This window comes from Castanea sativa, chromosome 7 (assembly GCF_040712315.1).
Source record: "Castanea sativa cultivar Marrone di Chiusa Pesio chromosome 7, ASM4071231v1".
Classification (NCBI taxonomy): Eukaryota; Viridiplantae; Streptophyta; class Magnoliopsida; order Fagales; family Fagaceae; genus Castanea; species Castanea sativa.
In genome coordinates, this window is record NC_134019.1 from 14,834,031 (window position 1) to 14,905,769 (window position 71,739).

Sequence of the window (71,739 nt, forward strand, 5' to 3'; positions counted from 1 at the left end):
CACCGGGCAGTATTTTAAACCTACGTCGCTGGGAATACGATACTTGGCTCTAAAGCCTTCCATCCCAGCGGCGGTATCAACTAGACACTTGAACTTTCCCATCAGAGAGGGACGAAAGACTAAACTCTAAAAGGGAAAATGTCTACAAGGATAGCCGAGGACAAGATCCGAGGAGAAAAGGTTAAGAAAAGAAGAATAAAAAACTTACGAATCTCAAGTTGTGCAAATTTCCACGGTTTTCTGCGGGTAAAGTATGTTTACTGATGTTTTGATGGGATTAGTCCCTGATGAATTAAATGAAGGCGCAGGTTCCCGAAGCGTCATGGTATGTGGAAAGCGGCCTCGAAATTATATTTGTCCCGCCTAAATTTTCGTGAAATAACGAGGACCGTTGGATGCCCATCTCACCGTTGAACGTGGGGGACAAGGTGTAACTTATAGTAATAAATGGGCGCGTTTTTGAAAATAAAACCGCCAAGTGGCGTCTTCTGAAACGCGAAACGGTTTCCACACGTGCAATCATTCACAAAGTATGCAGAGTTAGTTCTCATCGGATCAAAACCCTATTTTTCTCCTCGGATGATGAAAAATAGAGTTTTGAGGGGCTATTGTGGGGAGTAAAAGGTCCCAAATGGGCATATGGGCCTTTGGACTGTAGTATGAAGGGCCGACCTGCTTCAGAATTGAACTCTACGAATTGGCCAATACACCGAGGGTCCAAGGTTACAGCCGAGGACAAGCTTCTCCTCGGACAAGCCCTAGAGAATTCAAAGCTTCATTATGAAGGTTAAAGCTCAACTCTAGAAAGACTAATGGTTAAAAGGGGGAAACCCCGAACCTTCTCGATACCCTAGTGTTAAGGAAAATATCTAGAGCAAAGGCTGCCACCTCCACATTAAAGACTCTGCACCTACCTCTCTGGCCGCATTAATGAGGAAGTGACCCCTGAACAGTAGGGCAAAACTTCTAGTCAGGGTCCCAAAGGGCATCTAAAAAAGGGGTATTTAAGGGGGGAGGAATGCAAAAGGAAGGGGGATCTTGATCTTTCTCTCTCTCTCTTACTCTCTCTCTAAAGAAAAAGAGAAGAAATTAAGGAATGTAACCTGTAAGAAAGAAAGAAAAATAATAAAGAAGTAGTCCTCGGCTTGAGTCCGAGGAGATCCATTTGCAATTATCGTTCGTTATTTACCTGTATTCGCTTATAAAAGCCTGTTATCAAGCTCCCAGCACTTCTAACCTAGGTTTCAAGCCCACACTTTACAAATTTTATTGTTTAAGGCTCATTAGGCCTGAGCCCATAATCTTCTTTGGGTCCAGGTGCAATTGTGCACTTACAGGAACAATTTAGGAGATAAAAGTCCATGGTTTTTGTTCGCCTTTTAAAGAAAGTTAAAACTTTTGTGTTTCACTATTTTGTGAAGAAAAAATGGTTTTGAAAGAATAATAATAAATAATGGGTTTCATAAAAACAAATTTTAAGATTAAAACCATTTGTGAATAGGATTCAAAACAAGGGAAGAACACACTTAATTTAGGAGAAAGGATTTTTAGAAACCTATACTAGGTATCCGTTTGGATACAAATTATCTGCGTTTACGTTTTCCAATTCACGTTTCAGCTCTTTTTTTTTTTTTCCCCTTCGCAGTCTCTCAGCTTTTAAGGGACAAAAGCTATTGTTCATGCACTGTGCATGAACAGTAGCCACAACTTTTAACCAATTCAACCATGAACAGTGCACTGTGTACTATTTATGGATCCACAAACTTCACTTTTCAGCAACTTTTTCATTAAAAATGGGTCCCACGGTACTATTCACACATTTAAAAATTATTTTGCTACAGTGTTTTCAGTTTTTAGTTTCAGCAAAATAAGTTCTATTCAAACGAACCCTAGGACCAAAGTCGTTTCAGAAAAAAAAAAAAAAAATTGATTTTAAGAAAATGGTTTCTATGGGTTTTTTATGAAGAAAAGAGAGGTTTTTAAGGTGAAAGTACAAGGTTTTTGGTTGTGGAGTTCAAAATTAAAAAGGGGTTTTAAAGATGATAGATTTGAGAAATACCCCTTTGGAAGGCTTTTATGAATTCAAAATAAGCTTTCTTTGAAAAGATCCATTTTAAGAAAAATTGTGGCAATTGGAGCCTCTTTTTTATCTTTTGGAAGGATTAATATAAAATATGAAAATTTTGATATTTGATAGTAAATAGTCAAACATGAACAAAAAAAAAAAGCTAAAAATATTGTTTTTAATAATAAAAATAATTGTAAGGGCTAGAATGGTTCTCTATCCTAAAGGGAAAAGTATCTAGGCCCAAAAAGCCCAGTACAATAAATTTATAGAGTTAGCTGGAAAACTAGATTTTATTGAATCGGAAGATAACTATAGTGAGCCCAAATGAAAATAAAACAAGAACATGATTGTTTTTCACGAAGTAAATCGTCCTCGGCACGGTCCGAGGAGATTAAATCATATATATATGCTTCTTTTGATTTTGGTTACAAGTCCTGTTCCTGATGCTACATTATTTTTCTCTCTTTTTCAATTGCTCCCCTCATCAGGGACTTCTTTCTCTATTATATACTATGTTCTTCTTCATCTCCACCCTTCACGTGTAGGGCAAGCTACTGGTCCTTATCCTTGTCCTCTCAGCATCTTCTTGAAGTCTTCGGGTGTAGCTGTAAAGCTGCTGGTCACTGTTCCAGCATCACCTCCACATTAATGCGACTAGAGGGTTAGCTGTAAAGCATTAATGCGGTGGAAACAACTTTTCCTTTGATATTTCTCAGCTCTTATTTGTCTTATGCTCCTCTGATACTCATTCTTATCAGTAGAATCTTCCTTTAAAGTTGTTTCTGATGGCAGCTCGTACATCATGACCTTTGCCTTACTTAGCCAATGAGGTATTCTTCCTTGGACTACCTTCCTAAACTTTCCCAGTCGTGGTTCATCCTCGACGCTTGAATTCGCATATCTTCTCTACCTCATCTTTATCCTCGGACTACTAGACGTCCCGGACGAGGCCCACGGTCCACTGTACTCTATGGGCCTTTTATCCCTACAATAATATTATTGTTGTATGTAATAATATGCTTTGACACACTAAGCAATTATATTGCAAATAGAAACATTAAATATATAATTATAATAGCAATTATAAGGTACTTTTGTAAATTATAATATGGAAAACATTAAATACATATTTTATTATTTTCATTATAGGAAATATATTTTTAATAATATTAGTTATTTTGTATGATAAATGAGAAATTTTTCTAAAATATGTATATACACATAACATTTTGTATGATATGTATATTTTACTAAAGAGATTAAATTCTATAAGAACGTGGTGTAAAACCCATGTTTTACCACTTCAATTCCAACATGCCACATTATCTTATCACATATTTAAGAATAAACACAATCACATTCAATCAATTCTAATACCCATACATAAATCCAACCAAATTGGGAATCTATCGAGATATTATTAGGTATGGTAGGATGTATTGAATTTTAAGTAAAATGTTAATGTGGCAATCACTTACTAGATGGTGTAAAACATGGGTTTTACACCTCATCTTTACAGAATTTAATCTCTTTACTAAAACTATCAACAAAATAGTATTTGTTAATGTTTTATCCAGGGCCTGGCCAAAACTCAAAACATTTTGGGCTTTAAGGCGATAAATTTAAAAATTATTTATTTAACTTTTTATATTTGTTTTGTTTATAGCCCATTCTTCTTATTTTTGAGATACAAAATTGCTAATATAGTTATTGTATTTTGGTTTTATCAATATCTCCTTAACAAGTTGTTAGGGAAATAGATTTTTATATTTCAATGATTACTTGGTAGATTATAAAAAACTCGTAACAATTTTTTGTTGAAAAAAATGTAGGATTTCAATAGTATTAGATTTCTATTGGCTCAATATTTTAGGTGCCTTCTTGAAGATGGAAAAAGAATGTAAACCCACACAATTTTTTTTCTTTTAAAAAAATTAGCTATCATTCTTCAATTTTAGGTTTTTTGTATAATTTTGGGGCCTTTTATTTGTTTAATGGGCCCCTAAAAAACTTTAGAAATTTATTGGAACAAGTGGGCCTAGGCCTTGAGTCACCACTAGTTTTATCTCACAAAGTATTACCACAATTTTTCACTCTTTCATCTAACAAAATATTCGTTTTTTGCTTAGTAAATTATGTATCCTTTAAAACAAAATAATAATTAAGTGGTACTTACATATGTTTCTTAAAATAAAAAAGTCTTACTTACATATCAATTATCAAGAGTATTGTAACTAAAAATTGATCGACAAATCTTTATATTTTTAATAGAGCTATTTAGAATTTAAAAATAATAAATAAATAAAAAGTCTTGTATATTTACTGATGGACAAAGTTTGGCTTCAAATTTAGTTGTAGTGTAAGGTTATGACTTTACTCAATATCATTTTATTAGATATGAATTTTGATAAATCCACCATTAGATTACATTTTCTTCGTATATCCTCCATGCTTGCAAAATTTCATGAAGATTAAAAATTAATATCTATATCATTAATCAATTGTTTAAATTGTAAGTTTTTATAGTCTAAAATTATGCATAAAAAGTAAGTGTATGGATCATATATTAAATAACATCCGGTTGAAATAAAATTTGACATGTGTATTAAGAGTATGAAGAATATACAATCTAACGGTTAGATTTTGAAAATATGTAATTGTACAGTACGGGATCCCCAAGCCCTTTGGGCCTTCGACCTTGGCCCTATGGTACAATCCTTGGCCCAACCGCTTGTACGGGGTAAGGATCCAGGCCTACTAAGTCGTGGGCCCGAGCCCTGTGTCGCAGTGCTTGGCCCAAGGCACATTGGGCCTGTGATCTCAGTCAACTGCATCTCAGATGGGAACATGATTACTCGGAGGTACACGTCTTGGCTGTTCGGTAAGACCTTGGGGAATATTGCTGCCAAACAGCCTATAGGAGGTGGGAACCAATTCCAATGCCATTACTACCACTCCTAACGAAAATATCCACTTCTAAACAATGGATTTGGAACCCTATCTCCACTAATAATTAGGAATAATCATGACATTCCCACTGACTTTACATTATAAATAAGAGACTAAGATGAGAAGTATGGGGTTGGAAAAATTGGGAGAGAGAACTGATAAAAAAGAGCGACGAAACTAAGAGAGAAAGGAAAGCAAATTTGTGAGAGGAGGGCTTGCTGAAACTGGAGAGCATTTGGGTCACCAAGCACAGGACCACCCATAGTAGGAAATTTTAAGACCACGATATAAATAGATTGTGAGCCCAAAGTAGAGGTTGAGCCCAATAACCATAATTTGGGTACGCACAGTAACTATGATAATTTTTTTAATAAAAGTTGTAACCTTAAGTTACAATCAAGTTTGTAGTTAAATTTTATCCTTTACTTATTTCAAATTTGTTGCCATTTTTCCTACCCCACCGGTTGATGCAGTTCGTTTGGGTTTTTTGTTTTATCTTCATTTGGAGGGTAGGTGAATTATATTGAGAGAGAGAGAGAGAGAGAGAGAGATTAAATTAAGAGCTAAGTTTTAACTATTGATGGGAAGACATAAAAACTTTATTTAATGGTGTGTTTGGATACTGTTTATTTGCTGAAAGCTGAAAACTGAAAATACTATAGCAAAATAATTTTAAATGTATAAATAATACTGTAAGACCTAAATTTATATTAAAATTTGTGTTTTAATGACTTTTATGGGTTCATAAACTGTACCATAGGACGCATATTTTTTCAGCAAATGCACAAATACAGGAATGGGATGCTTCCCAAACGCACGCTTTTAGAGCATTCACACCAGCTCCTTCATTTTACACCTTCACTTTTACACTAAAAACCCACTTTTTCTATTTTATACATTTAATTTTACAAAATCTCCACATCAGTTCATCTATTCTACCACATTTTTAATTAAATAATTAATTTTTTTTAATATTTTATTATTTTCCCCCAACTACCTCTTAAATTACCGCTCTCTCTCTCTCCCAGCTCATTTCTCACTTTTGCTCTCTCTCTCTAAACCCATCTCTCAGACTCTCCCTCTCCCTCTCCCTCTCCATCAACTCCCTCTCCGATCCCAGCTCAGATCACCATCCGCGAGTCCGATCGGCGAGCTCAGATCACCATCTGCGAGCTCCGATCGCGACCCGCGAGCTCCGATCGCCGATCCGCCAGCTTCGATCGCCGATCCGCCAGCTTCGATTGCCGATCCGCCAGCTCCGATCCAACGTCCACGAGCTCCGATCCACGGCAAGACCCACGAGCTCCGACCAGTCAAGCACCGATCCGTGTTTGTTTGTGTATGTCTGTGTTTTTTTTTTTTGAGCAAAGTATATCTCTGTATATTCTGTGTTGAGAAAAAGATGAGAGAATGAGTCTGTTGAAAACGGATCAGAGAGAGAAAAAAAGGAGCGAAGGAGAAATGATAAAATATTGTATAAATGAGCTACAGTAACCGTGTAAATATACACGGTACTGTAGCTTGGGGATGGGTTTACACTATTTTACCCAATTTTAGCTCTACTGATGTAGCTCAAAATGTGTAAAATTGAAAATTTTTTACATTATACATAATTATTTACCAACTGATGTGGATGCTTTTAGAATGAAAAACAACTAAAACAGCGTCGAGAAGAGCTCCGTACTTTTGAATGACTTGTTCGCGCATGGAATTCAAAAAAAAGCAATGTTGAGGATTGGCTATTTTGTCAAATTGTCAAGTGGCATTGGTCCCACTCTCCAATAAAAAGTTTAAAATCAAAAAGCAAAAAATAAAATAAAATAAAATAAAATTATAAAAAGTCTAAAATCAAGATTCCCAGCTATGATGAATGAGATAAGAGAAGTCATCCTCCCACATCTTTTCATCACCTTCGTTCTATTTCTTATTTATATATTTATTTTTCTTACTATCATTTGAGATTTTTTTTTTTGTTGAGAAAATACTATCATTTGAGTTAGTGGGAGTATATAATATATGCTTTATAAATTAGGAAAAAAAAAACTATTACTATTCCTTAAATTTTTCTCTTAAATTTTAGGCACATGCCTTATTAAACATTTAGTAAACAACCGTAAAAATATTGTCTCTCTTTCTATTTTTTTTTCTTTTTTTTTTCCCAAGCTTGGGAGAATTTTTTTTTTAGTCTCTCCAACTTCAAATTATGATATTTTCCTTCTAGGCATGTTAGAGAATTGCTATATTTACATGATTTTTCATCATTGTCAAAAGCCACACACACACACACACACACATATAAAATCTCTCTCTTTCATGCCTTCCCCTAGAGTTCCAAATCTCCAAAATCAAAATTAATAAGGAATACAATTTGATTTCCAAAATCAAAATCTCTTTAACTTGTTCTTTTTCCCCTGCACCATTGAAAAGTGCTTGCTAATCAAGCCTCACTACTCCATTGAGATATGGTTCGGAAAAAACATTGCTCAAATTGAGAATTGATTTAACTTATTCCAAAACTATTAGTTTCACTCACTCGAGTCACTTTCCTTGCACTCAATCCACACTCCACACCTAGAGCATTCCCAAAACCTTTGTCTAACGAAACCAAAATTGATTGCCCCAATTTTCTTGCTTTGGTCCCTTTATTTTATTTTATTTTTTTGCTTTAGTAGCTTGTGTGTTTTTGGTCTTAGTCGTCGGAAACACGCTTGTGCTAGTGTCTTGAGGTTTTGAGTGGGGGTTAGAGGTTGTGGGTTTTGGTGATGACTAGATCAATTATAGACCTTGTGGCAAGTTTGTAATTTCTATCGGGAGGTCTAAAGCTAAAAGTTTTCTCGTGGGTTAGAGGAAAAAAAGAAAAGAAAATAGAAAAAGATGGTTTTCTAATTGCAAGTTTGCTAAGGTGTTCAGTAAGAAATGTGGTTGAAATTTAAGAAGGGCCTATGACAATACATAAGGTATTATATATAAGTTATGCCTTATGAATTATAAAATCACAAAATTTACACCTCACCCTGCCCAAATTAAGAACAATAAATTTTTTTAGGATACAATGAAAATTCATAACTGTTGTACACCATTCTTAAATTAACCAACCACCAATTAAGAAGCCCTTAAGCTTTAACCAATTAATAGTAGCAATATTTTAGGGATTTAATTTTTTATATATTTTTTTATAAGAGTCTTGTAGTTTAACAACCTCTTTTCCTCTCCCTTGTGTGTTTGTGTTTGTGTTTTTTTCTCAAAAAAAAAAAAAAAAAAAAAAACTAGCACCTTTTGATATTTTTTAGTGTTCAACCCTTTCACATTATTTTGTTAATGTTGACAGAGATTAAACTCAAAATCTTTTATTTAACTATTAGAGACTTTAGCAATTGAGCTAACTGGAACTCATAACCCTCTCATATTATTATAATTAATTATAAGAAAAAAAAAAATGATGGTTTTCATTTTTGGTCAAATGTAGACACTGTCTAATTGTTTTCAATAGAACAACAAAATTATGAACAGAAGTCATTATGTTGGGTCCATGAACTACACGCTACTGTTTGCCTTTTTTTTTTTTTTGATAAGCTGTTTGCCATTTTTTTTTTTGAGAAAAAGCTGTTTGCCATTTTCTAGGTACTCTTATTTGTTGTTTTTATTTTTTAGAATCTGATGCTGTTTGCCATTTTCTAGGTACTCTTATTTGTTGTTTTTATTTTTTAGAATCTGATGCTACCTTATGCTAAAATTTTAGAATATGATATAGAGTGTAGTTGAACGTTATCTACTACTTTACAAAAGGGATTATAAAAAAAAAATATATAAAATAAAACTTTACAAAAGGGGTTTGTTTTTTTCCTCTCAATTATTATAAGGTCCCTTTTTTTTCAAAGGACATACATAATACATATACAACCAATGCTTTGTATGATTCTTTTCTTTTCTTGTCCCACTGATCCACCCACCTTGTTCTTTCTTGAGCATTCAGTAAAACAGAAAGATAGATCTGCAGATTCTGCACCACTCAACTCAAGAAATTAAAAATGGATGATCTCATCTATCAATTCACCCTCCTATCAAACCAAGCTTTGGAAGACAAGAGCTTCGACCCATCCAACATTGAAGACCTAATGAAGCTGTTTGAGATCGAGGCCTACAATTCATGGGCAGCCATGGAGCTAGAACAGCAAAAAGAAACTCAAGAAGCTGAGGTTGCCATGCAACAAGCTGAGGACTACCTTGATTCGGTCATGGATAGCGCCATGGATGAGTTCAGACGGTTTGAGGAGGAACTAGAAAGCATGGCAAAGGCTGAGCTGAACAAGTTGGAGGAAACTGCTGAGAGGGCTAGGAAGATGGGGAACTTGACTGAAAAGGCAGCAACTATTGCTTCAAAGAAGTATATAGAGGCTGCACTGAATTCTGCTACTGCTTCCATGAAATCAGCTTGGAAGGGAATTTCGGGTAACAAGGTTCATCCTTCTTAAAGGGATCAAATTGCATCCCCCAATGTTATATTATGTTGGACTTTCATCTAACATGGGATTATTTCTCTTTTATTACTACATACGTTTGCATTTGAATTTCTTTTTTAATCAATATTTAATTACACGGGAAAAAAGCCTAGATCCATAATCAGGCAACTTAAAATTTGAATGCAAGCTTGTTCTATCAAACACTCCATATAATTCTCAATATTATGAATCTCTATCTCTCTCTCTAAAGATTATATTTGCTGATTACATTGATGGTTGCTGTGATTTTTATTTCTATGAGTGGGAACCCAGTAATGGTGGACCTGTATTCTAGATGCTACAGTAGCCAATTCAAACAAAGGGTTCAAAACAAAATTGGATTTGGGGACATAGAACCACCATTAGCAAAGGGTGTGGCCCCTATCACATAGAGCAAGAAAGCCTTAGCCATTTGGCCTCGGTCCGTGTGCCCAGGCCCTTAGAGTCAATCCTTTTCCCGAAATTACGGATCCATTTTGCCGACTTTCCTTGCCTACATTGTTCAATCAACAGGCTGTTCACCTTATAAGATGGAAATTTATCCCTTGCTTCTTTAGGAAATTAAAGTCAGCTACAATCGATTTCCCCTGCCATTGGGATTTCTTCCTCTCATTGCACACCATTCCTAAATTCCTTATATTGGTTAGCACAATGATGTTTCCAAATCCCATCCCTCTAGCTTTCAAAATGGCCTCCAATGAAGCCTCTTGTATTCGGAACAGAGCCAAGACTTGGAGTTAGTGGCTGCTCTGCTGTTGGTTGTGTGCAGTAACTCCATCCTCCGGCTTTGCTACTTAGAGGCTAAGGATTATTTATTTATTTATTTATAAGTTGTCTTTGATGCATGTGTTTGTTGCTAGGTAAGAACGAAATTATTTTGTTTAAAATTTTCTAGAGAGTTATGTTGTTTGTTTTGGGTAAAATTTGTTGTTGGTTGGGCTTAATTTTTTTTAGTTTTGTTATTGGTAATTTTTGTTGTTGCGCTAATTTTTATGGGTTTGTATATTTTGTTTTTGATTTTAGATCTATAATTTTTTTATGGACTTTAAAAGGAGGAAAATGTTAAAAATACAAACTTTTTTTATAAATTAATGATGTGATGAGTAGTTATTGGTAAGTAAAAAAATGATATAAGTGGTAGGCCTATATACGAACCAATAAGAATTTACTATTTCAACAGTTTGTACAAATATTGTAGAAAAATTTGTGGCTATAATATTACTCTTAAAAAAAATCAATGATATTGTTAGGGGGCAAAGTGTAATTTTATAAAACAAGATTGCTAAAATTAATACTCATATATATATATATATACAAATATTTTAAAAAAATAATAATAGTAAATAAAAAAATTGGCTCCAAGCTTTAGCTTTATCCTAATGTATTACTGCTATTACATCCAACAAAAACCCCTGTCGCCTATTCTGTTCTTTGCTTCATAGGCGTAGATGTATCGTTTGATTTTTCTGTTTCTACTGCTGTCTAGCTTTAGGAGTTGCCAGATACACCACCACTATGCAGGATTTTAGAGTTTTTGAGGAGGCATTGTTCCTTGCCAAAATCTGCATGATACCCTCAAACAAGACATTTAGATGTGAGAATTACTTCCATTGGGCCTGGCCTTTTCCCTTCATGGACTACATGCTTGATTCCTATGGAACCATATTAGCCATAGAGTGGTGAAAAGGATCTTTAGGAAAAACATGTTAGATTGAGTGAGCTTTTTGTTTCTTTGTATGCACTCAGTCAGCCAACATTGAACTGAAACTTGATTTAGCTCAGTGGTTCTGATTGCAAAAGGAGAATCAAACTGCTCTTGCTAAGTGACAATGGAGGAAAAGGTGTTATATGGATTTTCATTGCACAAAGGGCAAATACTAGCAATTGGAATGCCCAATCACACCAGATGGAACCTATTTAAGATGATTGCAACAAAATATTTATGCATTTAATATGCCCATTAAGTCCAAAACTTGTTAAATTTGAAAATAAAAAAATTTAACTCCATGACAAATCTCAAATTAGGATTGAGCAGGATCGGGCAGGTGTGCTGTGTGCATGCAAAGGGAACAACCCCTCATTGAACGGGTTATTGATCAGAGTGGGGGAATGGGTTTGACTAATGGAAGGTGATGGAATTCTCTCCATGATCGGCATTGAACATGAATCAATAAAGGGATGAGCTAAAGCGGTAAGTTGCATAAATAATAGGGTAGGGGGAGTGGAAATTTCATGATAATTGGGAATTACCATCTAAATTTTGCAAAATCATTTTCATTGATAACATGATAAGAATGATTGGAATAATGCAGTATAAAGCTTTCTCAAAATATCTCGCCATGAAACTACATTGTATATACTATAGGTAATAATAAGTTAATAACACCATTCTAAACTAGATAATCCAACCCAAAGTCTACATGACAAGACAAAGATAGAACTCATCATTTGTCACAAAGATGGACCTCACTGTTGTCATACAAGCGAAATTTAATATTTGTAACATAGTCAAGTGCTAAGATACCAATGTCACATAAACTACAACATCCAGCTGCATGATCACTGGGTAATCACTAACATCGCGGCACACGGGTGAAACATAAAGAGCCCACATGTTTATGCAATCAATTCAGGTAACAAACTTCCAAGTAGTTTTTAAATAACCAAGATTTCCACAAAATTCACAAGGTTTTCAAATATTGAAGATTTTCTATCAACTTTCCAATAACACAACTCAAGATAAAACTTCTTTAAAAATTGCAAATAATGCAATAAATTCAAGAAATCCATTGTCAATGATTGAATCAAAGATGCCAATCTTTTCCATGCTAACAAATCATGCATTTCTCATATGCAATATCAAATGTAATGCACTTTCTTTCCCAAGGTTAAAACATATCACCTTTTTATGAAAATATAAGTTCACAAATAATTTTCCAAAATGCATTTAACCCGAAAACAATGTTACATGCAATAATGATTATTTTTCTAGAACTCCATTAAGAAGACACTTACCTCACAAAGACAACCAAATTTACCTTGAGCAAACATCACATAAGCAATCCAATTAAGTTACTAGGTCTATAGTCAAACCCCGATCTAGGGTGGACCGGCATGCTAATATCAAGCTTGTGTTTGATATTAACACGAACCAATTACATGGAGTATAATAAATTTAGATAAATTAAGCAAGTTGACGTGTTGATTGTTAAATTTAACACAATCATTCATTATTGTTATGCTTAAAATGAAGTTTCTTAAAAACAAAAAACCTCCAATCCCACAAGATAAGGGTTCATAGGTTAGTCATGTCAAAGAGCATCGTCAGGGACTAAGGGATCATTAGGCCTCCTATGTGTTTGGTGACTCCTAGAGCAATAGTTAGACACTTACCTGTCTGACACATCATGTGACTGACGACACCAACCTAACAGACTATCCTTCATACTTAGCTTCACACCGTTTGCGTGTCCTCCACTCAAGTGTATCCATATGGAAAGAACTTGCACCCCATGCCTAAAGATCCTACTACATATTCGTATCCTCCAAACATTGGAAGTTAAGCCTGAGAATCTAGGAACATTAACACTACACTCTCCTCTGAGAGAACCTACATTCACGGGATCTTTGTAAACTCTATATCACTATATAAGCACCAAGTCTTCTTTTCTTTAAGGTACGTATAGAATTTCCTAGCTCTCATACTTTAAGTTGTTGGAGATTATCCAATCACTGACTCAACTTTCAAAGGGTCTTTGGCAGGTACCTCATTGATGCTCTATGTAGGTTTTTCACCTTTTATTTTTTAGGTACCTTCAGTCACTGTGCATTTGAATAATCGACTCACAAATGATTTTGTGCATCATCACTACATAAATTCAACAAAATTGAAAGAAAAAAAACTACCTAATAAATCACCTTGTATCTTCTCACTAAAGTTCTAAGCAAATACAAACTTCTTTCTTTAAAAAAAAAAAAAATCTCACACCACGTGCACAGTGCACACACAAGATTTGTTTGCATTTTCCATTCTTCATTAGTCATCTCTTCTAAAAATAACCAAAACTAACCTCACCTTTTATAAAAAAAAACACTACCACACATTCATATCCCAAAAAAAAAAAAAAAAAAAACTACCCATATCACGTGAAAAAATAAAAAACTAACGTAGAAACCAATTGTAACTTCCTAAAAAATACTTCTCCTTTCATTTGTTTCTCTCTACCCCTTCCCAACGTTGTGGAATACATAAGAAAAAAATTCTAATAACATTAAGAGGGCGTTTGGATGCAGCTTAAAGTTGCTGCGTCCACGTTTTGTTGTTTTTTTTTTTTTTTTTTCTCGCTGCTGCGGGGACAAGCGCACTGTGTGCGTACTGTGCGTACACTGTGCGTACTGTGCGTGTACTTTTTTAGCAATTTTTTATGAAAAGTGGGTCCCGCAGCACTATTTACACATTTAAAAATTATTTTGCTACAGTGTTTTCATTTTTCAGTTTTCAATTTTCAGCAATAAGTTCTATCCAAACGGACCCTAATAAATCTCTCAAATTGCAAACCCACTGTTTTTCTTCAATTTCTTCTTTATTCTTTTAACATTATCTTCTTCCCCACTCTTTGTTTCATATACTGAATTTCTTCCCAATGGTCAGACGTTTTTCTATAAAAAATGGTAAGTATTTGAACAAAATTTAATTGCTACTTTCTCAACTGAATTATATTGTGAATTGGTAATTCTATGATCTTCTTTAATGCTTGAACTATATGAAAGGCGTTTTCCCTTCTTTCTTTTTTTTTTTTTTTTTTTCATTGCCGCATCTGTCCTTTAGGAGACAAAAGTCACTGTGCGTGCACAGTATGTGCACTGTTTACGTACTTTTCAGCAATTTTTTAATTAAAAGTGGGTTCCACGGTACTATTTACATATTTAAAAATTATTTTGTTACAGTGTTTTCAGTTTTAAGCTGTATCCAAACGGGCCCTAAACCCAAAAAATAAAAAAAAAGTCTCATGTAGGGATAGCAATTTTGCCCCGCCACTCCTCGCTTTGCCCCACGCGAGTTTTCCCCACCCCACAAAGGGGGTGGGGCGAAGATGTATTTAGACTTTTTAGATTTAACTCGCCCATTCAGCCCCACATTGAGGTGTAAATTTTTCATACCTAAAACTCTACTATTTAAACAAACATATCATCCATTTATTTTATTCTACCCAACAAGACTTTTTGCATCTTTTTTTTTCTTTCCTCTAGCAAGGTTAAAAGTAAGTTACCAATTTTAACATTTTCTTTTATCTTTATTATAAACAAGTTTATATTCTATTGAATCAATGATTTTGTATTATGAGATTTTTGTTTTTATTGTGATACTATCTTGTTAAATACTTTAATAATATTATTCAATTTTTATTAAAAATTAGTTTGATTTGATAGAATAAATTTATTTGTAATTTTAAGTATATTTTTATTAACGAAACATGTTTTATTAAAAACAATTGTAATAGTTGTGGGTAAATTAACAAGAAGTAGAATTTTACAATATGGGGTGAGGCTTCATGGGGTCCTAAGGGGCGTGGATGAGACAAGAAAAAATCTCTATGTTTGTTTCTTTCTCTTGTTTGAGGCAAGCCATAACTATAGAATAAAGTATTATCTTACAGTGAATTGAGTTGGAAAATTTTCTGTCATGTGGGATGGGGCGAGGCAGGGATGGGTAAGACAAAACTATGTGGGGCAGGACAAAGACCCCATCCTTCGAACTCACTCCGCCCATTACCATCCTTTACACGCATGTGATGAGACTAATATCATATAATATGATATATATAAATAATTAAAATACATAGACAATAAAACTAACTGAAGTTGGTGGAGGGACTGATAAGTAATGATGCTTTATTATTATTATTTTTTTAATTTTATGGAATGACGCTCATTTTTTAGACTAATAGCACTTATTTTTTAGTGATGGTTACTCTATAAATATAAGTGCTTGTGGAGTGTAGGGAGGTAAGAGTCGGAGTTCAAGTTCTAAGAAGGAGTTTCATACACATATACACTTAATAAGATTAAAGTAGAACTTCTATTTTGTATATATATACACAAGAGAGAGAGAGAGAGAGAGAGAGAGAGAGAGAGAGAGAGAAATGCTATGTCCACCACATTTTCATCACATTTTTACAGCAAATCTTAAATGACAAATTATTATCGGTTCTTATTGTTAACACTTAAAAAAAAGGACAAAATTTAGCTATAAAATTAGTTATAGTCTAAAACTACAACCTTACTTTATATCTTTTTATTTGAGGTGAATTTTGATAAATCTCGATTACAATTTCTTCTTATATCCTCTATACTTGTAAAATTTTTAGCAAAGTAAAGATCAATAACTATATCATCAATAAATTATTTATATTGAAAGTTTTTGTAGTTTAAAATTATGTATAAAATATAAACTTATAGATCATATAGTAAATAATATTTGATTAATACAAAATTTGATATGTATATTAAAAGCGTAAAAAACATACAAGTTAACGGTTAAATTTTTAAAATATGTAGTAATGTAATATTTATTTTATTGAGTAAAATTTAAACTACAATTAATTTTATAACTAATTTTTGTCGGATCAAAAGTCGACTAAAAACGCTCAAAATAAACTTAAAGCCAAAGTTTCTCAAAAAGAAAAAAATAAAACTTAAAGCCAAAGGTCCAAAACTTAGCCTAATTTCTTTAATAAAAAACCCCTACTAATCGATTGCTTATGGCCAAACCAAACGAACCCTTATTATCTCTCTGAGACTTGACTCTGTTTTCGATTGTTCAACCTCTCGTCTCTCTCTGAAAGACCAAAGACTTGCAGTTTTTATTAGGGTTTAGCTAAATTTGATGCGAAGGTTAGCAAATCTCAGATCTCTCAGATTGTTCGCACAGGTAAATCTGGGTGCGTAGGGCTTGACGCTCGTTCTTTTTAGTTTATCGTTACCCTTGTTTGGTTCCCGAGAAAATCGGGGAACACTAGACTTGCACGCAATGTATTTTGGGCTGTTTTTGAGTTTCTGAAAAAAAAAAGAAGAATTTTTGCAGCTGAGCCTAATTCGTACGATTGCCACGGTTTAATTTGTTTTGATTATCGAAGAATCGAAAAGCTAAATTTTTATTATTGTTATGTTAATCTACTTCTTGTATTATCGTTGTGTTTGGCTCTTGAATTTGTGGATGATAGGTACATCTAAGTTTGAAAGATTTTGTTTACCTTTCTCGTGTTTGTTCATTGCTGATTGATATTTTGTATTAATTCAAAAGCGTTTTAATTGGGAAAACAAATTTTTAGGGTCATCAAAAATCACCAGTATTGATTGAGTTATATTTTGATATTCAGAAATCTGATTGTTAAGTGTCTATCTGATGGTGTTAATCTAGCTTTGAATCAGAATGTTGTTGATTGATATTATTTTGATTTTTCATATTAATTTTGATATTGATCAGAATGTTTTTGATTGGTATTCAGAATCTTGATTTTGTAAGCATAAAGTTGAGGTGGTAGGAAATGCCTCGAGATTTGTCACGATCGAGATCACCTTCGTATAGGCGAAGGTACTCTCCGGCTCCCGTGGGACATAGGTATAGCAGGAGAAGTCGAAGAAACAGAAGCCGGTCTCCATATTCTTATAGCAGGTGATCCCGTTAATAGTCCCACTTTCTTGTACTAATTTTAAAAAAAATAGTTTGCAAGCAATTGTAAGAAAGATTCGGGACTCACATCTCTCATGCGGTCTGGATTTACTACAAATTTGTTCGAGTTGATCTGTACGCATCCTTTCCTTCTGCAATGATTTTCTAGTGTTTCTTTTATTTTTGTAATAGGAGCCATATTTCATGTTTGGTTATACTCTGCTTAATTGAGGGATAGTGAAGACAATACTTGGATCTTTGAAATTTGTTAATATCAGATTTGAGGTACTGATGTTCTTCCCGAACTAAAAATAAAAATAAAGGAAGAAAGAGCAAATGTTGAAACAAATCTGGCAGTGTGAAGATGAAAACAGCAAATGTTAGTATTTTTCATATGCCCATTGAAAGAAACATGTTTATATGTATTTCCTCCACTGTATTTTCCTTTGGTTAGAAATCAATTAAGTTGTAATGGAAAATCGTATTTGTTTTTAATAGAGAATTTGGATGGCGATGGAAATTTTTGAGGAAATGAGTATGTATACCAAGACATGGAGGTTGTAGTTTAACGTACACTTCAATGTCAAAGTTGAGTACTTGAGACCACAAATGTATATGGAGTATTGATGAAACACTCTTTTTTTTTTTCTTTTAAGTTTTGCCTTCCTAGATGAAACTTCTATTCAACTTAAATTTTTTACATTGCAATTCCTCATTATTTTGGCTTCTTTGTTTTACATGTGGTACTGAAGCAGATGGATAGTTACATTGTCTATCTTGGTATGTGTATGACTTCTTGCTGTTTGGAGAATCTTCTGTTTTCATGAGCTCCATGAGCACCTTCTTGATCTGTACACGTATGGTTGACGATAGTCATGCTAATGTTGCTCGGTTATGGCCAAAAAATTTGTTGATTATATTGTTCGGTTTTTAAGCATTTGTTAATGGGCATCTGACCTCTGAGGAACTTACCTTGAGAATAGATAATTTATTTTTTTAAAAAAAGGTCAGATAAATTATTGGGAGTAGAAGATTAAGCGTGGTATGAGAGTGAGATAGGATTCACGCTCTTTATGAAAAAAAAATCTTCCTTCCCATTCTATGGGAAGTGAGCAGGTGATGGGTGCCATTGGGTGTCCTTTTGTTGCTCGATTGTGACATTTGCTTCTTCATGTGATAAAAGATGGAGCACACAAAGGTTATTCTTAACAATGTATGAGGTAACTTGTAAATGCTTCTGTATCTACTGTACTAATTGGTGGCTGACTTGATACTTATTTTTTTTGTGTGTATAATAATGTCCAAATTTTTATGATTTTGCTTTGTTGCTCAATAAATTTAATGTTCTTATACAGACGGAAAAGTCGCTCTATTTCCCCAAGACACCGCAGAAGTCGCTCACCTTTAAGACGTCATAAAAGTCGTTCACCTACTCCAAGACATTATAAAAGGCAAAGGAGTAGAAGTTCCTCCTTGTCTCCTATTCGTAAATCTTCAAGTTCAAGTCTTGGGTCGATAGAGCGCAAAAATGCAAGTGAAAAATTGAGAATAGAAGAAGAGGAGAAGAAAAGGTATATCAATAACGTCAAATATGTTTTCTGGCTTAATCTTTTTTCTTGTCACCTTTCTCAATTTTTTTTTTTGGTTACACTATGCATATAATAGATCAAGTTTACATGTGTTTTCTTCTTTTTCTTTCCCCCAACCCCCACTATATAGTTGAGAAGATCACTTGGGGCTTGTATGGGAAAATCCTTGTCTCAGGTGTTATAGTATATAGTCCTATATACTATTTGTTCTATTGGAATGGTGAACACAAAATTCTCAAGGGAAACTATGGTGTTTTGTGGTCTGTCTTGTTTCACACAGGTCAAAGATCACTTTCATCATTTTTGTTCCATTGAAACCTCTGGAATCATCTTTGTTAGAGTACCATGGAATCATAGTAGGCTAACTCTAGGTTTGATATATTCTGTATTTCTCTGAAGAAAGAAAGTGTGGTTGGCTTCTCTATTTGACTAGAAAAGTGAAAATGTAGCACGGATAAGATGTGTGATGTATCTTTATTAAAAAAGTAGATTTGACTGCCTAAATGGAAACCAAATCTTAAAGCCCTTAATAGACTAAAAAAACTACAGTACTTATTATTTGGTGATCTGACTCTTTGTACTGCTGTGACATTCAAAAAGGGAAGCATACATGGTAGAGCAAGTTTGTCCCACCTTTAGGCGAGGAATTTCTTTGTCACCAGAGATTTTGTTTATTACAATTGCAATTAACTTAGTAAATTCAGTGCAGCAGACATTTCTGAGGTGTTGGAAGGTTTAAGCACTTATATGTCACATAATTCTGTCAGAATGAGTGTTTTGGCTTGTTCAAGTATGATATACAATAACTGCTGTTTGGTAGAGCAAGTATGATTCAAAATTGATGTCTTGGGGTTATTCAGTTTTTAAATGGACTCAAATTTGTAAAGTTTTTATGTATTTATTCTTTCATTTTCCTTGCACTGTTTTTCTCCATTACATGTCCAGTCCTTGAAAAAGCTATTTTTATAATAATGTTTTCTGGCATTATTCATAAAGCATTAATTTTTAACCAGTTTACTTTAGATGTGCATGGTGGACATATACATAGCCCAGGATCCTAGAAAGTATACATTCATAGTATATTTAGAGAAAAAATTTGTGCTTGATAACATGCATCTGTTCTTGTATAACAATTGCATGTGTCAATTTAGGTACTACATTTTTGAGTTTTCATGCAGAGTTGAGACAAAGTTTCCCATTACAAATTGTAATATTGTTTGAATAGTGAAATGAGGGAAAATAAGGTTGTAGATTATTTTGTTTGCTGGCTACTAGTGCTATCTAAAGATGTGCTTATCTCCTTTGCCTTTTCTTTCTTCTTTATTATTTTAATATGATACTTCTGAAATGCTACATGGGAACTTACTATATTAAACATTAAATCAGCATTATCGCCATGGACATTGTGCTTATTTGAACACTATTAAGATTAGCTGGGAAATTTGTTCTGCAATTCACTTTAATGCATATTCTGTGAGGTTTAAGCTTCTAGGATCATGTGTTGCCTATGGTCTTATGTTGTTTCAATCCTTGTATAATTTTTTCTTTTGCAAACTTTATTTGGTATCATTCCCTTTCGCAGTCTAGGGCCCTCTTGGCATAACAAATAAATCAGTTCTGGAAATTCTCTCCCTTTGTTTGAGGTTCTGAACCTTTTTTTCTCTCTTTCTTTTTACTAATCACTTCTTATAAGAATTATAAATTAGTACTCAGGGAAGTTTACAGAAGAATGAGATAACTTCAAGGCAGAAAACTCAGGTGAAAATAAAATGTTCAAATGAAAAATCTAAACAAACCGAAGTATAAGAAAGCGAAGGTTAGCATCTAGAAAAGCAACTTGACCTTGCATATTCTGGAGCTAGTAATCTTCTTGAAGCTAATATGATTCTTCTGGCTCTAAAGAATTTTGGTAGTATGCATGAATTGTGGCCACCCTGATAATCATGCTGACAGTGGCTTTGGGCAGGTTGAAAAATCTGTCTGAGTGCTTGGGGTATCTTAGGGTTAGGATAATTTGCAGATTAAGGGTTTAGAGCTTTAGAAAGAGGGGTTATGGTTCAAGAATAACTAGTGGATTGGTTCCAGGATGCTTAATGTGGATTGTGGTTGGAACAAAATCGTCATTCCTTTGAGGATAATGAGAAGACGTTGGATGAGTTAAAGGTTTTATGCCAACGTAGTCTTTTGGAGTGGTTTCGTTGTTGGGGTTTTACTGATTGTTCTTCTCTCTTTGAGTTTATGTTTTCTCTTAGCTTAGTTTCCTGATTACTCCTTTTGTCGTGATGTCTGTTTTATTTTTTCTTGCTGTTCATCATCATGAACAACTTGTACTTTTCCTTTTTTCTCTTTTATAATAGTTTTCTGATTACCTATTAAAAAAAAAAAGAATAACTAGTGTTTTGGTAGGGAAGGGAAAAGATTTAATTCATGGTTGCAAAAAATTGAGACCGTATCTGTGATCAGCAGCATGAACAGTGGTATAAATAGCACATGTGAACAGTAAATGTGCCATAATACTCAAAACCCTCGACTTTTCTTTGAATCAACTCTCTTCTTATTGGAAAGCAATGACACACTTTATTAACTCTAGACCTTAACTTTTTGCAAGAGGACTAACTACTACTTTGACTAGTAAACAAACTTCTAATTAGATTGGACCAAAAGGTCCAAAACCCACATAAAATCCCATTAACTACATAAGACTTACCTATTAAAAAAATAAATCTCAAGGCCCACAACAACTATGACTCACAAGTAACAAAATACCCTGGACTCTATAAAAAAACCAAACAAAACATAAATAAAATATTAATGGCCTAATTAACTTCCACAGAAACTTATTACTTGGATTTGCACTTAATCTTAGGCTTCCATAGAGTGTTTTTTTTTGTCTGCCATGCAATGGTCACGCCATCAAGATGCTTTGTTGATCATGGAAAATAGTTCAGTCAAGCCAATGAGTTCAATATTATTTCCAGTAGGCTTTTTTATTTTTTAGATTTTTAATTGCTTCTGAAGCTGATCTCTAGAGTATCTTTAGGAGATACAATGAAGAAGTTCTGATGTATACTACTATATGGGAAATTTGTTTTTAGTAATACTGATGCCCCATTGTCAGTTGGATGATAACACCAACAGTTATGTGAAAAATTGTGTGAAATCTAACATTTTGGGAGTTCTTTGTTTCTATCCTCTCATCTAGTTTGTTATAAGTGTAAGACACCATGTAATTATTATGCATTTTTATTTACCAAAAAAGAAATTTATGCTGTGTTCTTTTTTTTGCTCTGTGAATTCTATTTTGTGTTCTGAATTGGCTAATATTTCATACTTCTATGTGACCGAAGTGAAAATGGTTCTGGAAATATATAAATAATGTGAACTTTAATCTGAAATTTTTTGAGTTTGTAGCATTGCATGATAAGGGAACTAAGGGCCTGTTACATAAGTGCTGAGCTATTGGGAACACATGAGCAGGTTGAGCATATTCTGGTTCCAATCCAGCTAACAGATTGGCTTTGTTTGATCAGGGGATTGAAATTTGGCTGAGGCTATAATTTATGATATTAGAAAAGTGAAATGGGCTTAACCTTTCAATGCCACTTATAGAAATTGCAAGCATCTAGCTAGAATTTATCATTGCCATTTGCGGCAAGTTGTGGTACCCTTTTGCAATTTCTTTTTCTTCTGCTGGTTTGAGATATGATTGACAGGTGACTTATATCTCATTTATTTAGTCAAGCCCCAAGCTGGAAAGTTGATTTCTCTCAGCTTGTCTGGCCTGAATACAGGTTCTGAAAGTTAGGGTCAGCTTATGCTCCTGGGAATGAGCATAAACTGCTTAGCCTGTTAGTGGTGAATGCTCCCGGATTGCCCAATAACAAGTTCTGGCAGGTGGGGTTAGTTGCTGGTAGGTTTTACTGGCTTGAGGTGAGTCCAAGGGCTCTTCTTTAGTAAGGTACCCTATGTTATTTTCAAAAAATGAAAAAAAAAAAAGAAAGAAAGTTAGGATTAGTGTGGTTGGGCTGTGGCCTTTAAAAGTTTCATAAATATGAAATGAAAAGAAGATGTTTTGACATGCAAAAGCAGCCTAAAAAGCCCAAGCCACTCCACAAAAGCAGTGAAAAGCCCATGTCCTATTCGGCTGTAGGTAGCTTCTACTTTTTAAAAGCTGAAGCAGCTCTAGGGCAGCCATGAAAGCCCCACTAAACATGGCCTTAGTTTAGGTCTAAATAGGTCGTAGGTTTAGGTGGACTGTTGATCCCTCAGTTGCTCTTGAGTTGGACTCTAGCCTCACCAATATACTTGTTTTGCAGTCCTAATAATCTGTTATTGTGGACCTCTAGCTGTTGCCCTATGAATGTATTATAAATAGCTTAATATCTAGCTCTTGTAATTGTTTTGGGGGCTGTTGGCACTCAATTATCAAAACACTTCACTAAACATATAGATATTTATCTTAACAAAGTTCAGTGCAAGAAATTCAGAATTTTCAATGATTAGTTATAAAACTGCAGCAGGTTACTTGACTTTCTTCTCCACAGGCTTTTCTGAAGGAAGATACTGCTATAGTTCAACTTGTTATATTTGATGATCAAATTGGGTGCTTCGTTTATCTACTGTTCACCAGTTTTGAAACACATTTGTTTGGATCAGGATTCGGTTAGAGGTATGCCTTAAAAGCATAAGCATATAAATAGTGCCTTTGCTGTCATGAAGGTTAGTTTGCCATTTATTATAGCTACGTGATGAGTGGAGAGAAGTAAAAGAAGGAAAGAAGCAGATATGTCAAATTGTCCATTTAGCTTTATAGTTTTCTGGATTGGAAAACAATTGGAATCATACTAAGCGCAGCTTTTGGAATCATGAAGTGCAGCGCATTTCCCTGCATTAATGATCATTTCCTGCCTAATGTTTTCTCTTTACTCAGGCGACAACAGGAAGCAGAACAGAAATTGCTAGAAGAAGAGACTGCAAAGAGGGTGGAAGAAGCGATTCGTAGGAAAGTTGAGGAGAGCTTGTTCTCTAAGGAGATTAAGCTTGAAATTCAGAGGCGGTTGGAAGAGGGACGGAAAAGACTTCATGATGAAGTTGCAGCTCAACTTGAGAAAGAAAAGGAAGCTGCTATCATCGAGGCTAGGCAAAAAGAGGTATATACTTAGAATCACTCTCCCTTTATTCTCTCTTTTCCCCCACTGGTCTGAAAGGCACATTATTGCCAGTATCATGATGTACCATTTGGGATTCTTATTTTAGGGGGGTGGAGGGTGGCTTTCCTCTAGCAATGCTTTTCTAACTTCTTTTGAAAATTTGCTCACTGGAATTGTCAAATGTCAGTCCTCTGTTAGATTCTCTACAACATTCTTTGTACCCCCCCTCGCCTGTCCCATCTTGTTAGTCCTTTAGAAAATCCAATTTTTAAGGAACACCATTTAATGCTGTGTCTTTCAAATAAAGAGGTATAAGCTTCCAAACCTACCATTGATGTGGGACAACCTAGGCTTCACCACCTAGAACAGTCCCATGGTAACCTAAGGCCACCTGGAATAACCACCAAATGCAAAAGCATTTTCACAAAGAAATTTTTGATTAACAATTAGTCTAAATACAAAATAAACCATATGGAGCTTTATAGAGCTTCCAGGAAATAAAGAGATAGATAACAACTAATCGTAGCTGAACTCAAATACTAATCCAAATGCTAAACTAGTCCCTATCTAAGAACATGATATTTAATCCCTATCATGACTCAAGCTAAACAAATAAAAACTTAAAATATAACATTATCCAATGAAAATACAAAATAAAATATTGAAATAATGTATAGTTGTGCACCTGCTTTAACCACTCTTAATTTAACTCAAGTGGAAGAGGGGTATGGACTTATAAAAAAAAGTTAAGAGTAAGTTATGACTTATGAGATTTACTCTTTTTTCCTGTATTTTTTTTTCCAATTCTTTTAGGCTACTTTTTGTCCATTATTTTGTGCATAAAGTATCTATTTCATAATAAAATACCATTTCTTATATAAAAAAAGGTTGGGAAAGTCATTTATAGTGTATTCATTGACTTTTCAAAGAGAACCATATTTTGGGGTATCCTGAAATGGAATAGAGGACCAACAATATGGGACAGAGGGAATATTTAAGAAGAAAAATCAATCTATAATTTCAGTGGCTATGTGAGATGAGATTTTACAAAACTTTGGAAAAATAAATGGCTAAAATTCTGTGTAAATATTCTTATTGCTATAGAAGTAAATGGTGTTGGTATTCACTTTGTGGGATATTTTGGGTTATGCCCATGTTGGTGGTGTTATTGCGGTGTTGGTACTAGAAACCAAAGTGTCGTCATATGGATTGCCATTTCATTATGTCCTTATGTGGAGTATTTGGTTGGGGGGGGGGGGTGGGGGATGTTCAAATGTTTAGATTTGAATTATCAATGCTGATTACTCTTTTTTATTTTTATTTTTTATTTACCTATCAAAAAAAAAAAAAAAACTCATTAATGAAACTTTTAGTTATTTGTTATTTAAATATTACTGTACTTACCCCCCAAAAAACAACTGTTCTTTCTTGGTTAATTTTTCCCTCTGTTTAGATATTTTTATCTTTTGTATTCTTGCTGTATATTATGGCTGCATCCTTCAGTTTGGAATGAAGTAAATTTATATCTTTGTGCATATATTGCTTCAGTTTTTGTTCATACTTTCAAGTAAAATGATAATCGAAATGCATACTGTTTATTTTTTATCATTTGAAATATAATTTTATTTTTATTTTTACTTTAAAATCCTACACACATAGGGAACAGGATAATCTTCATTTCAATTTTTGTCCATTTCGTCCGTGTTATTTAGATTCTATTTTCCAGATCTAATTGTATACAAACTGTCATGTCATTTAAAATTTTAAATGACATGGAAGTACAGTAAAATAAAATCTGAATCATGAAATGGACGAAAAAAACCCTTTACCCGCAGGTAGGTGCACACACATGCTTTCCTGAGCAAATCAAAGAAAGATATAGTAATATAAATTAAAATTTTGATGTCTAATATATAGAGTAACATATGGACTTAATATGTGTGTGTGTGTCTTAGTAAGTGTATTTGTTGATGATGGTGATGATAATCCAACTTTGTATTTTCCTAGCTATAATACTAATTAGAATATTTTGGAAGAAGTATAATATAGAAAATATTAATGTTGTATTATATTTTTAAATTTTAAAAATGTATATATTTTCAAAACAAACATTTGCTTGTGATGTTTTTCGACAAAATATGTACTTGTGAATTGTGTCCATTACAATACGTGTACAAATTTCACCTTGGTGTATATATTATTTTCTGTAAGATGGAATCTGTGCTTGGTTTTGATGGGCCCTCTTCTTTTCTGCCATTTGCCTCATTCTTTAGTGGACCCTGGAAGGATACTTTAGGGCTACCATTCTTTCTTCCAATATAATCTTTTTGATCTTTACTGCTACCGCCCCCTCCCTCTTTCTCTGAGAACTGAGATACATACACGTACATACCAATGAGTATTTGAACTGACCAAAATTACTACTGTATTTTTCTCCTCCCAAAATGAGAATATTACCTGATTTATTTTGGTTACAGGAACAAGCTCGAAAAGAGAAGGAAGAGCTGGAAAGGATGCTGGGGGAGAACCGGAAGAGGGTAGAAGAAGCTCAGAGAAGGGAAGCTTTAGAGCAGCAGCGACGAGAGGAAGAACGTTACAGGGAACTAGAAGAGCTCCAAAGACAAAAAGAAGAGGCTCTGCGAAGAAAGAAACAACAAGAGGAGGAAGAACGGTCAAACCAGTTGAAGTTGTTGGGTAAGAACAAATCCCGCCCAAAATTGTCATTTGCACTTGGCTCGAAGTGAACATTTGTAGAGGAACATGGTTTAATTGGTTTCTTAGTGTATGTGCTTGGAATTTATTCCATGTTCACATTTGTAATTTATGTTGTTTAATAAAGATTTTGGTGTGATAGATTTCTTGATAAATTCAGTTTTTTCATTCTGTCCCGTCCATCTTCCTCGTATGCTGCATTGTGTTTTGGATTTTCCTCCCTTAGGTTTTTGTAATGTGTGCTATTTTTATTTATTTATTACAGTTAAATCATTTAAAAGCCATTGTTTTGAAACTTCTAGATTCTTCTACCTAATCAAACTAGGACTGGTCTCTATATCAATAGGTCTATGTTTAAAGGTATTTACAAAATTTTTATCTAGATATTTTTTAGTTGTCTGAGATAATTTTGTTAATTAATGGATGGTTTCCTTGAGTAAACGTATACTAAAAGCTACAAAACCAATGATGATAAAAAAAAGTTCTCTTTTGGGACAAAGTTCACATACAACCTGGTTTGGAAGCAATCCATCCAAACCACATCAAAAAGCTGACATGTGTTTAGTTATGTGCAATAAAATTAAACAAGAAAAGGTGACCTGTGTTTAAACTCAAAAAGCTAACATGTGTCTAGTTATGTGATCAAATTAATTGACTTATGTCCTACCCAAAATCCAAGTCTTACCATAAATGAATAGAAGGACAACAAATCTTGCCACACAATCCATCCAAACCACGTGGTTAGCAAAAAAAAAAAATCCATCCAAACCACGTCAAAAAACTGGTATGTGTCTAGTTATTTGCAATAAAATTAAACAATAAAAGATGACGTGTGTTTAAACTCAAAAAGTTGACATGTGTTTAGTTATGTGTTCAAATTAATTGACTCATCTTACCCAAAATCCAAGTCACATCATAAAAATGAATAAAATGACAACAAACCTTACGTGACAAGTTGTTATTGGTGGGTAACAAAATAATTTTAGCGGTAAGTTTATATTAAAACCAGTAAAAACTTGTCATTTAAGATTTGTTGTGAAAAAGTTGACGGCGTAACATTGACAACAAAAAATTGACGGCGTAACATTATTCTTTTTTAAAACATCTAAATGAAGAAGGGATTGTTGGATAACTAATTCCCTTTCTTGTCATCTCATTTTTTATCCACTACTCTCATTTCCATTCAAACTTCCTCCTTATTCATCCACTATTCTCCTGTCCATTCAAATTTTCAAAAACACAAAAACACCGGTAAGCATGGTAAAGCTTTTATAGGGATTATGGTTTTTAATTAAGGATGACAATGGGGAGGGGTAAGGCTCAAGGATAGGATCTTCACCCTTGTCTAGTCTGATTTTGTCTTACACTATCCTTGCCTTGCCCAGTATGACAAGGAAAACTTTCTTACCCCATCTCTCATGCTTAGTAAAATTCCACTTCATGTTAATTTGTTCCACTACTATTACAGCTTTTTAAAAATAAAACTTGTTTCATTAATATAAATATATTTGAAATTACAACTAAATTTATTCCATGATTCCCATCAAATCAAACTAATTTTTAGCAAAAACTGAATAATATTATCCAAGTGTTTAACAAGATAATATTACAACAAAAACAAAAATCTTAATATTTATGCATTAAAATAAGCTAGTATTGATTTGTTTGTTTAAGTAGTAGGGATTTAGGGTATGAAAAATTTACAATTATAGCCCTTATTAACGTGGGACAAGGCTAAAATGTCTAAACCCATCTTCGCACCGCCACCTATGCAGGGCACCTGCACTAGATGAAGTGGGAAGGGGCAGGTCAAGGCAGGGCAGGCAAAATTGCTATTCCAAGTTTTAATGCTCTTTTTCAAGAGGTAATTCAGAAAATCCCTCACTCATCCAAAAATATACTGGAAATTCATGATAGTCAGACCTGGCCTGACGTGCTATTCAAGTCAAATCAACAATGTTCCAGGAAGTAAAATTGTGATTAAGCCCCAAGTTCTTGACGTAGGAGTGCTTATTCGAAACCACCTTGCATTGGTTCAACAAAAAGTTCACATGCATATCTCGCATAAATTTTACATCAATTTGGATACCAAGTACCAACTTAATAATAAGAGCTCTATCCTCATCAAATTTAGTTCAATGTATTTTTGATATAAGAAGAATCGAGATCAGCTTTTACCTGTGCTGTACATTACTAACAGTAAAATGCAAGCATTTATTATTTGAGATTATCTACTCTACAACGAATGACTGTAAAAAGAATTACATGTTAGCATGAAAAGAAACAAAGCTTTTCCTATAAAACAATGATGATCAGCAAGAAAAATTAACAATAACAAAAAGGAAAATAAATGAAGGTCCCCTTCATGGCAAGTCTGGGAAAACCGTCTTCAAGAAATTGTTAAAACGTTTAGCATACAGCTTGGGTTCAACAACTGATATTTCAAGGGGGTTATATCGCAATGATTTGTATGCATGCTCAAGTTTCTTTTTCACGTTGTATTCCTGCAATATATCAATTATGCCCATGAAGAGGACAGCATCATAATCCTCAAAACGTTCATATTCGGAATCAGCTTCACTGTGGTGGGGCTTGCGGTGTGCCTGAGCTGGCATGTAAACTCCTAACTGCACGCGAAACCTGAGTAAAATTTGCAATTAGCAGTTAACTATATACTGCTGAGCTAGCAGCCCTATCTTAATAGATCATAGACATATTAGAAAGTCGAGAGTGGCAAGATAAGGAATGACAGCACAGAAATAAACATGTATGAATAGTTCCATAGCAGCACCCATTGGAGCAACGCTACAATTTTTTAGGGTCGAAACAGCAATGCCAGTCATTGTTGTTCAAGTTGGATGCAATACAACGACATTGAAAGATAAGGTTTGGGAAAATAATTTGAGTTTTGAATTCAAGGGAACAAGCAGGTGGGACTACAAATTTTTTATCCACTTCACAATTTTCATCTATACCAATCAAAAGCATTAAAACAACTCCAGCTTGGATTTTTATTTTTTTATTTTTTTAAATTTTTAAATCCAGCTTGGATCCATACCAAAGGGCAGTAAAGATGCCAAAATTTTCACATTTTGGGGTATCCATAAATTCATAGCTTGAGTAAGTAAATAAAAAAAATTAGGAAACAAGAAAGAGAACTTTTTTTTTTGGGGGGGGGGGGGGGGACCAACAAATGTGAAATTGGGACACTAAACAGTTCTATTGCATTAATAATCTCCAATATCAACTTAGATACTAATATGTTCTTAACGATGTAAAAATTGTTGAATAGTCGGTGCAGGAGATTTTAAATTCATGAGGGCTGTCATTCCCTGAACATAAAGAGAAAAATTCGGGAAGGGGTTGAATGTCTAATTACTATAGGAGAAAAACTGCAGTATGATAGCAAGAGAAATGAAAAATGATAGGAGCTACCTTCCAGTACCAGGCACTAAAAGATCAACTTCCTTGTCACCTAAAGAGTATGCTCTCAATACATTTCCTCTGCTGTGTGGACCTGGTGTTTTGCTGAGAATGTTGGGTTCATGGTTTACTAGTATCGGGCGTGTGGGAGGAATCGTGAGTTCTCCTTGTGAAATTGCATCTGTGGAAGAGAACATAAGCTAAAAATGCGAAAGCCACTCAAGAATATCTAAAAGTTTTAAGGAGCAAACAGGAGGTAGGGAGTACTAAAGAAAGTTCAAAGAAGATACAGTTTCCTCAAGCACATGCAAACAAGTCCACACACAACTCCATTTTATTTGCAAGAGTAAACAAACTATTCCAAATCATTGATGATAAAAACTATTATACCAGTTGATCTTATCATGCATCATTTCTCACTTTTACTCTCTTTCGTGAATTTTCACTAGATTAAACAATATACCAACTCATTCTTTCAATTAACAAAATATGATAATTTCAAATGCTGCAGTTGCAAGGGTGCACAGCAGAATAAAATCAGTATAAGTAACTGTTTGTAAAAGTTAGATTTATGGTTAAATGATTAAATTCATCATCCTAACAGTTTAAGCTTTTGGGAAAATCAGTAATTTATCATGGTATCAAAGTAAGAGATCTTGAGTTCGATTTCTGTCTCCACTCTACCTTCCACTTAAATGTTAACATTCTCATGTATTTGGCCTCACTTATTTAAGGGAGAGTTTGGGCCCACTTGCAAGGGGAAGCGTTAAAATTATGGTTAAATGATTAAATTCATTTTTTCCTAACAGCTTAAGCTTTTGGAACAATTGATAATTATCAGCAAAATATACATACACAAATTTCTTCCAGTTGTTACCAATTGTGAAGCCTCTTGATGGGTCAAATTTCATAATCTAAATACAGGAACATAGGCAGCCATTGATACAATTTCAACAGAAATTCTTTACCTGGTGAGTTAGTCACTCCATGGACTTGAGCCCATGATCTCAGCCGCCACCCCATTCTTATGAAGGGGGGGGGGGGGGTGAGGGGGTGTTTATAGGTGCTGTTTGACCCAAAGGTCACTGTCTTCAATACCCAATAATAATCCATTTGGTTTAGATGCATGACTCAAGTAAATTAAGACTGTTTATATACAGATATGTACATATGTTTGTATGTGTATAGGCCTCCAATTATGCATACCTATGGACAATGACAAGAAGAAAAGGTCCAACTAGTCATCTTAGGGATGAATGCTGCTACCAATTGGGCCCGATCAACTATTTCTAGCATTTATTTTATTTCATCTACTTTATGTAATTGGTTAAATATTATTTTCTTTTCCTATTTGGTTCAGGGAATTAATTCCTTTTCTTAATAGGATAGTAGAATTACTAGGTTAGTGTGTATGTCTAGAAGGTAACGAAAATAGTGTCTCTCTCCTGTCCACCAAAAAAGAAAAAAAAAAGAAGTAGAAAACCACAAATTTTTTTTTTTGATAAGTAGATAAATTCCAACAGCATTTAAAGCTTCAAAGATGTGATTACTTGGGAAGTGTAGGTGTAATTGCCCAGGTTCGTCTTTCTTCTTCTCACCGTATAAATACCAAACAACCATCAGATTCCTTCAAAATTCAATCTTTTTCAAACCTAAGCATTCCAAAAATCCTTCAAGATCATCAAGAAAACTAACCTTGTACTGAAATTTTAAGAATCATGCATCATTAATTTTAGCTTTGGTAGGACAATGTGGCCTCAATCAACTTGTAACTTCAAATTTTGGAATAAGAATCCAATTTTTATGTGTTCTTTACGTGGCGCTGAAAACAATTACAAAAATTGGGCTTGTCACTTTTATTTTAAGGTGATCTTCAATGATATAAGATTTTCAAATATTCATGTTGATAAACTAGCATTTGTCCCAAAAACTTAAGACGTTAGGAAATGGTGAACTTAATCATTTAACCATTATTCTAATACTTCCTCTCATGTGTGGACCTAGATTCCCAGCCCAACATGTGGATTATATAGCTTTTTAAGTAGAAGGTAGAAAGGAGATAGAGTTTGAACTCAAGACAATGTGTTTTGATACCATGATAAGCTAACATTAGTCCTAACTCCCAAAAGCTTAAACCATTAAGGAAGGGTAAATATATCTTTTAACCATTATTCTAACAGATATGCTATGCATGAGATACATGGTTTACCCTAAATAGTTGCAAGAAAAGTATAGTATAGCCTAAGGATGTTACAAATAAGATTAAACTCCAATAATGGTAAGAGGTTGGTGAATCAGTGCCTCCTATTATCTTTTTTAAATCTTATCTTTCATAATACATGATAAAATCATGTGTACTAGAAATCATTTCATGTCATTCTCTAGAGTAGTACGATTAAGGCTCCTCAAATTTAATAGCTCTTAAATTTTTATTTATTTTTAATGGGAATACCTTAAACTTAATTGAAAAGAAATGAAGTTTCATAAATGCAACTTAGAATATCAGTGACCCATTTTAAAATTATCTTGGGATTCATTTTCTAATCAAGAGCATAAGGAAAACAAATACAAGTTCACATTAAAAGAAGTTCAAAACAGAAATAAATATCTACCATCACCAGTTTCTAAGAGAGTCTTCTGCTCAGGAGCTCTTAAGTGTACCCCCAACAGAAGGCTATAATCAATTATCTGTTGAGATTCTAAGAACTCGCAGTCCCGACGAATTTGTCTGCAGAAAACGAAAAAGTAATTTTACTGATAATTAGAAGGTGGATTTATAGACCAAATGCACCCCAAAAGTTTTTGAAAAAACAAAAACATAAAAAAAAGAAAAAGAAAAAAAGGTACGTAATTTATAGAGTCAGTGACAAGTATAATACAGTTATTTTGTAATTTTTTTAGATGCATACTTAGTATATCTTCTTGCACACTTAAGAAGTTGGGTTACTAGCAGCTAGTCACAATACCAGAAGTAATACACCCTGAACAATTGCAGGATTATATAAAAAATCTCAAAAGGAAAAAAGAAAAACCCAATAAGTAGTTATAGTAGGTAAATACACACACACACACACAGTTATATACATATTACATATATACACGTGCATCTATGTAGGCAGTCTATATAGCCATTTCAATCTGAAATCTAAGTGTAGAATTATATAGCTTATCTGCAGTAAAGGGATAATCAACTTATTGTAAGTGTCAACATCTAATGTTTTGGAACATCTATAACAAAAAACAGAAGCATAGGGTACATCAGTTATGTCGCGTTTTAAATGCTCATTGAAACAGGATTCTCAAGATTCAGGAGGTGAACTACAAGTGCAAATTTCCTCTCGTTATGTGTTCTTTGATAAATGTGGAGACAAACATAGAATTAAAATTAACTCATGAAGTATTAAATTACCATCATGCATGCAAATCATATTGAAAAAAAAAAGTGATTTCCAGGGATTCTAATGGTGCCATACATCAAGGAGCTTAATTCAGGCTAGGGTTGCAGTTGGAGTCGCTTTCTTCCACCTATTGATTTTTACTGTGGGCACAGGGATTTTTTTGGCATTTAACATAATTTTCAGAACAATTTAGTTAGTTGTAAAGTTTTCACAACTATTTTGTAAACTAGCATCTCGAGGCTCTAAACTCAAGTTACTTGAGTCTCTAAGACTCGAGTTCCAAGTGGTGGCAATCTGATGTGGAAGAAAAAATCCACGTGAAGTTCCTGCCGTTGGATATGGGTTTGTACATTCTGGGGTTGTGGGTTTTGCTTGGTTGTTGTACACTTCTCTAGATATGTTAATCTTCTTCTTCAGATCTTCTCCTCAGTCTGCTTCTTCCTGTACGCTCTATGGAACTCAATTCTGAGATACTTGAGTTCCACGTGGAATATTTATCCACATCAGCTTGGAACTTGAGTCGACTCGAGTTCCTTCATTGAACTTGAGTTTCTGGGCTTTGAGATACTAGTTTACAAAATAGCTTTGCAAACTTGACAACTAACTAAATTGATCTGAAAAGCATGTTAAATACTGAACATATCCCTGGGCACGTTATATACGATTAAACAATTTAAGATGCAAACATAGAGATTTGCGGAAAAAACTAGTAAAATGGATGCCTGGAAATATGCCCCTGAAGATGCTGACATTTGAAAAAAAATTACCAATCTTTTAATCACTCCCTATTATTGTTCTGAACAATTATGAAATTAGGCAATCAGAGAATTCCAAGGAATTCTATCAAGAGATCGAGGGCTAATGAGTTCCATTTCTCATGTGATAAAGATGAATGACTGATCTGCACAAGCTCTGAAGGCTTTGAATCATAGAATACTGTGAGCTTGAACTGACTTCTCCATCACAATAAGCTTGGGAGATTTGAGGAGCAAGAGCAAGTTTGGAGCATGAATACTTAGGTTCTCTGTAGAAGTTGCTCCCAAGATCAACCATATCAGTCCAATAATTTGATTATGCGATTTCAGTGAAAAAGAGAAAAAGTCCTAAACCAGGCATTATTATAATCCTTTTTTAGCCATTCAAGAAGCCTTAGGAGAAAAAAAGAAAAGAAAACTGTTCAAGATAAAGTTAAATTATCATAACTAGCAACAATAGATGACTGCAACATTGACGTACATCAAATTTTCAAAAGGGAATGAGAATTAAATAAATAATAATAATAATAATAAATCTAGGAATCAGCACCAAGCCATTGATAAATTCCAACTGAAATTTCATACATCAGGCAAACTTGTCTTTGTAAAAACTACAATAGGCAATAGCACACTCTTATATACTACTAAGACTAAGTCCTAACCATAATTGATTTAGACAAAATCTCAAGTATTGAATTATAAAAATAACCTTGATTCTAGGAAATTAAATAAAATACTAAAACCCTAATTAACTAATAAGACCTAAAATAAAAATGGACCAATAGCAAAAATACAATTGATTTCTAAAATTAAGTAAAACTTTATCAAAATAAAATTTTCTTCTTACTCTTTATATCAAACAAAAAAATCAATTTTGGGGTTGAGCTTAAAGTAAACCTTTCAATGTTTTCCTTAGGTGTCACATTGCTATCAAATCCATTGCTTACTAAGAAATGGGCACCAATAGATTATAAAATCACAATTTACATCACAGTTCAAAACAAGGGAACTTACTCAAGAAGGGATTCTCGCAAAAATTTGTCCATATGAAATTCATACGATAGATCCAGGTCTTTCAAGGTGGTAGTCTGGTCAATTTTGTCTTTATTTGTAATTCTTCCTACAGTTGATCCTTTCAGATCATAGCGACGGTGAACTCTTAATTCTGTGCAAAACATATTACCCATGACCACAAAGCGTACCTAAAAACAAAAAGATCAAAGAAACCCTCACTAATCATAAGTGATCTGCACAGTAGAAAGGAAACCAGGGCCATATGACAGGATGGCAGATACCTTTCTTCCCCCTCTTAATGTTATCCGGTGGAGCCCAAAAAATTTTGTTATGAGAGTGTTCTCATGTTCTTTTACATGTTCATAATATTTAGGCAGCATCTTGAGCAGAACCTGCATAAAAGAGAGAAAATTTATTCTATATTTACGGCCAACAACCCAACATTCTTCCTTAAGAAGCGGTAGCTGCGGTACATCAAAGAAATCTGAATAATTCCTCAACTAACATTTCCAAACAAAAAATGTATTACAATGAAAAAAGAAAAGCCAGGCTATCAAATATACACTTTATCTGAAGTATATAGCAAATATTCTTATATTAGCTTAATAGTATGATGTGGGAGATGCAATAAGATTATTATTTAGTATTATTTATGTTTGCAAGTCAATTGTATTTTTATGTTTTAGGTCCTATTAGTTTATTGGACTATTAGTATTTTAATTTGGAAGCAAGGTTATTTTTGTAATAAGGTAATTAGGGTTTCCTAGCCAATTAGAACTAGGGTTTAGCAATCTTTTATAAGCAAACTATTGTACTCCTTGAGGAATTGGTTGATATTTTGATGAATGAAAAAATGGCCGTGGTCTTTCTTTGGTCTAGTGCTGACTCCAGGTCTACCCTAGGTACTGACTCCTAGTGGTTTTCCTGTTTGGTGCTGACTCCAAGTAAGGCCTAGGTGCTGACTCCTAGGTCATATCCCTTTATTTTATTGTTGTTTCAATTTTGTTCTCGTTGTCTTGCATCACCTAGGCCTTGCTTGGAGTCAGCACCAAGCGGAAAAACCACTAGGAGTCAGCACCTAGGGTGAACCTGGAGTCAGCACCAGACCAAAGAAAGACCAAACGACTATTTTTTCATTCATCAAAATATCAACCACCTCCTCAAGGAGTACAATAGTTTGCTTATAAAGGATTGCTAAACCCTAGTTTTAATTGGCTACGAAACCCTAATTGCCTTATTACAAAAATAACCTTGCTTCCAAATTAAAATACTAATAGCCCAATAAACTAATAAGACCTAAAACATAAAAATACAATTGACTTGCAAACATAAATAATACTAAATAATAATAATCTTCTTGCGTCTCCTGCATCACTAGGTGCTGACTCCTAGGTTATATCCTTTTATTTTATTGTTGTTTCAATTTTGTTCCAGTTGTCCTGCGTCATAGTATTCTTATAATCATGTCATATCACTCTAATATAAGATATGCTAAGGTGAAGCGACTAATCAATTCTTTTAGCCCTAAAACCAATTTTCCAATCCCGCTCTCCTTTCATTCTTATCTCCCTTTTTCTTCTCACCTAACCATAACCTTCCATAATCCATACTATACAACTCGCCTGTTTCTTTCTAGCAGATTGGTTTATATGCATAAAACAATTTTAGGGAAAAAGGAAGAAGACAAATATGTTGACCTTATTGAAGGCCTTTTGGTTTCTTGTTAACAATCTGCTAGGCTTTTTTTTTCTTCAGGAGATGACAAAAAATCCAGAATGTAGCTTCTAAACTTGTTACCATGACAGGTTTTGGGATTAAGTTTAAAATGGCTAAGAACAATTCTGTAACTATGAATCATGAAGAAGACGAGCAAGTGAACCTAGACAGATAAAAAAAAAATTGGCTTGGGATGGTATGTACACGATCTATGTAGTACGTAGAATCCTAGACTGTGGTACTGTGGTAAGAAAAGGGAAAAACACAGAGCTTTCGTGAATTTGTGTGTCTTGAGGTAGGATTCAACAAGGTAATTTTTCATAAGCAAGATCAAGTTTTTGACCTCTATGCTATCTTATGTTGGTCTCTTGGTGTGTTACAGTTGTCACATTTCTCTCCCAGAACTTTATTCTCACAACATTTCAACCTTTAATTATATGCCTAAACAAAAGACAATGCAATGAATGACATAGAATAAGAAATAAATACAGAAATTTTGCCTTTTCATGTTGCCTTCTTTTTTTCCATCCTATGAAATAATTTTCCTGTACTTCAGCTGCTAGCTAAAAACTCTCCAATTGAAAGCAGGGCAGGTACCTCCAATTACAGTGAGCCATAAACTTACTAGACAGCTAAGAAGAGAATGAGAAATAAAAGAAGAAAATTTCTATTTTTTCATGTCACATTCCTTTATCCCATCCTATGAAATAATTTTCCTGTAAACTTCAGCTAATGGCTAAAACTTCTCCGTTTGAAAGCAGGACAGGTACCACCAATTACAGTGAACGTTAGTCTGACTAGACAGCTGATGCAGGATAATCAAGAGAAAATAAAAATAACAAGAAAATTAGAAGATTAACCCTTAGAATCAGCACTCAGGGGTCACTTGGAATCAGTACCAAGCAAAACTTAGGTATCATGGAAACAAGCAAAACTTAGGCATCAGCACCTAAGGTGTTAGGAATCAACACCCAACTACTGAAAAATCTCCAATCTGAATTTCATTAATCAATCAATGTTCGAATCTCCAATATATAATCTCTAAAACACAAATAAACTAGGCTCTTATATAGCGCTAGAGCTTTCAGAAAATAAAGAGAAAAAAGATAACAACTAATGAATACTAATTCCAATTGAAGTCAAATATTAATCCCTATCTAATCTCAAATCTAATCCCTATCCGAATAAAAGTCTACAATTATCCAAAAAATTGAAAATAAAATCTTCAAGTATAGAAGCTTCTTGCTGTTTAGATTCAATAGTAGACTCAACTGGTTGCATGAACTTTGAAACAATTTCAATTGGGTGGTGGTACTTGATCTCCCTTCATTTGAGTAGCCAAGTCTTGAAAAACCTTCATTTGAGTAGCCAAGTCTTCAATGGTTTTCATTAGATTTCCTAAGTCTTGACCTATGACAAATATTTTATGAGTGAGTCTCTGACTTGGAAATGACCATAATGATCAAATTGTGCAACTGACTCTTTATTCTTGTGAAAATAAGGTGGGAAGTATTCAATACAAAGATCGTCTTTCATTCCTTCCCAAGTAATTAGAGACCAATGTCTTCAAAAGGGTAGGTTCTCATAATGATTCCATTACTCCAAAGCTCTACCAGCAACTGTTGTTTTGGCATATTACATTTTTTGTTTGTCATTTAATAAATGCACTTGTGCAAAGAATTGTTCCACCTCAAATATCCAATTTTTGAAAATCCATGGGTCTTCATCTTGATAACCATAAAAAATAGGTGGTGGGACTGCTACCATTGTGTACTAAAATAATAAATCTCTAACAGAAAATTGTGATTTGATAGAACATGAGTTTGCACACTTGAGTAGTACCTGACTGTCTCAGGACGTGAGCCTAAATCACGTGTGCTGAATTTACAATTTGGTCTCAAAGGTTGATTGGGCTTTAAATACCAAACAAACAATCATATCTATAAATCAGATCAGCCTGCAACATAGTTCCTGGGACCACACTTTTGAAATGGATGTGCGCGTGAGTTTTGTTTTTTTCTTTTTTTAAGATCTGGGTTTTGTTTTTTTTTTTTGTTTTTTGTTTTTTGTTGTTGTTGTTGTTGTTGTTGTTGTTGATGGTGGTGGGATGGTTTTGGCTTGTTGCATGACTTGATTTTCAGGCAGATGGGTTACTGTGGGTGGGTGGTTGGGTTATGGGGGTTTGATCAGAAACACGACAGCTTTTTTCTCTCTAAAAGTGGATCTATTTGCTCTGATACCAAATTGATGCAGGACAATCGAGAGAAAATTAAAAGATAAACCCTAAAAATCAGCACTTCGGGTTGCTTGGAATCATCCCAAGCAAAATTAGGTATCAGCACCTAAGGTGTTAGAAATCAACGCCCAACTATTGGAAAATCTCCAATCTGAATTTCATTAATCAATCAATTGTCCAATCTCCAAAATACAAATAAACCAGGCGTATAGCTTCTAGAAAATAAAGAGATAAAAGATAGCAACTAATGAATACTAATCCTAACTGAACTCAAATACTAATCCCTATCCGAATAAATGTCTACAATTATCTAATTTCCTATGAGATAAATACAAAAATCTGAAAATATAAGTTCTAAAATAATTTTGGTTTTGCTCTGCATGAACAGTGAAGCAGATCCATTGCATGCATGGTTTGGATATATATAGTTAATCTAAATACAAAACGAGGACGCAACTTGGTTTCATATCATAAACATATTTCAATTATTTAGGGGGATCAAAAATAAAGAAGCATGAATAAACTGAAACTACATCCTGCAGAACCAGAAGAAAATATAATGGAATCTGTTTATAAGGTTGCTGATTGAAATAGAAGGTCTTCATAGAAATCAGCAAATAGCTAAGTTCACTAAACACATGCAAGGGATCTGGAACACAGAACAGAAAAGATATAATGTAATATGGAACTCTTTCAGTGTTCAAACCTTCAGTTCTGTTTTTTTTAATGTCTTAATCACAAATCTGTCATCATGAGAAAGATAGAAGATACTGCCACTTTTCCCAGGAGAAGCAAGCTCCCTTAGACCATCATCACCACACATGGACATCATGTACTCAGCTGCATCTAACTTAAACATCTCCCTCAAATTCCTGAAAATGTAGATCCATTAGTATGTGCAAATTTATCCAAAAATACAGTTGCATTTTTTTATAGGATTTTGCTAATGTGTGCCCTAAGGGCACACAATAATTATTCATTTTTGGAAAATATTTCTCGGAAATTGAAAAAGTATTGACAGTTTTTTCAATTCTAGAGAAAATTTTACCATAAATGGATGGCTTAATGTGTGCCCTTAGGGCACACATTAACCGGACCCTTTTTTATAACACTAAGGAAAATAGGAAATTGCAGAAAGATGCACATGAAAGGGTACACCTATGTATATGATTAGAACATATGCAATAAATGTAAAGCAAGGACACCTTAAATGAAGCAAGTGTTTAAATAAATTGAGAAATGTCCATCTAAAATTCCTAATATGAAAACCTGAGGTACTTATGTATACAACTATATAAAAATTACTAAGAGTTTGTTTGGTAGCGGTGTTTTAAGTGTTGGTGTTCAAAATAATGTGAAAATAGTGGTTTAAAAAGTGTTGTGAAAACACGTTTTTAAAGTATTTACAAAGCAAAAAATGTATTTGGTACTATATTTCAAATAACATATTTCAGAATGTGAAATAACATAATCGTGTGTTTGGTATGTGTATGTTTTTTTTAAAAAAAAGTGATGATTGTATAGTAAAGGAGTACTATTTTATTTAAGGAGAGAGGAAAAGAAAGAAAGAAAAAAAGAAGAGTTTGGTCTTGTCAATGGGCCCCTCAATTTTCAACTTATTTACAAAAAGACAATTCAACAACGTTACTTAAAAACTAAAAACTGGTATGGATGAGTTTTCAAAACACATGTTTTAGACACCCTAATTTGAGGTTGTAACTCAAACACCAATAATAAAACATCGCTACTAAACACGTTTTTTTTTTTTTTTGGGTCCACAGTTTTTAGTGTTTAAACATTGAAAACTGTTGTTTGAATATCACTACAAAATAGGCCCTAAAGCACCCAAAGTGTGGAGTGCACAGATATAAGCACATACTCACATCCATATCTTACAAAGCTATCCCATAATCCCACATAATAAGCACATTCTCACATCCATATCTCACAAAGATATCCCATAATCCCACAGATAAAACGCAAACACAACACATTTTCTTGTAATCGGCCTGTTTGTCAAGAAAGAAAGTACTTTGACCTTGAAAAAATCAAACCAACTCCTAAAGAAGTTCACAAATATCTCACAAAGCACTCTGCAATTTATATTTGATCTGATATGCTCATAATATCCTAATTGGATTACACTCATAATTCTTTGTAATGATTCCTCAAACAATATTCTTATTTACTGCTAGTGCATCAAAGATGGTAATCTTGATGATAAAATTCTCATGCTACGTAATCATTTATATTAACTAAATAATTTCACACCATCACTTCCCATAACAAACTACACCCTTTTGCCAAACCAGTTCATCTGCAGTCAAGATTATTCTTATTGCTCATAAAATATAAAACAATTTCATATGGTCAAAGAGGAAGGGCAGGGGCCAATCGAAGCACCAAAAAGGTTTACAAAAAACTAGCTCTGCTTATGATGCTTGTTATACAAATGGAATTTAAAGGAATTCAAATAGCATCAATGATGGAGAGCAGCAAATCTATGCGTAATTTTTCAGTTATTCTTCAAACATTGCTAAGATGGAAATCAATATTCATATTCACCCCGAAATATTTGCAAAATAATGGGTTTTGAAATTTAAATAAACATCCATAATAGCATGTGCAATTTTATCACTCAAAAAAAAGCAGCCAACATCATATTTTAAATCAAATCGTCTTTTATCTTGATTTCAAGAATTATCTTCTACCAATTTGCAGTTTACTTTGACATACAAGGAACTTTGCCTTTTTGGACTATTCAGTAGAGTATCTATGAGAGTGGAAAGTCCAATTTGCAGATAACAGAAACCCTTTCTTCTTCATCATGGTCCCTTCTGAACACTTTACCAATTTGTGATTAGTGCTCCAGCCATCTACCCAAGAGTTATTAATTGTATTTTGTCACCATTAGCACTTGTAATTGCTGTTAACTGGTAAATGTCATAAAACACTACTCAACTAAAAAACTTCAGATCATAATTTCCAGTTTCCACAGTTTGCAGACTCTCTAAACAATCGGATCTATATTCAAGTTGTCCTCTAAAAGATTCAATGGCATGGTGCCCATTAGTTTATTCTTTTACAAGCTAAGCAACAATTGTGTATAAAATTGGTAGATACCTGAAGACCATAGGGCAATAATCTTTCCAATGGAAATCAATAGAATAGTGAGGAGGTGTAAACTGGGAACCCTTTCTGGGGAAATACATCCTTATTCTAGCTCGATCACCAAAATCAGAATATCGCACTTCACGCATAGGCACTGGTGTAATCTTGCCAACAGTGTACCTGTGTAGTACTTTATAATTTAATTAATTACTTAACAATTGTAATAGTGAAGAATATATGTATATATATGTATGTATGTATGTATGTATGTATATAAAGAAAAAAAACATGCCAGCAAGAATCAATCAATTAGGATATTAATAATTTCATCAGCCCAATCAAACCAAAATAAATAGCTTGATAAGATTGCAAACTGATATGGTATGAATCATAAATTTTACTTAAAACCATTAACAAGAAATCTGACTTGAAATTTATAATTAATGTACTCAGTAGTAACTAGTAAGAAACACATTTGATAAAATGGAATACATACAATCATTAAAAGATATAATTGAGGGAGTCAAATGATTTACCTTATGCCAAGTTGCAAGTTAAGCTTTAAATAATAGCTCCGATTGCCTTTGAAAATATCCAAACATGAGCTCCTTATTGCCTTTTTCACATTAAATGTTTTACGCTGCTTAGTTTTGCATGTTAACTCCGCATATTTCCTAACTCGCTCTTTGATTAAGATATCTTGCAAGTATTCCCTTTCATAAATTAAAGTATTATTATCGTGCACCTCATGTTGACCTTCATCAGAGGTATGGGATGACATGCCTGAAGATTCATGACATGTAAAGTCCCTGGCAGGATCACAAAGATTCTGGTTTTTATCTAACAATGAAGAGTCATGTGATTTTTGACCTGTTTTTTTTAAAATTCCACCAATAGAAATCTTCTCAGAAAGACTACGCTTAACACTTTGTGTTGGAGCACTGCCTTCCTCTGAGTTCAATGACAAATTATGAGACAAAAAGTTTTTTCCGTCATCATATCCGAGAGACCTAGACCACTTATTTAAGGTTGGATGTTTACTTCCAGCAGGATAGAATGTTCCATTTCCATCTTTTAGGCCCCTGCTCCAAGTTCCAATGTAATATCCCCCATCAGCAAACCTATAAATTCCAGACCCATGTCTAAACCCATTTAACCAAAGGCCGTCAAAAAGATCACCATTGACCCATTTCATAACCCCTCTACCACTCATTTTCCCAGCTTTCCAATGTCCAATATATGTATTTCCACCACACCAACAATACCTCCCACAACCGTCATGTACTCCTTCCTTCCATGAACCTTCATATGTATCAAAATTAGAATACTGCTTTCTTCCGATCCCATACTGAACATTCATCCTCCAGGTTCCACTGTAAAAAGACCCTTCAGGAATAGTAAAGGTGCCAAAACCATGTAGATAACCCCCAGAGAAATCACCTTCATATTTTGCCCCTTTTGACCAAATGATCTGTCCTTTCCCAGTCATTTTTCCTTCTTCCCAATCACCTTCATAAATTGTCCCATCTGACCATGTATATTTACCTTTGCCATTAGGCAGTAATTCCTTAAAATCACCACTATAGATGTCTCCATTTGGAAAGGTCTTTTCACTCAATCTGAAAAAATATAAAGTAAATTTAAACCAAAACACCAAATCTGAAAAGTCAAATTATACAGAAGAAGCATGAATTCATGTATGTACAGCCAGACATTCTTGCTTTGAAAAGGGGAAGAGAAGTGTAAAGGGAGAGAGAGAGGAATGGTGAGAAGGAGATTTACTGAATGATTATTACCTTTCAATGTCATCCATGAACAGTGAAAGATATATGATCTAGTTGATCTGGATGGCTTTCACAAGTCTCATCTTAGATAACTTTCTCAACTCTAAATAAGTCATTTGAGCACAGTGATTAGAAAATTCTTCTTTCACCTTCACCACACCCAGTTGGGGACGCTGAACAAACAAGATTGTTCTGGCTTATTATTAGTCAAGACAGGCACATTGAAGAACAACATGGAAATTAAAACATTAAAGCATCCATTTTTTGTGTATGTTGCCAAAACAAATCCACTGCTTCCCCAGTTCTAGTGCTATCAGTTTCTTAAATTTAAAAAAAAATTGGGTTTGGTTCACAAACCTCCAAAGAAGAAAAGAAGAAGAAGAAGTTTTTGAGTCTTTTTCAAGTGTGCTATATCTTTGTCAAATCATATTTGAAGTATGCTTTAAAGACAAGCCTGCCACTGTACAGAGACATATATTATCATCATAAGATCTTCCAAATTTCAAGATAGTTATCTGAATTTTAACATATGTCAGCAGTTCAAACAATAGAAGACAATTCTGCCAGATGAATCTAGTTAAGATTACCACTTTTAGAAACTAATCAGCCAGTCAAATCTTTCTACAAACCAATGGCCACGAATCGCAATTAAAATCAAATCCTAGAATAAACTTCTAGCAAAATGGATTTTTAGCTTTTAGTTTATAACCTTTAGTGCAAGTGTCAACCGCCACTCCAGAATTCTCTACCTACTACATAATGCAACATTTAATTGGAACCATTATATACTTTATAGTATTTATTTACGGGCCACCCACAGTTGTATCATATTTCATCTTAAATGTCAGCCCTCGAATTAAACTATGATTGACAATTTATTGACGGCACCCAAGTTTTATAATCATTCATTCTACAGAGTACAGCCTATGTCTCACTCAACCAAAGTCAAAATTCCCCTCCACCATATTCAGTATTCACAATCTCAATACCTCCAAAACACACATAAATATATACATATCAAGCTATTGTGATCAAAATGATAACTAGAATAAACTTAGCTTTTTTTTTTCCCCCATTTTTGTGCAATAAAAAAAAATAAAAAAACAATCTTTCGGTTATAGAAATTGCAGTGACCCCAAATACAGCGATGAATTCACAGGTAGTAGTACATGGTAATGATTATGAATCAAGAAAGTAATCAAATAGAAATAGAGAATGATTCTAAATTGAGAAAACATAAACTGACCTGAGGAAGATAAGAATATTTATCAATCTGCAATCCCAATTCCCAAGCTAAAGCTCAAAAGAGAAGAGAAAAAGGGCAGCTCTAATCTTGGAGATAATAAGATGAAAAGAACCCACTTAAAGATGATTAATCAGACTAAACATCCACTAAATCATTGTATTATTATTATGTAAAAAAAAGAAGAAAAAAAAGTTCTTCAAGCCCAACTATGCCCCCACAGAAAAATAAAGAACAAATAAAACAATTTAGAAATTTAAACCGACCATCATGTCCCACTTCAAGATCCCCTATGCTATGTGCTTGAAATGACACTTCACCTCTCTCTCTCTCTCTCTACTAGTTTTTAACAGTTGGGGGTTTTTGATTTGCTACGCGTTGAGTTTGCTCATGCATGAAGTTTCTGTCTGTTTTTGTTATTTCACACTGACTGAGGAAAAAGGCCTTCCAACACAACACAATGTCCACTTCACTTGCGGTTGACACGTTTCAGACAAAGTTCCTTAGGACCCACGTTGGGTCCCACTTCCAAACATGGAGTGGACCACACGCGGTTGGGAGTACAAAAAAAATAAATAAACTGGTGGAACCAGAGAGCTGTACCTGATTAAAAGTTTGGTTCTTTCTGAAGTGTCTGAAGTTTGTAATTTAATGTAATGTTAAGAAGAACTAGTATCTGCCAAGAAAGGCATAAAGGGGTAGTGGGAGGGGCAGTCGGCTGGGAATGAGATCGTGTGTGGGTGTGGGTGTGTTGTACAAGTGGCAACTTTGGATGAACAGCTCATATAACTTGGCATTGATTCCCCACACGTGGAGGATTAAACTTTTTTAATAGTACTACTACTACTACTACTACTTTCATAGTTGATACCCTCTTCATTTTGTTCCCTCCCTCCCTTTTTTATTTTTTTAGTGGAAAGGTTTTTGTTCCCCCACTCACCTCCATACGAATGTATTTTGCAATTGTTTTTCAATTCTTTCTCCTAGCCCAATATGAAATTTATTTTTGTAGGTGGGTGATTTAGGGAGGATGGAATTGTAGTAAAATTGTATGGTGAGACCGAACACTGGAAGTTCTTACCAATGACCTTTTTATTTGCTAAAGAAGGAAAAACATTTTCGCACAATCACGACCAACCAGTGGGTTGGTTGAAGGTGCTCTAATGGTTATATCAATAAAATATAGTATAAAATGACATGGTAACAACTGTTTCAAATGACACTCCTTACTAAATGGAGTGGTGTGGGTTTTATCGGGCAAGAGAGGCTTGGATTTGGCAGGAGTGGTTCCTAAAAACAAACTTTTTGAGTCTGTTAAACATTGTTCCATTTGGTGGATCAAGGAGATGTGCTAGGGTGGCACTCCTGAAGTCGCAAATGTAAATGGACATGGTGGTGGAGCGGAAGATATACTAATGGTAGTGTAGCTATGTGGCAAGACCATTAAGGTCCCTAGGGTAGAAGATCAATCAAAGCCTTGCGACCAAACACCTATTGAGGGGATAGGGGGGATCTATGGAGCTTGGGCCAATTTTAGTTGTGTTATTGTGTCTAATTGCTATTATACTTGGTAATTGTGGTGATAATATTTATTGAGGATTAATTAAAATTGTTAGATAATTCTCTTAATTCACACCATTTTTTTTTTTTTTGAGAAATAATTCACACCAAATTAATTACCACACGAACACGAGCAATAAGGGATCTGATTTGATTTCTAGGTCACTTATTTAAATGGCATCCTTCATAAACTCAATGGAATATATTGCTCAATAGCCAAAATAATATAAGTAATTGCCTGTTTTATTCTCAAAGACTCAATCAATGAATTAAGTTTATAAGTTGGTTTTCTTTGATTGTGTCTTCCAAAAATGTTTCTGAAAAAATATTTTGAAATGACAAGAAGAAAATTTAGAAAGTGGTTTGCTTTTCCGAAACTTTTAGGAAAAAAGAAAGAAACCGACAACTTCATTTTGATGTCAAAATAATGCTTTATAATATAGTTAGTCAAGAGCAATTCTAGAAAATGCATTGGCTAGCATTTTCTTTGTATTATTCTTTATTCTTTTAATTTCAAAGAGAATCAATGATGAGTCGGAATTGTATACCAGAAATATGATATTGATTTTTTTTTTTTTGAATTCTCATGGTCCCTATGTTCAAGGGATGGCATATTTTGACATTTTCTCGACTAAAAACGTAACGCTGACTCTGTTTCCTGATCAAAGTATCTGATTCTTCATTCTTGAAAAATAAAAATAAAGTTTTTGATTCATTATTTGTTAAAAAAATTTAATTTAATTTATTGCATTTGAAACCCCTATAGATTAACGCTTCAAAAGGAACAAAAAAAAAAAAAGCCCTTATAGATTAAGGGCCCGGTTGGTTGAAAAAAACAGAGAGGCGGAAGAGAAAATATGAGAAAAAAAAATGCTCTTAGTTGGGAAAGGGAGTGGAGAGTGAAAATGGTGGGACTCATGAATTATTTTTTTAGATTTACCATTTGGGGGGAAATAATTTTGTTTCTAAATCAGGGAGAAAATGAAAAAGAGAGTGTGAATTTGATGAGAAATTATCTACCTACCCTCTCCTCCCTATTTAACGTTGGTTTCCTTCTTTTTCACTCTACAATAGACTCATGTGGCGTTTGGTAGGGGAAATTCACATTACTCCTGGCATCCAGATTCTTAGGAATGTGATTTCTAAGAATCACATTCCTAGGAATGTAGCTATTCCTATGTTTGGTTTCATTGGGAGATTCCTAGGAATGTGAGATAATAATATTTGGTGTATTCATAGGAATCTTAAATGAACTATTTGTTTTTCCCATTTTGTCCTTAGATTTGAATGTGAAGTACCAAGCCCTTTTAAAAAAAAAAAAAAAATCTTCCTTTAAATAAATAATGAAAAAATATATATAAACTATTAATTAGTCCTTTAAAAAAATATCTTACTCTAAATAGATAGATAAAAAACATTATATAAACTATTAATTAGCAACACATCATTAAAACTGTGATCTAACATTTCAAAATGACAAGAATAATACAAAAATAACTATTAGCAGAGTTATTTATCATGTTTATGTTGTTTTGGCGGAAAAAGATAAAGAAAAGATAGAAGATATTAATAATTTGTTTTATAATTTATCTTAATTGCTTAAATGATAAGAAAAAAAGGGTTAAAATTGTCAATTTATAAAAAATATAATTTTTTTTAAGCTTGAGAATCTGGATTCCCACCTGTTTTAAAGGGAATCCACATTCCTACTGAGAGGGGTTTAAGGATTCCCCTGGCATCTGATTCCCTAGCATAATTTGTAAACAAACATAGGAATCTTTAAACATTCCTAGGAATCCTAAAATATTACCCCGTACCAAACGCCACCTCAATGTTTTTCAACCTTATATACTATTAACTATTAACTATTTTTCATAGTACTAGGAGCATAGGGTAAATTTCTATAATCTACATATTTTATCCTATCATTTTTCTTTTTGATCAAATAAAAGATTATCTATCACTTCACTTTTTCATTACTACCAATCAAACACTATGAGAGAAAATTAAAAAAATTTCTATTCACTCACTTTTTCATTATTTCTTCATTTTCTATTTTTACTTTTTCCCTCCCAATCAAACGGACTCTAAGTGTTGCCGTTTGTGATGTTTTGGAGAGGAAAGAAAGACAGTAGAAAACAATGAGTCAAAATGCTTTATTATTTTATATTTTAAAGCAGCTAAAATCAATTCTTTGTTATGGATCTTAAAAACAACTTTTTGATATTTTTAGAACAACTTTCATAAATTGCTACAAAACAATTGATAGGACTGACGAAATCAACCACAGACGAGATCAACAAGACAAACGAGACCGCTCCCATAGACGAGTCTAACCAAATGTCCACGTCACTGACGAAGATGTCGGGATCATTTAATGCCGCCAATAATGTCCCGGACGGTTATGAGACCAGCTAGACAGACCGTTGAGAACATATTAAATCTCATTACTCAGCAGGAAGCGTTATCAAGAAAGACATTAATACCACAACATCAACCACAATGGCTAGAATCCAGAGCAACATATATAAAGCCCTCACATCGCCAACACGAGGTACACACACATATAATCACAAGCTATACTAAGTTATTCTGACCTATTGATATAAGAATTCCTTGGTACTGACTTTAGCATCGAAGGCGTTGTGGCAGGCACCACATTGGTGACCATTTTAGTGAGCTCTTACTTCCACTGTGACGCAGGAGAGCGTTCGCCCCTATCTGGATGAACTCACTACAACTGTCGAACCTTTGCTTCATCAGTTTGGCGCTGTTTGTGGGAACGACATTTTCGTACTACGGTTCGAAAACAAAGTTTCTACCAACTTCAATATCCAAATGGAGTCCAATCAGGATTCAGCGGCCTTGGCTCAGCAAGTCCAAGCTCTTGCGGCCATCGTTGAAGAGCTCACCAGGCAGAATCAGGAGATGAGATAAAGACTTCAGCAGGAAGAGAACCGGTCCAAAGCTGTCCAGGAGGATGAGGGAGACATTCATGGGAGAAGCGACCGACGAAGGACCATTACTCCAAATGAGCAAAATTCTGATCTTCTTTAAGAAATGAGGAAAGAGATGGACGAGCTGAGAAATGCTATTAAGGAGAAGACAGATCGGAGCTTGGATAGAATGGTCAGGGCAACAGATTCTCCTTTCACCATGGCAGTCTTGGAGCGACCAATGCCGACGAAGTTCCGGTTGCCTCAACTTGAGCCTTTTGACGGGCTCAAGGACCTCCAGGATCACCTTAATACTTTCAAAACGACATTGGGCCTCTAATAGCCCCCTGATGAAATAATGTGTTGTTCCTTCCCTACCACACTCAAGGGAGCTGCAAGAGAGTGGTTCACGAGATTGTCCACTTCATCCATTGATAGCTTCGAATAGTTAAGTAGCGCCTTTCTGCACCATTTTGTCGGAGGGCAACGTCCTAAGGGACCAGCAGATCACTTACTCACTATTAAGTAAGGGGAGAAAGAGACCTTGTGGTCGTACGTGAAACACTTCACTCAAGAAATCCTAGAAGTGGAAAATATTGACGACAAGGTACAACTGACGACATTTAAGGCAGGACTGAAGTTTAGAGAGTTTGTAGTTTCGCTGGCGAAGAATCCGCCTAAGACGATGGCGGAAATGCTCCTAAAGGCGCAAAAGTATATGAACGCAGAAGATACATTGGCAGCCATAGTGGACGAAGGAAGGCCAAGAAAAGAGGGAAGGAAGGAGGACGAACGTAGGGGGCAAAGAAGGAGTGCCCAGGCCGTCGAGGAAGTGACGAAGACAAACGGAAGGACGAAAAAGCTCCACGAACGGTAAAATTCACCCCTCTAATTATACCTGTTGACAAAATTTTGACTCAGATTAAGGACGAACACTACTTCCAGTGGCCGAGACTCTTACATTCGTCCCCAAACGTACGTGACAAGAACAAATACTGCCAGTTCCACAAGGATCATGGCCACTACACGGAGGATTGCCGAGACTTGAAAGGGCAAATAGAGGGGCTGATACAGAAAGGAAAATTGCAGAATTATGTGAAGAAGGGGGAATCCAGCAGGTTCAGGGACGACAGTAAGAGCCAGCGCGAGTCCTCGTCCAAAAATGAGAATCGTCCATCCCAACCACCCCAGGATGTGATCGGGGAGATAAGTACAATCGCAGGGGGGCCGCTCTCGGGGGGATCATTCAAATCCCTCAAGAAAGCATGCTAGATACAAGTGAATAGCGTCCAGATGGTACCTCCATTCAAGTAGAGATGGACGAACCAGGACATGTCTTTCAACGAAGAGGATGCTAGGGGAGTGAAGCAGCCACATAATGACCCCTTGGTTATAATGCTCACAATTGAAAGGTTCAATACCAAGAGGATCCTTTTGGACAACGGTAGCTCCACAAACATCATGTACTTACCGGCCTTCCAGCAGCTGAAGCTAGATCCTGGGAGACTACGCTTATTTGACTCCCCCCTTGTTAGCTTCAGTGGGGACAGAGTATACCCTAAGGGCATAGTGACGTTAAAAGTCATAGTAGGGACCTACCTGAGGCAGCTAACCCGTCAATTGGACTTCCTGGTGGTAGATTGCCCCTCCTCTTATAATGTAATCATTGGAAGGCCTTCGCTTAACTGGTGGAAGGTGGCTACGTCCACCTGCTGCCTGAAAGTGAAATTTCCAACTGAGAACGGTGTCGGTGAGGTGAAAGGAGATCAGGTCTTAGCCAGGGAATGCTACCAGGCTGTGTTGGCTGCAAAGGAAAACCATACGTGGACAATTGAGGAGGAAAAAGAAGACAAAGTAGAAGCCTTGGAAGCAGTGGAACTAATTGAAGGAGAAACAGCCAAGATGTCGAGGATAAGAACAACCTTAAGCCCCGAGATGAGGATGAAACTCATTCAATTCCTAAGGAGAAACATGGATGTCTTTGCTTGGAGTCACGAGGATATGCCTGGTATATCACCTAAAGTCGTCCAGCACAAGCTGAACATGGATCTTGGGAAAAAGCCCGTCCAACAAAGACGACAAGTCTTTTCCCCTGAATGAAACCAAGCGATTACTGACAAAGTTAACAAGTTATTGCAAGCAGGCTTCATTCAGGAGGTTTACTATCCTGAGTGGCTGGCCAACACCATACTGGTGAAAAAAGCAAATGGAAAATGGAGAATGTGTGTGGATTTCACGGACCTGAACAAGGCTTGCCCAAAAGACAGTTTCCCTCTACCTAGGATAGACCAGCTGGTAGATTCTACGGCCGGGCATAAGCTATTGACGTTCATGGATGCTTTTTCAGGATACAACCAGATAAAGATGGTTGAGGAAGATCAAGAAAAAACTGCTTTCATCACAAGCCAAGGGCTCTATTGCTATAGGGTGATGTCCTTTGGACTGAAGAACGCAAGGGCAACGTACCAGAGGCTAGTAAACAAAATGTTTAGTAAGTAAATTGGTAGAAACATGGAGGTGTACGTGGATGACATGCTTGTCAAGAGTAAGAATGAACTGACGCATCTGGACTACTTGAAAGAGACGTTTGCCACCCTCAGAAAATATCAGATGAGGTTGAATCCTAGTAAGTGTGTTTTCGGGGTAGCTTCAGGAAAATTCTTGGGATTCATGGTGTCCCAAAGAGGGATAGAAGCAAATCCGAAGAAGGTCCAAGCAATACTCAACATGACATCGCCGAAGACAGTCAAAGAAGTCCAAAAGCTCACAGGGAGGATTGATGTATTCAATAGGTTCGTCTCCAAAGTAACGGATAAATGCTTACTCTTCTTCAAGACATTGAAGCAAGCTTTCCCCTGGACGGACAAATGAGAAGCAGCATTTCAGGAACTCAAATGTTACTTGAGCAATCCACCCCTCTTGAGTCCATTAAAGGAGGGAGAAAATCTTTATTTATACCCGGCGGCATCAACCACAGCCGTGAGCGCAGCCCTGATTTGAGAGGAGGACAAGAAGTAACTCCCAGTTTACTATGTCAGTCAAGCTCTTCAAGGAGCAGAAGCCAGGTATCCCAGGATTGAGAAGATTGCATTCGCTTTAATAGTCGCTTCACGGAAGCTACGGCCATACTTCGAAGCACATCCCATCCTGGTGATGACGGACCAACTAATCAGGAAGTCCATAAAAAAGCCTGAGGCGGTAGGGAGAATGGTCTAGTGGGCAATCGAACTCAACCAGTTCGACATTGAGTACCATCCCAGAACAACCATCAAGGTGCAAGCTCTGACAGACTTCATTGCCAAATTCACCTTTCTAGAAGATGACGACCGCAATGATGAGACAGGACAGTGGACAATCCAGACTGATGGCTCATCAGCTCAAAAGAAGGGGGGAGTAGGGGTTATCATAATCATCCCTAGCGGAGAAAAGCTCAGGTATGGAGTCCAACTGAAGTTTCCAGCCACCAATAACGAAGCGAAGTACGAAGGAATATTGACGGGGCTGAGACTTGGGAAGGCACTCGGAGCAAAAAACCTGCTCGTCCAGAGCGACTCGAAGTTAGTAACAAAGCAGATCAAAGAGGAGTATGAAGCAAAAGAGGAAAGAATGCAGAAATACCTCAAGCTGACGAAACATCTAGCCCGGGAGTTTGATAAATTGGAGTTCGTGCAGATCCCAAGAGGCCAAAATGTGGCAGCGGACGAGATTGCGAAAATGGCCTCGTCAGAGGAAGAGTCAATAGGCACGGAACTAAGCATGGAGATCCAAAAACGACCTAGCATCGAAGAAGTCCCAGCATTTGCAATCCAGGGCATAAACAGCTAGATGACACTGATCGTGTCTTTCCTCCAAGACGGACACCTTCCTCAGGATGCCAAGGAGGCCAAGAAAATCAAGTAGAGAGCAACCAGGTTCACAATCCTAAATGACAACTTATACAAGAGGGGCTATTCCATGCCTTACTTGAAGTGTGTCGACAAAGAAGAAGCCAAATACATCTTGGAAGAAATCCACGAAGGAATTTATGGAGACCATGTTGGCCCTAGATCTCTGCTAAGCAAAGTCATTCGAACAGGTTATTTCTGGCCAACTATGCAAGTTGATGCGGTAGAACTCGTCAAGAATTGTGACAAGTGACAGAGATTCGGGAATGTCCAACGACTTTCAGCAGAGAGACTGACGACGATATCATCCCTATGGCCATTTGCACAATGGGGAATTGACATCATCAGCCCACTACCCCCAGGTAAAGGTCAGGTAAGATTCCTATTGGTTGCAATTGATTACTTCACAAAATGAGTCAAAGCAGAAGCGATAGCGACCATCACCGAAGCATGAATCTGAAGTTTCGTGTGGAAGAATATAATTTGCAAGTTCGGGATCCCAAGGACGATCATATCAAATAATGGGCGGCAATTCGACAGCCAAGGCTTTACGGACTTCTGCTCAGGCCTAGGCATCAGGAACCAGTTCTCATCCCTAGGGCATCCGCAGGCGAATGGACAGACGGAGGTGACGAATCGAACACTGCTCAAGATAATTAAAGCCAAGCAGGATGACGCGAAGGGCGCCTGGCCAGAAGAATTGCCCAATGCCTTGTGGGCCTATAGAATCACGGCGAGAACTTCGATGGGTGGAACCCCTTTCAGGCTTACTTACGGCACTGAAGTGGTAATCCTGGTCGAGGTAGGAGTGGCTAGCATCAGGCGAGAGGCATTCCACGAAGAAAATAATGATGACCAGTTATGAATCAACCTGGATTACCTTGACGAAATAAGAGACAAAGCTTCTAAGAGGATAACGAAGTACCAGGAGAAGATGGCCGAATACTACAACAGGAGGGTGAAACTCAAACGACTTGATATAGGCGGTCTCGTCCTACGAAAGGTCACTACAGCGACTAGAGACTCTGCCCAAGGAAAACTCGGCCCCACATGGGAAGGACCATACCGAGTTGTCCATTATCCTAGACAAGGCAGCTATCACCTGGAAACCTTAGACGGACAAAGGCTCCTTCGACCATATTGAGCACTTGAAGAAGTACCACCAAAGGATGTAACAAATTAATGTATCCATTCTTGAAATTAATAAAAGCACTGTTCATCTAATGTCTTCGTGTAAACAGGTCTGGTCAGTTGTAAGCCACAAAAACCAAATACAGTTAAGCAATAAGATTCCGCCTAGATGGATGTACATTGCTGACGAAGCCAAAAAATTATCTCAAAAATGCCTAAGTAATAAGATTCCGCTGAGACGGATGTACATTACTGACGAAGGCAAAAGAAAAAAAAAAGAGCCTAAGTAAAAAAAAAAGAGCCTAAGTAACAAGATTCCACTAAGACGGACGTACATTACTGACGAAGGCAAAAGAAAAAAAAAACCTAAGTAATAAGATTCCACTGAGACGGATATACATTATTGACGAAGGCAAAACGAAGGCAAAACGAAGGCAAAAGAAAAAAAAAAGAGCCTAAGTAATAAGATTCCGCTGAGACGGATGTACATTACTGACGAAGGCAAAACGAAGGCAAAAGAAAAAAAAAAGCCTAAGTAATAAGATTCCGCTGAGACGGATGTACATTACTGACGAAGGCAAAAAGACAATAAAAATCGGCTAAGTAATAAGATTCCGCCCAGACGGATGTAAATTTCTAACGAGTCGAAGAAGTTGACAAATCCCGAGGATCGTGAGGAAACAATCGCGAGGAAGAAGAAAAGCCCAAAAACACACCACAATTATAACACATGCAAGTAAGTACGTCGCTATAAATGCCCAAAAACCATGGGCAATTACCTTTGTTTTTACATCTAAAAGCCCATAAACACTGGGCTAAAAATATTCTGTTCAAAGCTGATTAAAATAAAACTGTTCTAAAATTTGAGCCCAAAACACAGCGGGCACCCTAAAAAGAAAAAAGAAAAAAAGGGAGAGCAATTTTTCACAAGTATTAGGTTCAAACGTCAGCAGCAGCATCGTCACTAGCAGGGCTATCAACGGCATGGGCATTTACGACTGGGGGATCAAGAGCATCCCCCGGGGCATCAGTCCTAGTGGTCAAAGATTGAGCAGCCTCATCATTAGCTATCTCCTTATCCACTTCCTCCTGTCCAGCGTCTCCAAGTCTACTCCAGAAGGGTGCTTGTTACAATATCTCCTCAAAAGCTCAAACCCCTTGAAGTACCAGCTGAAGAGCACAGAGTTGTACTCCTCAGTTTGTTGGAAGCCCTCAATGGCCCTGACAGTAACGATTTTGATCTTCTCCCTGGCGGCTGCAAGCTGCTCGTCCTTCTCCAAAACCAACTGCTGCTCAACTTTGAGCTCGCCACTTAATTTCTTGGCCTCCTCCTTGGCATGATTAACATTGTCCATCGAAGTTATCAAATCCTTCTTCAACTTCGAGTTTTACAACTCTAGGGCCTTTATCCGAGAGAGCGCAGACTCGACCTTAGCCCCCTGAGCAAGATACTCCGAAGAAAGATGAATGCTTTCCCCTAAAACCTAAAAAAAAAAAAGAAAAAAAAGAAGAAAACGCGTAAGGAAATTGAACCTCAGAACAACTTAAAAAAAAAAAGAGGAATAAAGAAGGGGTAAACTTGCACAAACGCGTTACCTGGACAAGCTTAGGAAGATGACGACCCAGCAGCTCATTTGGAGACGTACCCGAGAATACCTTCAGATCTTCCGTAGCCATGACCCCATGAGCTTTGTCCATCGCCAGCCTCTCGTCATCCCAGATAGTAGACGAGCCAGCACCATCTTTCCCCCTCTCAGACGTGCGCGGCCTTTTAGAAGCGGGGGTAGGGATCTCTTCAATTGAGGTGGCAGGAGAGGCCGTCCTCGTCGTCTCGGTGCCAGAAACTTTTTAGTGGTAGAAGTGGTTGGATTGACGAAGGAAACCTTCCCCTTGACGCGTACTACCTTTTCCCCAATATTGGACAGTGGTTCGTCCTTCTTGGACCGCATCTTCTCGTACATATCCTTGTTGAACTTAGTCATCATTTTTGCAAGAAGGAAACACTTGTAAAAAAAAAAAAAAATCAAATGCCGATAGGAGGGCCGGTATTGACGAACTCAAGACTTACTCTTCTTTCCTTCAATGACGATGCTCTGCAGGACGTAGGGGGATGGGTCAGGACCCAGATTGTAAAAGGCAAGCGTTCGCGGGTCAACCAAATTTTCCAAGTTTTCAATCGTCTGGGCATATTCAATTGCTTTTTCAACACAATCCTTGTGCCTGCTTTTGAGCTTAGGCCTTCTCTTGACTGCACAGGAAGCAAAGAAGATTAGTGACGATAACAACAGATTCAACAAAATTAAAGATGATAGGAAAGAATACTGACGCACCTAAACTCGGGGTCCCCCACCGACATAGCAACCTCGGGATATCACCCCAATTCCTGTTAGAGGGAGTCTTAAAATCGTCCTCGGACACAAAGAAAAATCTGGACTTCCAATACCTGAAGGACGAAGGTAAACCCCTGACAATCCTTGTTCTCTTCTCCCAGGGCACTAACTCATAGATTTTATACTCTCTAAACTCTTTCAAACAATACAGATACACGAGTTCACTCACCTTAATCATATCTCCGTTAGTGGCCAACCTTATTTCCATACAATTGACCACTATCCTCCACGAGTTGGGCATAAGTTGCCCGGGAGCAATATCGAAGTAATCTAAAAGCTCCATCATAAACGGATGGACAGGGAGCCTAAGTCCACAAGTGAAAGCGGCCTCATAGAAGCACACTTCACCAGGAGAAAAGTGGCAAGCCCTTTCCTCATCACTGGGCCGACGAACACGAACCCGTTCAAGAAATTGAAACCTATCCCTAAACCTACCCACGGTGTCAGTGTCCAGCCCACACGCCTCCACAAGGGCATGGAAAGCCCTAACCTCTCTAAGGGTTGAAACGGCCGTATCTCCCCCTGCTGGGTCACCACTAGACGATAACCCAATCTTGAGTGCACTGGACCTAACCTCAGACATTGATCCCTGCTCCCTCACTAAACCCTCGAACCATTCAATTGATTGACGAAGCAAAGGAAACAACTCAGCCAAGACAACGCCCAAGCTATTACCCTCGAAAATGAAATTCTCAAGGTTCGGGAAAACACCTAAAGATCCCCCTAAACGCGCAAAAAGAAAGGAAACTGAGGGGCAAGCTATCCTAACCTCAGAGTTACTGACCATGGACACCCAAGAAAGATACAGGAAAGCAAGAAAATGCTAAGATTCCCAAAAACCAAGAAATAGAAGCCAAGAGAAAAGAAAAGGAAATCAGATGTTTACAACCGCCATAAAAAGAAAATAAGAAGAAAAAGAGAAAGAAAAACGTACCTCAGTGAAGAGAAGGCGAGAAGCCCAACACCAAACACGCACCGGCTTGGAAGAAAGTGACAGAGAAAAGTTGGAGGAGAAAGTGCTCAGAGAAACAACTGAAAGTTTAGGGAAAACGAAAAGTAAAGTAAGGAGAAGAGAAGTTTAAAAATCAAAGCACAAAACTGAAAACCAGCGGGAAACGCAAGAGTCCTACAATGAGAACATAAGCCCTCTCCAGCTAGAACACGCCACGTGGCCACAACCAGCATAACGCCGCCACTACGCATTTAATGCGGTGCGAAATCCCAAGAGTCGCCTGCAAAAAAAAAACATTTCATATTCTATTGTCGTCATGACAACCACAGAATCCGGGGGCAGCTGATAGGACTGACGAAATCAACCACAGACGAGGTCAACAAGACAGACGAGACCGCTCCCATAGACAAGTCTAACCAAATGTCCACGTCACTGACAAAGATGTCGGGATCATTCAATGCAGCCAATAATGTCCCGGACGGTTATGAGACCAGCTAGACAGACCGTTGAGAACATATTAAATCTCATTACTCAGTAGGAAGCGTTATCAAGAAAGGCATTAACACCACAACATCAACCACAACGGCTAGAATCCAGAGCAACGTATATAAAGCCCTCACATTGCCAACACGAGGTACACACACACATATAATCACAAGCTATACTGAGTTATTCTGACCTATTGATATAAGAATTCCTTAGTATTGACTTTAGCATCGGAGGCGTTGTGGCAGACACCACACCAGTGACCATTTTAGTGAGCTCTTACTTCCACTGTGACGTAGTAGAGCGTTCGCCCTTATCTGGACGAACTCACTACAACTATCGAACATTTGCTTCATCAACAACAAGAATTTAGGCTAGATCATCTCATTTCTGCAATGGACGGGGTAGACCTTTTTTTTTTTTGTGGTGACAAGGGGAAAATTTATTTAATATATATATATATATATATATTTTTTTTTATATATATTTTTGAGAAACAAATTTATCTAATATCTAATTAGCAAATTATATCAAGTATGTCCATTACCTGTAGTTGGTGTCTAAGGTACTTCTATCGGTATTTAGAGTAACAATAGGATCAACAAGAGGTTGCCAAGAGATGTTTAAGATGCATTTGGGAGTGCTAGATTTTCGAGGATGAATGAGTGGAAAAAAATTCCGAAGATAGGTGAAGGGTGATCTGTGCAACATTTGATTACGGATGGCAGATGGTGGATTAAAACTTAAAAATTCTCTTGTTGCGTGATAGCCAAAGTTGCCACACCACCCCATAAGCAACATTAATATTACAAGGGGTTATAATTTTGAGTTTCGGGTTGGTGTAGAGTGAGATTTCTTTCAACCAATTAGCTAGAGCCCAGAGGTAACTGGAAGAAATTGAGGGCTCTTCGTCCGGGAAGAGCTGTCCAAAAATCTTTGGCCCACATACAATCCCTTATTGCATGCAAAGTGGTCTCAGGAGGATTACACCTTGGACAATCATAAGTAAATCCAGGAATTATATTAGCCAGATAAGTTCTAATAGCCAGATTCATTTCCAAAGGAATATCTGTCTTTTGTAAATATAAGGAATTTTCCGATCCAGCTCTATTCTATTATAATTTAATCTAAGTATATGTGTGTAAAGTTCACTCTTAGAGATTTGAATCGCGTACTCACACTTACGGAGTAACTATCACGTTAAGAGTGTGCAGTCAGTGACAGAGCTAGGATTTCATTTTAGGGGGACAAGATTTAAATAAAATATTAAACAAAAATAACCTAAAAAAAATTAATCAATACAAATAACCAAATGAATAAAAAGTTGTAAACAATTGTAATTGTCATACAAAATTTAATATAAATGTAAATGTAAACTATAATTTATTTTTCATTCCAAGTTGACTTTTTTTTTCTTCGTATTTTGAAATTGTTGCATAGTCACTAACAAACAAAGTAAAAAATTAATCTAAATACATATAGTTTAAATATCTAATTTAATTCTTTAAATTCAATTGAGAAAATAAATCAATCTAAATATGTTAAGAGTATAGCAATAACTTGTAAAATTGTATACAAGTATGTGAATGTGACAAAAAGATAGTTATAGTCTACCACATAGGATAGTTGTAAAAAATATGTATAATATTAGTTGAGGTTGTAGAATAACTCAAATGGTTGTGAATATAAATATATATTTTTTAGAGTTAAACACTAAAGTACAGTGTATGGTAATTATCAAATTGACAACCTAGACAATTAAAAGCTTAAAAAAGAGAAGTTATATTACTATGGTAACTGTTAAGTGGAGAAAACTTTAAAACTTTTCCTCTTTTAATTTTTGGGTGTTAGGGTTGTTTTTCTATAACAGGACAAGCTACTCTTTTTATTTATTTTTTTCCCTATGTCAGGCAAAACATTTAAGAAAGGAACATAGATGCTATAATACCCATGGGACTTTTCAGGAGGAGTCAGGGAGGCCAAGTGCCCCGGGCCCCCTTGGCTCCGCCCTGTGTGCAGTGGTCAACTCCATTTATGATTATCCCATGTAATGCCATCATATTTATATAAGCTATGGCTTTCTTTCTTGTCTGTAAGTAGGCCAAATTAAATGATCATGTGATGCATATAGAAAGGCAAAGGATATAGGCAGTCGGATAATATGTTCCTGAAGGTCAAAAGGAGTTTGAAAACGTAAAAGATTAAATTGCCACCTACCAGCCATGTAAACTGGGTCTTATCTTTCGGTTTTTTTCCTCCCTAAGTAAAGGTCCTATCATTTTGCTTTCTCAATGGTCCACTTGATACCCAAGTATCAGTCCAAATATTTATTTGTGTCCTATCCCCAATCTATCAGCGTATACAATGTATTAAGAATCCTTTCCCATATTGGATGGCTTTCCATATATTAGAAACTGTATGAGAATGAGTGCTATGATGAATTGCAATTTTGGGTTCATGGAATTGCTATTTAAGGAGAAAATGGATGGTAATCCATTTCAAGAATTGTTCTTAAAATGCATTTATTTCACAAAAATCACCTCTTGCATAAGGACTAATTCAAGGGTAATGCACACAACACATTTTTTCTTTCTTTCTTTGAGTTGACATGTTTTTAATGGTTCTTATTTGGACCCAATATGATTAACATCAGTTTATCATCTAGAATTCACAAATTGCAATCTTAAAAATATTTTGTTAGAATTGGTGACTCTAAATTCCGAAGACTTACTGCTAATCTAATACTTTTACCTTTTTAATTTTTGATTTTTTTTGGGGACAAAATAACTTTATACACAAACAAAACGACCCTAGTACTTTAATTACATGTTCATAATCAGGGAATTTGATTACATGTTCATAATCAGGGAATCGAGTTATGCCAGGTTCAGGAAATGCAGGCAAAGTAAAAATAAATTAAAAATCAGGTGAAATTACTTGTAGTAGCCCACCACAGATGGTTGCCATGTGCAGTGGATGGTAAACAAATAAATTGACAAGAAATACCAGATTGTTTTGGTAAGGATTAGTTATTAGAGAGAATAAGATTAAAGGGAGAGGAGTGTTTAGGCCCCTCAGGAACACTAAAATCTCAATCGAGAACACTTGAATCTAAATCGAGTGGATCACTGCCAATAGCTCATTACTATAGAACATATAGAACTAAAAGCCCAATGTCAAACTCCAACTGAACATAAATAAATTTGTAGCAAAAAGCCAATCATATGGTCATATTACCAACAAAAAGAAAAAGTTGCTCTTTTATATACTATAAATCATTTAGAAGACTGCTGATGGTGGATAAAAATAGATATGCATTTAGTATTATTGAGTTCTAAAAAATGTATCAAAATTCAAGTATCTTAGAATGTTACATGGCCACATAAAAAACATATAACTTGAATCAAACAAATTGCACTCTTCCTGATACAACAACAAATTTGATCTAGTAACTACTAACTTTCAAAATTTTCGTTGCCTTGATCTGTCTTTGCTGACTCTCAATCCATTCATGGCAGCTCGTGAGCTGCCAAGTGGAGGAAAATCATCTTTCTCAATGACAAAGGAGTTGTTGCTCCTTGTTCTCACAGGTTCATATTCACGACGGGTAGATTTGTCATTGTAGTGCACTCTCTGGTGATTTGCCAAAGAATAGTCAAGAGGTTTAATCCCATCTAATTCAGGGTCCAACAAAAATCTGTATGGCATTTTGCTATCATCCATTTTCCTAAATGTTATGGAAATCCTGCAAAATCCAAAGAAAAAAAAAAGAAATGATTATGAAAATATAAACAGATATTGACATCTCTTTTGTAACTCTGCTGTAACAGATATTGACAGCTCTTTTGTAACCCATACCCGCCTTCCTGTGGGGTAGTTTTATAATATGATCCTCTTTTAACCGAAAAAGAAAGGATACCTTTTTGCTGGGACAGCTGGGACACAGTGTTTAGCAATATCAGCTCCATTACCATTTAGAACCAGCACTGATCTGCAAAATGAAAAACCGAAGACGTTAGAAGCAAGATACAAAATTGAAATTAGAAAATATCCAACAACTAAATTCCTATCTCAATTTCCGTTACAAAAATTTGGAACTAGTTCCATGATGAACTCATTTGCACAACATATTAGTCAAAATCCAGCATCTACATTCTATTATTTGGCTCTCTAGAAAAAGCTAATCAATCTGCAGAATGAATTAAATTATACAGCATATTAAAGAAAAACATTTTCAGTGATAATTAGAAGACTGAAATATATCATCTTTAAAAATCATATAAGAATTATGACACATGCAATGAATTACTCGTTTTAATATCCATGGAAAACTTCCTCTAGAAGACCATATGATCATATTCTTCTCAGTTTTGAGAATTTCCAAGAGCTTAATTAGATGTTGTGTCAAACAGTTTTGCATTTATGAAAGAAGGTAAATGCACTCCAAGGGGCAATCATTAATTTAAGAAATTGTTAACAAATTCAATCAAAACTAATAGATACTACATTCCAAGAAACACTAGCTTCCATATTTCATGAATGTATTTATATTTATATATCTTTGTAAAGAGAAAGAGAAGAGACCAAATATCCTTGACAAGCACCAAGAAAGCAAGAAAATATTTCGTTTGGAAGGAGGTGAACACAAACATACCCTACAGGCAGAGGTATAGAGACAGGTCCCCCAAACTCCCCTGGACTCAAAATCTTCAGATTTGAGCCAAAAAGTATATTGCATTCAGTCAAAAATGAAACAGTGCAAAATGGTCGGACAAAGTCATGATGGTCAATGTGAGGCGGAATGCAATCTCCTTCTTCATAAATATTTACAATACAACTGTTAGGTATGCATGATGGAGGTAAAACATGCCACCTAACCATTCTTTTGATCATTTTCTTAAATAAGGATGGAAGGGGATCCACTTCTTCATCTCTTACTATGCCTGGAGGGTTCCCATTTCTATCCTGTAAGGTAGCAAAAATAATATGGCAAGTTTGATTATGGTTAATCACAGAGTAAATAATAACAAAACAAAAAAGTACACACATATAAGGTTTGGAAATTACCACTGCGTAATTGTAACAACAACCAAATTGAATAGTGACACGCCCCTTACCACGCATCCACTTTCTTGGTTCTGAATAGGTACGCTCTATAAAGTATCCCAATTGAGAAAACAAATGAGATAAGCTTGAACCATCTGATTTTCTTTATAGTGAATTCTAAGAAAGTGGCAGAATAACATTGACTGTAACAGATCATTTCATTATTTAATACTTCTAATTTTTCTGACACTATGCTAATAATATTAGCACTTGCTGGAGTTAATTGGTACATTCTTAGAAAGAGAACAAATTAATCTGCATAGAGAAGTAACAGTCTATTTTAGCTATATAACATAAACAACAAGAGAAGCCCCCCACAACCTGCATTCCATCCTTTTTTTCTCATTCACACATCAAAACAAGGTACTCTCAACAAATGGCCAAAATTGCCAAATAGCACAATTTTAGCAAAATTGTAGGAAAAAATTAACCCGACAAAGTGATTTAGTTATGTAGCACATTTTTGAAACTTAAGTTTGACAAATTCGAGTTCCAACTCAAACTCGAGTTTGGGAAACTTGAGTTCCAAGCAAAACAAGGTACTCTCAACAAATGGCCAAAACTGCTTGGCGTGCAACGCGAGTTGCTTGGAATTCAAGTTCCAAAAATTTGCTACATCCAAGTTCGATAAATGTGCAACATAACTAAAAAACTTTGTCAGGATGTGTTTCTCCTAAAATATTGCTAAAATTGTGCTATTTGGCAAATTTAGACTAACAAAACATCTTTCTTTAATACTAATGAATGGAATATGATGGATAAATTAGTAACTTAATTTTTTGTTAAAGAATTATCATGAATGCCTTTCTTACAGAAACAATGCAAAAGAATATTTTGAAGTCTTATCTAAGTAATGTATGGGAAAAGAATAGGCTTGTGAATTTGTTCTATTCTCCTTTTAGAAAAGGAGATGATAATCTTAAATCCTAGCTAAAACTTAAAAAACCTATAAATAAAAACAAAAACATTAAGGATTAACTCAATTTTAGACTAGGAAGCACGGAAATCGATAGGGGTAGGGACACAACTACACGTAGTTAGACGGACAATTTTTTAAAAATTATAACATGAAACAGTAGATATTACACTACGTGCTTCCTAGATTTTAGGATACAAATGAAACTGAAATAAGAAAGAAACACGTGCAAAGCCTATATTTGTAAGACTATTACCTCTTAGCTGCCCCCTTTGGCCCATAGTTTGGAAATCATAGACGCATTCCACAATCTTCCTCTGTTCCTCGGCATTAAAAACAGTTTTATGAAGCTCTAGGCCTTGAAGCACATTTGTTGGTCGCCCATTTATCCGCTCAATATGAACAAACTGCTTTTCCCTCACAACTTGTGATACTCTGATATGCTCGTTTTGCTCCTCCTCATTGTCACGTCCATCAGAAGATGAATTGTTTGATGACTGAGAGTGAGAGTTGGATCCTCTTCTCCATGAAGAAGAGTCAAAACGACTCTCCTGCCTTTCCCTACTCAAAAATCTTGAACCGTCACCATTATTTGACTTGACTCTTATTTCACGCTCACTCACTTTTTCTGCATCAAAATCCGAGAAGAAAATTAAAAAAAAAAAATTGGGTTAAATTATAAAAATAAAAAAAGAAATCAAAGCCCAGTTGGTACACGATAACCAGTAAACGATCAGGAGTTATGAATCAAAGAAAAAAGAGAGAGAAAATTCTTACGGTTGACGAGGGAGTGGATACGAGTTTGGAGAAGAGACTTGCATTGAAGGCAAAAGCCTTCAGATAAAAGCTCGAAAATCTCGTCGCGTTCTAAACTCTTTAACAAGCTCTCGCCGTCGGACTCGGACTCCCAACGAGTCAACTCTCCGGTCATCGCCTGAGTCACTCGTTAACTTTTCTTTTTTGTTTTTAGAGAGAGAAAAATAAATATAACCAGGAAACGATTTATATAGACCCAAGATTTGGTTTTAATTTTTTACTTTTTTACTGCTAGTAGTAGTATGTTTAATGTTTACTTTCTTTTTTGTTTTGTTTTGACTTTTTACTCCGCACTTCTACGTTCAGAACTTGAGAGCTGAGTGGGGAAGTGGGGATATTTTTAGAGTAGCAGTGTGGGGAGGAAGTATATTGTAAGTTATGATGGGTTTAAGAAAATGATGTAAACTAGCATCTCAAGTTTCAGAAACTCGATTTCAATCTAAAACTCGAGCGGTAAAGACTCGATTCTCACTTAGTGAGTTGGCGGTATAATACCACATAGATCTCGAGTCTCTAAGACTCGATTTTGTACTTGAAGAATAGAAACGATCTGAACAAGAACAGAGGCGATTCGAATAATAGAGGTGATTCAGAATAGAGACGATTTGAATTTGAGGAGGCACGATTTGATCTGAAGAGGAAGAACGAAGAGAGATGATCTGATCTGAAGAGGAAGAACGAAGAGACGATTTGAAGAGGCACGATCTGGTCTACAGATTTGCTGTCGAAGAATGAAGAAGGAAAAAATAAAACAAAAGGAAGAAGAAGGAGAAGAAACCCAGTAGATGAAGAAACCCAGAGAGGAAGAACAGAGATGAAGAAAGGTAAAACCCGAGTCTTTAAAACTCGAGTCTTAAATGCTTCCACGTGGATTTTTCGTCCACATCGGCTCCCATCGCTTGCAAATCGAGACTTATAAACTCAAGTTTTATCTTGGAACTCGAGTTTTAGAAACTTGAGATGCTATTTTTCATCATTGTTTTAAAACATGACAACTAACTAAATTTTTTAATATTTAATGTTATTTGAAAAAAAAAATTGGGGAAGCTGCTTTGTTATTTCACTTTCACCTTCGTTTTCGCTTTAGTACCAAAACACGTGTGATTGTTATTTTTTTTTGCCAAAATGGAAAAATGCCCCTAATTAAAAAAAAAAATAGCAATTTTCCATGTTTTCAATATTTAGGGGAAAGTTACTGTTTTGGAATTTACATGTAAAACTCAATTTTTTTTATGATCAAGTTTCGGGTGAATTTTACCGAGATGAATGCTGTTGATATAACATTTCCTCCTAAAAAAAGCCATGTGAAACTCAATGTTTAAAGTACCAAGTTGTATTAGTTTAAAAAGATGTTAAGGGCCTATTTGGTTTAGAGGAGTTTTGAGTGATATGAGTCAAAACTCATAATTAAGCTATCAAAATATATGAGACCCACATAAATTTTTTTGTTTGGCTTGGTTTTCAACATTTGTTTTCATCACTCAATTCTTTTATTTTTGAGTGATGAGTTATAGAAACTGAAAACACATTTTAAGTGTTTTCAAGTTATGGAAACAGAGTTATGATGACATTTTCATAATTAACCCCATATATCCAGCCGCAATGTTTGACAAAAGATTTTTTTTTTTGGTGAAACCCAGCGCAACTATTGAAGTTGAAAACTGATTTGAGTTAAGGTGCCAAATAGAAAATTTGAAAAATTAGGGTATTTTAAGTGATGAATGATAAAAATTGAATGATAACATATTATAAACCAAACGGGCCCAAATAAATCAATTTTGTAAAAATTGAATTTCATGTAACTTTTTTTTAATTGGAGGATGCCATATCATCGTTGTTTACTGTGGCAAAATTTACATGGACTCAATCATATGAAAATCGAGTTTTGCACAAAACGGGCCCTTAAATGTTTTGCTAATTAGGGGCATTTTCCATTTTGGCCTTTTTATTTTATTTATTAATATATATTTTGATATTTATAAATTTAAAACTTACTAGAAAAAGAAAAGAAAAAAAGAAAAAAGAAAAAGAAAAGAAGAAAACCATGACGATGCTCGGCATGGCACTGGGTTTGAGCTTAAGCAGCAGCATACCTTCTTCCGAGACCCTTATCAATGCCTTTTCCTATAATTCCTTCAACTTCAGCAATATCATTCTACCAATTCCAAACAAAAAATAATGTTGTTGGTAAAGAAGCAACTAATAAAGTCTAATAATATTAACCAAAACAGCACAGTTAGTGTTAATAAGAGACGCCACTCCAAGTCCTACTTGGAAAGGTAATCTGCCATTCTTCAACTTTCCTCATCCTCCTCTCAATCTCATTTCGACTCTGCTCTTGCAAGGTACTTTATCCTTCTTAATTCTTCTTTCTTTTATGTCATATTATTATTATTTTTTTTGGCCAACTTTTCTCAAGTTATCAGGCGACATATCATCTGGGTATTGTTACGAATGCCAATATAAGGTGTTTCTTATACGCATTCTATGGCTATGAATTAGTATTTGAGATTGGATTGTTGGGTTCATTTTAGATTGCATTATGTCTATTGGTATATTAAAAAGCTCATTCTTTTGTGGGGTTTGGGAAAAATAGTGATTGGTAGACAGTCTTACCCATGTATGTATGTATGTATGTATTCCTAGGCTTGAACTTCGAACCATATGTGTGTATGTATGTATGTACGATTCACACTTGGTATGCAACTCTCTCTTGTGGTATTAAAACTTTAGGGTCAATGCCATACAATCCCTAGAAACATACTTTATCATCTAAGACCAATTTTTGGGTTAGAAAGAAAAAAAATATTTTGAACTCTTTTGGTTTCATTCTAAAATTTGTGAAATAATTTGGGGGGACCAACCATGGTGACCCTACTTGGGCTTGACCATAGTAGGTTTCTACTCACTGTGGAATGAATGCCTGAGGGCTCTACGCAGAGAGGAGGCCACAGGTGCTCCCTTAGGTGTTGAGTATAGCCTGACCTCAGTGCCACTGATTTTAGGCAGTGGAAGGCTATAGTCCTTTAGCTAAACCAGAGTCAAGCTGTCACCCCTATATTTTTAAACTTAGGACCTACCCCAAGACTGAAACCATGGGGCCATGACCCTAGGTGGTGTGAAATCAGTTGCATTAGCATGTTACCCCATAACAAGTATAATTTCTTTGCTCGTTAATGGGTTTCCTAGTGTTTTGGTGGTTGCTAGAAATGATGGGGATATGCCATGTTGCTTGGGAGGCATTTGCCATCCTCCAATGATACAAATGTGTAAAGAAGGGAAGACATAGAAATAGTAAGATTAGGCAAAATTTGCAGATGAATGAATAACATTTGTTATTTGACAAATAGGTGTACTCATAGCAAAGTGATTGCAGTAAAAGCCAAGTAAACTAAAATAGAAACTGATATTAGGTCAGTGATAAGGGCACATTTGGCTTTTCACTAAGGAAAACCATTTGGTTTTTACTACTAGTTTATTGTTATACCCATAAACTTAGTGAAGATGGAATATGCGAGGATGGAAAAGGTAGGTCAGAAAAAAAAAGGGATAGAAAGGAGGGAAATGAAATGCACAAAGGTAGATCTGGATGTAAAGGAAAATTGGACAGACTCCCCTCTCTCACGACTCTTTGGGGAATTGGAATTCAGAGCTCTCATATAATTGACTTCTTTAAGTAATAATTATCCATCATGATGATATCTGATGGTGTGTTTCCCTTTCTCTTTTGTCTAATTTGTGTGTCATGAACTTGGTATAAGAATTTTAGGTGTTCTTCCAAGAAGGCTGTCAGTGCTTACATAAGATATTATTAAAAAAAATCGGAAACAAGGGGGTGTATATGTACATTTGGAATTCCCACATGCCAAGGCGCAGAAAATAGGATGACTGACAAAATGGAAATTGCTCGCTGATCTTATGAGTGCATAAACTAAATTTATATATTGCTAGTCTGTAGTTGAATGGATGATTCAATTTTACTTTTGATAGATCATGGAATGGCATGGTATGTATCAAGAAAAGCTCTCATTCCCAAAAAAGTTGCAGCAGTGGAAGTAAAGGACTTCCGTCCTATTAGCCTTGTTGGGGGGATTTATAAAATTCTTGCCAAAGCTTTGGCTAATCGTCTTCGCATGGTTTTAGGAGAGATCATCTCAGCTCCTCAGAATGCCTTTGTTCTTAATAGGCAGATCCTTGATTCTGTTCTTATTGCCAATGAATGTCTTGATAGTAGATTAAAGTACGGTCGACGGGGTTGTTATGTAAAGCTTGGACATAGAAAAAGCCTTCGATCATGTGAATTGGAGATTCCTTAATTGCGCTTGAGCGTTGCGGTTTTCGGATAAGTGGAGACGTTGGATTTCCTTACGTGTATCAACGGTTCGTTTCTCTATCCTAAATCAATGGTACTCCTCATGGGTTTTTTGGAAGCTCAAGGGGGTTGCGGCAAGGTGATCCTTTGTCCCCCTTGTTATTTGTTTTGGTTATGGAAGCCATTAGTAGAATGTTGGATAAGGCTGCCCTTGAAGGCCGTTTATCTGGCTTTAGAGTTGGTGTTTATGATGGTAGACCTTTGATGGTTTCCCATCTCCTTTTCGCTGATGATACTCTTATTTTTTGTGATGCTAACATTGATCGAGTGCGACTCTCCGTATGGTGCTCATTTGGTTTGAAGGCTGTGTCGGGTACGAAGGTTAATTTGGGTAAGTACGAGTTTGGTGGCTGTGGGGTCAGTGCAAGATATGGATCTTTTAGTGGCTGTCTTAGGTTGCAATCATGGGTCCCTCCCTATGAAATACTTGGGTCTTCCTTTGGGGGCAAAATTTAAGGACAAGTCTATTTGGATTCCTATTCTTGAAAGGATGGAAAGAAAATTAGCGAGGTTGGAAAAAATTATATTTATCCAAGGGAGGTAGAGTCACTTTAATTAAAAGCACTCTCTCCAATCTTCCTACTTATTTCCTTTCCTTATTCCCTATTCCTCACTGCTCTGTGTGGCCATAGTATTGCTAGACTTCAACGTGACTTTCTTTGGGGTGGTCTAGGAGATGAGCCCAAATTTCATACGGTTGATTGGTCTTCGGTGTGTTCTCCCTCTCTTCGGGTGGGCTGGGGATTAGGAATGCGAGAACCTTCAATATTGCCTTATTAGGGAAGTGGTTATGGAGATTTGGGCAAGAAAGGGATGCTCTTTGGCGTCAAGTGATTGCGGTGAAGTATGGTTGTGATTGGGGTGGTGGTGTTCCACCTCTTTCTCACAGTCCTTATGGTGTCGGTTTGTGGAAAAACATTAGACGGGGGTGGCACTCCTTATCTCGTTTTATTATGTTTGATATTGGAGATGGATCAAAGGTCTTTGATTACGGCTAGATCATTGGTGTGGTACTTCTTCTCTTGCCGTTAAGCTATCAGGAATTATTTAGGATTTTTCGTAGAAAAGAGGCTACTTGTGGCGGATCTTTTGAGGTACACCAATGGAGTCCTCCATTAGGAGTTTCGGTTTTGTAGAGATGTGCATAATCGTGAATTGGAAGCTTTCGGGGAGCTTCATCAATTCCATTTATAGCACTCCCGTAAGAGGGGATTGAGAGGACAAGTCTGTTGGCCTACTGTAAGAGTAAGGGGTTCACGGTTAGTTCTTTCTACCATCTTCTTGTTGGCCATAAGGAGCAAATTTTCCCTTGGAAAAGCATTTGGAAGCAGAAGATCCCCTCTAGAGTAGCTTTCCTTGTTTGAATTTGCGGCTTTGGGAAAATGTCGGCCCGTAGACAATTTAAGAAAAAGAAAGATTTGCATCTTTGGATTGGTGTTATATGTGCAAGTGCAATTGTGAAAGTGTAGACCATCTCTTTCTTCTTGCCTAGGTTGCCATGGAATTGTGGGACATGGTCTTCGGTTTATTTGGAGTTCTTGGGTTATGCCAAGGTACGTTGTGGGGCTTTTGGCTTGCGGCAAGGTCGTTTTGGTCGCCATCGTAATGGAGATATTTGGAAGGCCGTTCCTCATTGCTTGTTGTGGTGTATTTGGAAGGAGAGAAATAGTAGATGTTTTGAAGACATCGAGAGTTCCATGCCTGTTCTTAAGTCTCTTTTTTTCCGAACCTTACTTGATTGGTTCTCCGTGTGGAGAAACCTTCCTTTTCTTTCTATTTTGGATTTCCTTGTTTTTTGTAATGTTCGTCTTTGATTTGTTCTCCCTTGTATACTTCCTGTGTACTTGGGTGACTCTCTTTTTTCAATAAAT

General features: G+C 35.7%; 5 protein-coding genes across 19 annotated transcripts in view; 3 read left to right on the forward strand and 2 right to left on the reverse strand.

The window, feature by feature from the left end:
* The first annotated feature begins 8,845 nt into the window (after nt 1–8,845).
* Nucleotides 8,846–9,726, forward strand: LOC142642128 (uncharacterized). The gene has a single exon (XM_075816483.1). The coding sequence runs from the start codon at nt 9,046–9,048 to the stop codon at nt 9,487–9,489; it is 444 nt and encodes a 147-aa protein (XP_075672598.1). The 5' UTR covers nt 8,846–9,045; the 3' UTR covers nt 9,490–9,726.
* Nucleotides 9,727–16,263: 6,537 nt separating this feature from the next.
* On the forward strand, nt 16,264–26,815 carry LOC142644522 (uncharacterized). Of its 4 annotated transcripts, XM_075819109.1 has the most exons (6): nt 16,264–16,447; nt 16,848–16,905; nt 17,025–17,191; nt 18,544–18,759; nt 23,708–23,927; nt 26,405–26,815. In XM_075819109.1, exons 3-6 carry the CDS (start codon nt 17,064–17,066, stop codon nt 26,669–26,671), a joined length of 831 nt encoding a protein of 276 aa, XP_075675224.1. In that variant the 5' UTR covers nt 16,264–16,447; nt 16,848–16,905; nt 17,025–17,063; the 3' UTR covers nt 26,672–26,815. The 4 variants fall into 4 exon arrangements, with proteins under 4 accessions (XP_075675224.1, XP_075675225.1, XP_075675226.1 ...); XM_075819110.1 differs by lacking the exon at nt 16,848–16,905 and having other exon boundaries at nt 16,264–16,457; XM_075819111.1 differs by lacking the exon at nt 16,848–16,905 and having other exon boundaries at nt 16,265–16,447; nt 17,025–18,408.
* A 1,991-nt stretch (nt 26,816–28,806) lies between these two features.
* LOC142643516 (phosphatidylinositol 4-phosphate 5-kinase 7-like) lies at nt 28,807–45,742 on the reverse strand. 5 transcript variants are annotated; one of them, XM_075818172.1, is made up of 11 exons: nt 45,323–45,740; nt 44,434–44,536; nt 44,089–44,249; nt 42,829–43,911; nt 42,305–42,472; nt 39,888–40,053; nt 35,511–35,621; nt 35,230–35,417; nt 32,675–32,790; nt 30,075–30,243; nt 28,807–29,279 (listed from the first exon to the last, which is right to left on the reverse strand). In XM_075818172.1, the coding sequence occupies exons 3-11, from the start codon at nt 44,103–44,105 to the stop codon at nt 29,003–29,005; spliced, it is 2,295 nt and encodes a 764-aa protein (XP_075674287.1). In that variant the 5' UTR covers nt 44,106–44,249; nt 44,434–44,536; nt 45,323–45,740; the 3' UTR covers nt 28,807–29,002. The 5 variants fall into 5 exon arrangements, with proteins under 5 accessions (XP_075674287.1, XP_075674290.1, XP_075674289.1 ...); XM_075818175.1 differs by lacking the exon at nt 44,434–44,536 and having other exon boundaries at nt 32,681–32,790; nt 45,323–45,742; XM_075818174.1 differs by lacking the exon at nt 44,434–44,536 and having other exon boundaries at nt 44,089–44,179.
* A 16,210-nt stretch (nt 45,743–61,952) lies between these two features.
* Nucleotides 61,953–65,654, reverse strand: LOC142642442 (RNA demethylase ALKBH9B-like). 2 transcript variants are annotated; one of them, XM_075816790.1, is made up of 6 exons: nt 65,458–65,654; nt 64,937–65,302; nt 63,726–63,811; nt 63,313–63,623; nt 62,578–62,649; nt 61,953–62,403 (listed from the first exon to the last, which is right to left on the reverse strand). In XM_075816790.1, exons 1-6 carry the CDS (start codon nt 65,609–65,611, stop codon nt 62,121–62,123), a joined length of 1,272 nt encoding a protein of 423 aa, XP_075672905.1. In that variant the 5' UTR covers nt 65,612–65,654; the 3' UTR covers nt 61,953–62,120. The 2 variants fall into 2 exon arrangements, with proteins under 2 accessions (XP_075672905.1, XP_075672904.1); XM_075816789.1 differs by having other exon boundaries at nt 64,937–65,308; nt 65,458–65,648.
* Nucleotides 65,655–67,549: 1,895 nt separating this feature from the next.
* LOC142643735 (pentatricopeptide repeat-containing protein At5g46580, chloroplastic-like) overlaps nt 67,550–71,739 on the forward strand; it is an 8,278-nt gene continuing 4,088 nt past the window's right edge. For all 7 annotated transcript variants that reach the window (XR_012845912.1, XR_012845913.1, XR_012845914.1 and 4 more), the window contains exon 1: nt 67,550–67,841. The gene's annotated coding sequence lies outside the window, so the exon portion shown is untranslated. The remainder of the gene's footprint in view (nt 67,842–71,739) is intronic.

Bases quoted from the DNA above. Each gene is read 5' to 3' on its own strand.
- LOC142642128 (XM_075816483.1), top strand. From the start codon at position 9,046: ATGGATGATCTCATCTATCAATTCACCCTCCTATCAAACCAAGCTTTG.
- LOC142644522 (XM_075819110.1), top strand. From the start codon at position 17,064: ATGCCTCGAGATTTGTCACGATCGAGATCACCTTCGTATAGGCGAAGG. The intron at 17,192-18,543 runs GTGATCCCGTTA...GTTCTTATACAG, and splicing joins TCTCCATATTCTTATAGCAG to ACGGAAAAGTCGCTCTATTT. The intron at 18,760-23,707 runs GTATATCAATAA...CTCTTTACTCAG, and splicing joins GAAGAAGAGGAGAAGAAAAG to GCGACAACAGGAAGCAGAAC.
- LOC142643516 (XM_075818174.1), bottom strand. The intron at 35,622-39,887 runs GTTTGAACACTG...TCTTTTATGCAG, and splicing joins TAAAAAAAACAGAACTGAAG to GTTCTGCTCAAGATGCTGCC. The intron at 29,280-30,074 runs GTAGCTCCTATC...AATTTTACTCAG, and splicing joins TTAGTGCCTGGTACTGGAAG to GTTTCGCGTGCAGTTAGGAG.
- LOC142642442 (XM_075816789.1), bottom strand. From the start codon at position 65,611: ATGACCGGAGAGTTGACTCGTTGGGAGTCCGAGTCCGACGGCGAGAGC. The intron at 65,309-65,457 runs GTAAGAATTTTC...ATTTTGATGCAG, and splicing joins TATCCACTCCCTCGTCAACC to AAAAAGTGAGTGAGCGTGAA. The intron at 63,624-63,725 runs GTAATTTCCAAA...GCTACCTTACAG, and splicing joins GTTGTTACAATTACGCAGTG to GATAGAAATGGGAACCCTCC.